At 44.0% G+C, this 71,524-nt stretch overlaps 3 protein-coding genes and 1 pseudogene across 3 annotated transcripts; 2 read left to right on the forward strand and 2 right to left on the reverse strand.

The window, feature by feature from the left end:
* Positions 1-9,146: 9,146 nt before the first annotated feature.
* LOC123837335 (tripartite motif-containing protein 26-like) lies at positions 9,147-28,840 on the forward strand (annotated as a pseudogene).
* Positions 28,841-48,972: 20,132 nt separating this feature from the next.
* Positions 48,973-51,820, forward strand: UBD (ubiquitin D). The gene is made up of 2 exons (XM_045865935.3): positions 48,973-49,567; positions 50,816-51,820. Exons 1-2 carry the CDS (start codon positions 49,541-49,543, stop codon positions 51,284-51,286), a joined length of 498 nt encoding a protein of 165 aa, XP_045721891.1. The 5' UTR covers positions 48,973-49,540; the 3' UTR covers positions 51,287-51,820.
* A 1,168-nt stretch (positions 51,821-52,988) lies between these two features.
* On the reverse strand, positions 52,989-54,048 carry LOC123837147 (putative olfactory receptor 2I1). Its single transcript, XM_064598043.1, is given in 6 exon segments — positions 52,989-53,248; positions 53,251-53,319; positions 53,322-53,390; positions 53,393-53,566; positions 53,569-53,954; positions 54,041-54,048. Coding segments are annotated over 6 exon segments (966 nt in total).
* Positions 54,049-70,176: 16,128 nt separating this feature from the next.
* Positions 70,177-71,115, reverse strand: LOC123836854 (olfactory receptor 10C1). Its single transcript, XM_045865936.2, has one exon. The coding sequence runs from the start codon at positions 71,113-71,115 to the stop codon at positions 70,177-70,179; it is 939 nt and encodes a 312-aa protein (XP_045721892.2).
* Positions 71,116-71,524: the final 409 nt, after the last annotated feature.

Here is a 71,524-nt window from a genome sequence, read left to right on the forward strand (position 1 = left end):
ATTTCCCCCTCTTCATTTTTCCCTTCCTTCTCCTAATGTCCTCCATGCTATTCCTTATGTTCCACAAATAAGTGAAACCATGTGGTAATTGACTTTCTCCGATTGACTTATTTCACCTGTGATGGGGGATGGGCTCAGTGAAAACCGGTTTTGGGGGGGCTTTTGTTCTCTGGCGGCTTTCCCTGGCGGCTTTCTGCGTCCAAGAGTCAGAGCAGAAGAGATCGTTTCCAACCCGGAGAGCAGAGAGATCGCAGTCTGTTCTTCAGTGAGCTCTCCAGGCCACACTCTCTCCGTTTCTGTCCGTTCTGCTATAAACTGCAGCGTCCTGGGTTGTGCGCCCCTCCGCAGCGCCCCCAGTCCTGCCTCCAGGGCACGTCTCTGCCCTTTGTGCTTCTAAAACCGCCAGCCGCTCCCAGTTCGCACGCGCAGCCCCACTGCTCGGGGTTCCCGCCCCGGGGGCTGCCCTAGAGTCGTTTCCCCGCCGCTAAAGGTCTGCGAGTCTGTGCCCCGTCCCCAGCGCAGGAGGCTGTCGCTCACCGGCGGTGTAGGATCCCCATGGCCAGGCTCCCTCCCGCTGCCATTTATCCTCTGATATCTGCCCACAGAATCACGGCTCCCGGCTTCGTACCTTGGAACCAACCGCCTGCGATATTCTCTTTGTAGAGATCCAGATCTTCTTACCTCTCAGGCTGGTTTCGTGGGTGCTCAGAGTGGTCTGGTAGATATCCAGCTCAATTCCGGGGACCGGTTGGAATAGGGTCCCCTACTCCTCCGCCATCTTTTCCTGAATCCTGAATTTACATTTTCTTTACCTATTCATCCATAGACACTTAGGTTGTTTTCATGTCTTGTCTAGTGTTAATAATGCTGCGGTAAACTTGGGCCTGCAAGTTAGCTCTTTGAGAGCCCATTTTCCTGCCCTTTGGATCTGTCACCCCAAGTGGGATTGCTGGCACACATGGCAGTTCTAGTTTTAATTGTTTGCGGAATCTGAAAAACCCGAACTCATAGATAGAGAGAGCAGATTCGTAGTTGCCAAGATGAGGGGTGGGAGCTGGTCGAAACATGCAAACTTTCAGTTATACGGTAAATAAGTTCTGGAGATGTAATGTGCAGCATGGTGACTCAGCAAATGTGTGTTCTGCTGTTGGATAGAATGTTCTTAGGTTCATTTGGTCTAAAGTATGGTTCAAATCCAATGTGTGGGTAGACTCATTGCTTGAAGTGGGGTATTGAAGTCCCCTACCATTATTGTATCGTCTATTTCTCCCTTCAGATCTGTTAGTATTTGCTTGATACTTTTAGATGCTCTGATGTTGGGTGTGTATATATTTATAATTGTAACATCCTCTTGATGATTTAACCCCTTTATCATTATATATTGACCTTCTTTGTCTATTGTTACTATGTTTAGCTTAAAGTCTATTTTTTTTTCTGTTGTGAGTAAAAGTATCCCCGCTGTCTTTTGGTTTCTTTTTTATTATTATTATGTTCAGTTAGCCAACGTATAGTATGTCGTAAGGGTCTTTTTGTTGTTGTGCTCAATGATTCATTAGTTGTGTATAACACCTGGTGCTCATCACCACAGGTGCCCTCCTTAATGATATCACCCAATTACGCCCCCACCCCCTCCCTTCTGTAACCCTCAGTTTGTTTCTACTTGAATTGAATATCTTTCTATATCCCTTTACTTTGAGCCCATGTGTGTCCTTAAAGTTTAAGTGAATCTCTTGTAGGGGTATTTAGTTGGGTCTTTTTAAAAAAGTCCATCCAGTCCCTCAGTGTCTTTTAAGTGGAGAACTCAATACATTTATATTCAGAGTAATAATTGATACGTAAGGACTCCCTACTGTCATTTTAATTGCGTTCTGGCTGTTTTGTAGCTCCCTTGCTCCTTGCTTCCTCTCTTGCTGCCCTTCTTTGTGAATTGGTGATTTCCATGCTGCGATGCTCTGATCCACTTCTCTTTCTCTTTTGTGAATCTACTACAGGTTCTTTTTGCCTTGTGGTTAGTATGAGGCTTACAGAAAACAACTTATAGATAGTGGTCTATTTTATGCCGATAGCAACTGACCTATACTCATTCACTCACATACAAAAACTCTACATTTTTACTCCTTCCCTGTCTGTTTTTTTAATGTCAAAATGTACCTCTTTTTATATTTTGTATTCATTAACAGATTATAATAGCTATAGTTATTTTTAATGCAGTTGTCCTTTAACCTTTATACTAGATAAATGGTTAACACACCACCAGTATTAGAGTTTTCTGAATTTATCTATATATTTACCTCTATCAGTGTGTGGTGTGTATATATATATATATATTTTTAAAGATTTTATTTATTTATTTGAGAGAGAAAATGAGAGAGAGATAGCATGAGAGGGGGGAGGGTCAGAGGGAGAAGCAGACTCCCTGCTGAGCAGGGAGCCCGATGCGGGACTGGATCCCGGGACTCCAGGATCATGACCTGAGCCGAAGGCAGTCGCTTAACCAACTGAGCCACCCAGTGTGTGGTGTATATTTGTATGTTTTCTTTCAACATTTCTTACAAGGTTCCTTACCACAAGTCTAGTGGTAAGGAACTTTCCCCGTTTTTGTTTGTCTGGGAGTCTTTATTTCTCCTTAATAAAAGAGACTTGCTGGACAGAGTATTGACTGGCAAATTTTTTCTTTCAGCACTTTGAATGTATCGTCCCATTCTCTCCTGACATGTAGGGTTTCTACTGAGAAATCTGCTGATAGCCCAATGGGAGCTTTTTTTTTTTTTTTTGTAGTTTACAATCTATTTTTCTCTTGCTGCTTTTAGGATCTCTCTTTGTCTTATATATTTGGAACTTTTATTATAATATGTTTTGGAGATCATTTTGGATTGAAATAATGGGGTGATCTATTAGCTTCATGACCTTGAATGTCCAGCTCTCTCCCAGGTTTGGGAAGTTCTCAGCCATTACTTCTTCAAAGAGGGTTTCTTCCCCTTCTTCAGCATCTTCTAGAATTCCAATGATTCAGATTTTGTTTTGTTTCTGATGGTGTCCAATAGATCAGATAGGCTTTCTTCACTCTTCTGTTTTCTTTTTTTAAGTTTTTATGTAAATTCAACTTAATTAACATATAGTGTAGTATTAGTTTCAGGGGTAGAATTTAGTGATTTGTCAGTTGCATATAACACCCAGTTCTTTACTCTTTTAAATTTTTATTGTTGTTTTTCTCCTCTGACTGGTTTATTTCAAAGTTCCTATCCTCTAACTCACTGATCCTTTCTTCTGTTTGATCTGCTCTCCTATTGATGCTCTCTATTACATTTTTCATTTCATTCATTGAATTCTTCAGCTGCAGAATTTCTACTTGGTTCTTTTTAATGATTTATATTTTTGTTAAATTTTTTATTTTTGTTTATTGTTTTTCTGATTTCATTGAACTATCTTTCTATGTTTTCTTATAACTCATTGAGTTTCCATAAAGGAGCTGTTTTGAATTTTTTTTTATCAGATAAATTGCAGATCCATGTCTTTGGTTCTAGTTACTTGAGGATTATTGTGAACTTTTGGTGCTGTAATCTTTCCTTGATTTTTCATGTTCCTTGTAGTTTGTGTTGCTGTTTTTTGCACTTGAAGTGGCAGTGACTTCCCCCAGTCTTTATTACCTGCCTTCAGGTGAGTGAGTGTGTGATACCTTTCTACAATCCTGCTGTAGATTCTATGGCTTTCTCTGACCTTGTATGGATACACCTGCTTCACACTTCTTGCTTCCATTTGTGGCAGAATTTTTAAGCTTGCATATGTTCTCTTGATCCTACAATATACCAGGCGAGCTGCTGATAACCTTTCTTTTGTTTTCCCAGAGATGGCCCAGCAGCTCAAGTTTGTGGTTTCTCCCTTGCCTGGCCTATTTTCTGTGTGTGCTCTTTGTCTATGTGAACTCACTCTTGTTGCAGCCCTCAGGAGTGTGCACAAGAGCTGGCTGCTGAGTGGGACGAGGCGTAGGTTCAGTGCTTAGGACATTGGGGGAGCCCACAGGCTAGTGTGGGGGATCTTCAGGTGAAGTTTTCCCAGAGATTTGTAGCCAGGATTCCCATGGGAGTCTAGGATACAGTCACAAGAACTGAATCCCTTTAATGCCTTCTGATGTTCTTAGCTGCCTTTCTCCCATCTCCTACCTACCTAGGCATGGAGCTCCTGATCTAACATTCTGGATACTGCAGGAGGGGAATAAGTTTCTTTAGCATCATCCTGCACAACTAGAGAAGCTCTGCACTGTCCCACTGCTCTTCCTTCTCCATGGGAGAGACAGTTGGCTGGCTAGTTTAGCTCTAAGTTCTGCCACCTTGGGAGGGGTCATCCTGGCAAAGTCACGCTGTTCTTCTTACCCACTCCTGTATGTCCAAGCCTGTGTGTGTGTGTGTGTGTGTGTGTGTGTGTAGCTCCAGTGGAGTCCTGGAATTTCTCCTCTGGAAACCTGGACTTCCATAAAATCTCTCTCATCTGTAGGTGTCTGTTCAAGTCAATGCTATCCAGGTGCTCCCAGACCACAGCTGAGAGCGGCTGGAGGGGTTCACAGGCTCCTGCCAGTTCCAGAACCCACGTGAAGGTCTGTCTGCCTATTACCCAATGCACACATGGGCAAGGCTCCTCCTGGGTCCCTTAGAATTTGTTATTGGATCCAACTCCCAAAGAGGCACTTTTACTCATAGAAGGATTCTGAATTGTTGTTGAAATGGGGGAGGGGGGAGAACTAGGGTATTTTATGCCACCATGATGCTAATATCACTGTCAGCATTTTCTGTGTAGACAATCATGTTACATATGAATAAGACAGTACTATTTATTTCCAACCTGTAGGACTATTTTTCTTGCCTCCTTGCACTAGCTATGATGTCTAATTTGAGGCTGAAAAAGAGTGATAACAATGGACATCTTTGCCCTTTTCTTTACTTCAGGGGGAAAATGATTTAGTCTTTCATCATTAAGTATGGTGTTAACTATAATGTTTGTTGTCATTGTTGTTTGTGGATATCACTTGGTTGAGATCAATGCAGAATCTTCTCCCATTCTGTAGTCTGCCTTGTAGTTTTGTTGATTGTTTCCTTTGCTGTGCAGAAGCCTTTTATCTTGAGGAAGTCCCACTAGTTTATTTTTGCCTTTGCTTCCCTTGTATTTGGAGACGTGTCTAGCAAGAATTTGCAGCAGCCAAGGTCACAGAGGTTGCTGCCTGTGTTCTCCTCTAGGATTTTGATGGATTCCTGCATCACATTGAGGTCTTTCATCCATTTTGAGTTTATCTTTGTATATGTTGTAAGAAAATGGTCCAGTTTCTTTATTCTGCATGTGGCTGTCCAATTTTCCCAACACCATTTGTTAAAGAGACTGTCTTTTTTCCATTGGACATTCTTTCCTGCTTTGTCAAAGATTAGTTGACCATAGAGTTGAAGGTCCATTTCTGGGCTCTCTATTCTGTTCCATTGATCTATGTGTCTGTTTTTGTGCCAGGACCATACTGTCTTGATGATCACCACTTTGTAGTAGAGGTTGAAGTCAGGTATTGTGATGCCCCTAGCTTTGGTTTTCTTTTTCAAGATTGCTTTGGCTATTTGGGGTCTTCTGTGATTCCATACAAATTTTAAGATTGCTTTAGATCTCAGTTTTTATCTGTATATTTCCCTTTTACTTGTTTTGGGTTTCATTTGCTTTTCTTTTTTCCATTTCCCCAAGTGAAATCTTCAATAATTGATTAGAGGACATTCTTTATCTAATATAAACATGCTTTAATTGCATTTCACAAATGTTTATATGTTTTTATTTACCTTCACTTCAAAATTCTTTCTAATTTCCCTCATGTTTTTCTTTTTTTTCCCACCAGTATTTATTTATTTCCCCCCCTTTCTTTTTTTTATTATGTTCAGTTAGCCACTGTACAGTACATCATCAGTTTTTGATGTAGTGTTCAATGAATCATTAGTTGCATATAACACCCAGTGCTCATCACAACCAGTGACCTCGTGTTTATCTTGTTAACTCATGGTTTATTTAAAAGTGTGTTGTTTCAGGGCACCTGGTGGCACAGTTGATTAAGTGTCTGGCCCTTGGTTTTGGCTCAAGTCATGACCTCAGGGTGCTGAAATCGAGCCCCATGTTGGGCTCAGTGCTCAGTGTGGAGTCTGCTTGAGATTCTCTCTCCCTCCCTGCCCCTCCTGTTTGTGTTCTCTCTCAAATAAATAAATAAATCTTAAAAGTGTGTTGTTTAATTTCCAAATGTTTGGAGATTTTCCAATATTTTTCAATTATCTATTTCTAATTTAATTCCATTATGTTCCAAGAACATACTTTATACAATGTCAGTTCTTTTACATTGGTTAAGGTTTGTTTTATGGCTTAGAATATGGTCCCTTTGTATAAATATTCCATATGCACTTGAAAAGAATGTGTATTCTGCTTTTGTTGGGAAGAGTATTTTATAAATCTCACTAGGTCAAGTTAGCTGACAGTTTTTCAGGTCTTCTTTATCCTTACTGGCAGTCTGTCTTTTTTTTTTTTTTTCAATTTTTGAGGGGTCAAAGTGTCCAACATCATTGTGGGTTTGTCTGTTTCTCATGTCAGTTCTGTGGGGTTTTTTGCTCTATGTGTTTTGCAGCTCTGATGCACGCTTATTTGGAAAGGGTCTTAGAAAATTGACCACTTCGGGGTGCCTGGGTGGCTCAGTCAGTTAAGCGACTGCCTTTGGCTCAGGTCATGATCCTGGGGTCTTGAGATTGAGCCCCGCATCAGGCTCCCTGCTCAGCCGGAAGTCTGCTTCTCCTTCTCCCACTCCCCCTGCTTGTGTTCCCCCTCACCCTGTCCCTCTCTCTCTGTCAATTAAATAAATAAATAAATAAAATCTTTAAAAAAGGAAAGAAAATTGACCACTTTATCATTATGTAATAATTCTCTTTTTCTCTTACAGTATATCTTGTTCTGAAATCTAGTTTATCTGATACTAATGTAGCTACTCCAGCTTTCTTTTGGTTAGTGTTTATATGGTACATCTTTTTCAGTACCTTCAGGTGGTCATACAGTAGGCCTTTGTAACTCCCTAGAGTTGCATTTCTGGGTAGAGTTCGGGGTTAGTGATAGAGTTGTTGTAGTTTAAATCAGTGTTTTTCAAAGTGTATGTTGCAATACCTTGTATCATGACACCAATTTTGTGGGTTATGGCCAGCATTGAAAAGTTGGGTGTAATAAGGCAGCTGATGGCATGTTGGCTGAGCCTTCAGTGGGGTTTGTGGGGACAAAAATGGCCATGGCCAGCGATTTGTATCAGTGCTACTACATAGGGCAAAAGGACAAGTTTGGACACGAGTTTCTGGAGTTCGAGTTTTGGTTGGATGATACTGAAAACTTCAACGTATAGTAATCAGAATCCTATAGTCAGTGCACTGGAAAAGACCTTAAAGGCTATCTAGTTTACTTGACATCATACTTGAGCATTTTATTTCATTTTATTTTATTTTATTTAGAGGGGGAGGGGCAAAGGGAGAGGGAGAGAGAGAGAATCTCAAGCAGACTCTCCGCTGAGCACCGAGCCTGACTCAGGCTCAATCTCACAACCCTGAGATCATGACCTGAGCCAAAATCAAGAGTCACACGCCCAACTGACTGAGCCACCCAAGCTCCCCGATACTTGAACATTTTAAAGAATATCCCACCATGAGGTGGTCCAATAGATGCTTAAAATCTTCCAGGACCAGTAACTTTCAGACTCCGCATTCAACCCTTGTATTCATTCAGGCAGTATATATAAGGCCACGTGTCTAGGAACACGAACAAGACCTGCTCTGAAGAGGTAGCTCCAAGAGTGCAATGGTGTAGGAGTCAGGGAAAGTTTCCTTGAGATGGTAGCAGTTGAAGTTGTAGCCGGCTTGCAGGGCTCCAAGAGCACCTGGCTCTGGGGTTCCCAGCGGCTCATCACTGACAAAAGGCAGACAACTGAGTGGTGGTGAAAGGAGAAAGGAATTTACTTCAGAGGCCAATACTGGGAAGACAGTGGACTAGCATCTCAAAGACTGTCTCCAAGGTGCTGAAAATACTTCCAGGTTTAGCAATTGCAAAGACGAGGTCATGATCAGAAAGAGGCTGATGTACACAAGAGCATGACGGAAGAGCCAAAAGGGTTGGCTGACAGCAGCTGGGGATTGGAACTGGAGATGAACACGTTTCTTTTACCACATCAAAAATAGGTTCTTTTATTGATGTAAATCAGTCAAAGGATCCTGAAGGCCTTTGAATATTTTATTACTTGGTACAGGACCTGAAATGTTTAGTTTTTAGTCTTATTGGATTACATTTCAAAATTAAACCAGTCTAAATTGTGTATTTTTGAAGCTGTTTTTATATTTAATTAAGGGATGAGTTTGTCATTTACCATAGTGGGATTTTTATAAATGTGAAACTTTTTTGTATGCTAGCTAAAAATATTTAAACAGGCTGAGTGGTTATTCTCACTTGGGTCCAAGTGGTTTGGATAGTCCCCACACAAATTCTATAAGTAAAAAGCAACCCTTTGTTGAGATTTTGCTCCAATGAAACATATCAAAGCATGAAAAAATGACTAATAAAAAATCAGAATGTATTATATATAATAAAGAATAAATGTATTTATCAAGACTTACATTTGTGTGTGTGTATGTGTGTGGGTGCATATGCAAGTATTTTAAATTGGGATGTGAATGTATTTCTTATGTTTCAAAACATGGTTGAAAACCATTAGTTTAAACCATGATGATGAGATTTCCTAGGCAGGATATGAATAACAGACCTAGTGCCTTCTAATAATCTAACTTTCATGTGCTCAATGAGTTTTGAGATACAGCCCTACATTTTTATAGTTCTTATTTTCTACTATTGAATTATTTACAGCAAATATTTTTTACTGAGCTTATCTACTAAGAGTGAAGCAAATTCCTTAGACTTCACTGGGGATTTACTTCCCCACAGTCTTCTAGAATACCCCACTTAAATACATGTTGGGGACAGACTAAACATAAAAACTTTTCTACAGGTTCTCTCTTGATGTTGATTACACTCACAATTTCTTTTGTCCTTCATGTCTTCTTAGAAGGTGATTGCTTGCCTTGAGAAGGAGCTCTGTGCAGGGTCTGGGCCCTGCTGTCATGGCTGCTGCCTCCCCTCTGAGAGAGCTGGAGGGTGAGGTGCTCTGCTCTATCTGCCTCGACTACTTGAGAGACCTGTAGCCATCAACTGTGGTCCTGTCTTCTGCTATCACTGCATCATTTGGGCATGTGAATCTACTAGGCAGCCATTGCATTGTTCTCTCTGCAAGGCCATCTTTAAGAAAGAGAATATTCACCATGTGTGGCAGATGGCCAGCCTAGTGGAAAACATCTGGAGGATGAAGGTAGATGAGGAGAGACCACCCAGAGAGGACAGACCACTTGAGCAAAATGCAGAGAAGCTGTGTGGGCTACATTTGGAGAAGCTCCATTATTACCGCAAGGATGACCAGCAAATACTGTGTGTGATGTGCTGGAAGGTCTGGGAGCACAGGCATCATCCTGCTGTTCTCCTGGAGAAGGCTGCACAGCCTTATCGGGTAAGAAATCTGCTGGGCCCTAGCTTCATCCTCATAGCCAGAAACGTTTTACTACAGTGCCTTCAGGACAAGGTCCAAATTCTTTTTTTTTGTAAAACATTATATTGAAGTATGATTGACATGTTTAATGTAGACATGTCACTGAGTTTGGAGGTAAGTACACTCCTGTGAAACCATCACTATCATCAAGGCCAGAGACCCATCCCTGACCTCCCAAAGTTTCCTCCCACCCTCTTATCATTATATGTGTGTGTGTGCATAGTAAGAACACTTCATATAAGGTACGATCAATCCTCTTAGCAAGTTTTAAGTATACAATACAGTATTGTTAGCTGTAGGTACTATGCCGCATAAAGTATCTCCAGAACTTATTTATCTCGCATAACTGAAACTATGAATCCTTTGACCACCATGTCCCCGTTTCCCTCCCCTCCATCTGTGGGCAACCACCATTGTCCTCTCTGCTTCTATGAGTTTGACTATTTTAGATTCCACATACAAGTAAGATTATGCAGTATTTCTTTTGGTGTCTGGCTTATTTCACCTAGCATAATGTCCTGCAGGATTTCCTTCTTTTGTAAGGCTGAGGAATATTCCATTGATTGTAAATACCACATTTTTTTTATCCATTCATCTGTTGATGGGCAGTTGGGTAATGCTGTAATGAACAGAGGAGTGCACATATCCTTTTGAGATCCTGACTTCAATTCCTTTGGGTAAATATTTTTAAGTAGGATTGCTGGATCATTTGGTAGTTCTATTTTTAACTGTTTAAGGCACATCTGCAATGTTTTCCATGATGGCCACATCAGGCAACATGTCCATCAGGAGTTCTCTTCTTCATATTGTCATCAAGACTTGTTATCTCTTGTTTTTTAAATAGTAGCCATCCCAACAAGTGTGAGGTGGAAGTTCTTGGTAAAGCGTTACCCTTCGAATTTTGGTAGTAGAACTGGTTTGTTCCCATATCTTTTTATAATAGTCTGTCCTGTTGCCGTGATTGTCTGTCTTCCGAGGCATTCGGAACAGGTCTCCGCTAGCAGCGTAGGACTCCAGCACTCTTGACAGCTGCCTGGCATCCAGCTTCAAACTGTGTGTACTCTAGCACATAGCTGTCAAAATAGTTCTGAGGATATTTTGTCCTGTATAAATTTCCTTCAGAGCTTAATCTCAGGGAAGATATTATTTCCTCTGAGGTGCTAGTATGTTTCCTTCCATCTGCTAAGGAAGAATTAAGCAATTAATTGTTTCTCTTTTCTCCTTGACTGACAGAAATCTTAAAACCAACTTAGTCATTTTCTCAATTTGGATTTATTATATATGCTTTCCTTCATTTTTTGTTTTGATTTTCTCTTTTATTTCTAAGTTATTAATTAAAATATAAATTATATTTCTGATGGAAAGAGATTATAAATATAAATAAGAACTACACCATACATTTTAGTATTAATGATAATAAACTTGTATCTCAGTTCTTAGAAACCATTCTAAACTAGCATAGCATTGACTTTGTTTCTTGTTAACTAGAATGGAAACTATTATACATGACAATTATTATGCTACTAAAGGTCAAGCGTGTCGGTTTCACACTGGAATCACTTTGAACCTCTCTTTTCATAGTGAGGGCATTTTCATGTTCACCTTGACCATATCCCTGTTAATTCCACAGGGTAAAATTTTAAACCAACTGAAGATTCTGAAGGGAGACAGGGATAGGATTGAGAAATTTCAGTCTACAGGAGAAGATGAGCTTGAGGCCCTGCTGGTGAGCAAAGTCTCTGACATGTGTGGGTGGCAGAGTGGGGGGTATTGAGGAGAGGGGAGGAGGGTGACCCAAGGGATCCCTGTTGTGAACTCCTCCCCAGAAGATCTCACACATGTCCTGTTGCCTCCGAGACTCTCAGAAGAAGCCCCTTTCTCTTTCTGCTTTTCCTGTAGACAAAATTCCAGAACCACAGGCAGGGCCACCAGTTCTTGAGAGAAAGAAAGCAGTGCCTGTTGGAGCTGCTGGAAGGGATCGAGCAAGAGCTTGCTGAAGGGAGGAACAGCCATGTCACCAAGGGCTCTGAGGAAGTCTTCCGACTTGGGACCCTGATTTCTGAGTTGGAAAAAAAGGCTTAGCAGCCAGCAGTTGAGCTTTTGCAGGTGAGGAACCAACTAAACTATATCCAAATCCTCTTGCTCTAAGCGGCAGTGTAGCCCCTCCATTAGCACGAGATTTGGACCAGGAGTCAAGAGAGAAAAGCTTTGGAATGCCTGGGTGGCTCAGTCAGTTGAGCATCTGCCTTCGGCTCAGGTCATGATCCCAGGGTCCCGGGATCGAGTCCCCTATTGGGCTCCCTGATCGGGGGGAGCTGCTTCTTTGCCTTCTGCTCCCCCCGCTTGTTCTCTCTCTGACAAATAAATAAAATCTTTTTAAAAAAGCGAAAGAGAAAAGTCTTATTCTCATTTATTGAGGTCGTTGATAAGCCTTAGTCAGCCAACCAATAGGATTAGGTCCCAAATTTCAGTGGGCAGGGGATAGTAACATGCACAGCCTGTACAATGAGATAGTAAAATCTGCACATTTGTAATTACAACAAATAATCAAGTGTTAAATCTTATGGTCAGACTGGAGGCCACAGGAAGTCTGGAAAAGACCAAGGTGTAGTGAGGGAAGGCTTGGTGCTTAATGTTGGCCTTGAAAAAAATGCAAAGATTTGGATTAACAGAAAAGAGGAGCTAACCGTGGTGAGGTGCACTGGTGAGAATTAGACAAATGAGTATGGTAGTCACAAGGTGGGTGCAGGTTGTGTGGAAGACAGGACGAGCACACAGACTTCAGGGAGCCACATTTCCGGGGCGGATGTTACAGGGAGGATGAGATAGATACGATGGGGCCAGCTGAGCTGAGGCTTTCCAACCTAGGCTGAGACCTTGAAGGAACTCTTGATAGATCAGGGAAGGTTCCCTGGATGGAACAGACTGGGACTTAGATGGAGGAACGGAGGGGGAGCATGTGTGGGTAGAAACGGATACCCTCCGCGGGGCGGCCCAGGTCTAGGCCTGTCAGAATAAATCTTGGCCTGGTTTTGTTGTGCACCCAGTCCCTGATGCACACACAGTAGGGAAATGTGGCGGCTCCTGGATCCTTCTATCCATGATGTGTCTGTTTTCTCTTCCTTTCCAGGACCCCAGTGACCTAGTAAGCAGGTAAGAGCTGCCTGGCTTTTTTTTTAAACTACTTAGGTGGCCCTTTGTTTTCTTTTTCCCAAATTATTGAAATTTGACTAGGGTAGAAAAAAGATAGTTCCAAGAGAGTTCTTCTACTCAAGTTGAAAGGTGTTCCATGGAATGACTGGAATTTCTATAAAGTTTACTGTCATGGAACTTGTGTTAGGACCGTAGCGGCATGAGATAGAAATGAAGTGGGAGGAGATCTGGAGGAGTATTAGAGAAAATTTAGGATCCACATTTCTTTTTTTTTTTTAATTCAATTAGCCAACATATAGTACATCATTGGTTTCAGATGCAGAGTTCAATGATTCATTATCTGTATGTAACACCCAGTGCTCATCACACCACGTGCCCTCCTTAATGCCAGTCACCCATTTTTTCCCACAATTTCCTTTCTTTCTTCCCATTCCTGCCTGGATCCCAGCTGTCACTCCTGGCCACAGTTTCCCCGACATTCTGTAGGAGGACACTAACATGGACCTTACGGGCAATTACTTCTCCTGCAGTGTGTGCCAGACACTTACGCTGACAGCTTTCACTCATACCCACAGAAGATGCAGAAGCTTCGAATAAAAGGCAAGAATTTGATACTACACAGTTGGTACCTGGAGATGTGTAAGACTGTTGGCATCTAGAGCATGTACTGTAGCCCACACACTGGGCAGACATGAGGGTGACGAGAAGGCTAGCTGGGGACACAGGACACACACATTAGGGATGAACAATTACATAAGAAATGAGGGTAACAGGTCTTGCCCTGAAGCATTTTGTCTGATACTAGTAAAGTTATTTTAGCTTTCTTTTGATTAGTATCTGCATGGTATTTCTTTCTCTATCCTTTAACTCTCATCCTTTATGTGTTATTTTTATTTACTTTGTTATTATTTTTTATATAATCATGAAAAGGATGTTATCTGAAAGATGCATTACACACAGTGTAGTTTCAAGTCATTAAGCATACATCCTTTCCCATATGCTTCTACACTAACTACAAACACTTGAATCTTTTTTTACCTATTTGTTTTATAGTTTTTTAAGTTTTTATTTGAATTTGAGTTAGTTAACATACAGTGTAATATTAGTTTCAGGAGTACAATACAGTAACTCAATAACATCGCAGGATACAAAATTGAGGTAGAGAAATCTATTACATTTATATACACCAATAAGGAAGCAGCTGAAAGAGAAATCAAGGAATTTATTCATTTACAATTGCACCAATAACGATAAGATACCTAGGAATATTATTTTTATGTCTCTTTATAAGGAACATAAAATTTTTATTTCAATAAATCCACTCTTTTTTTTTTTTTAAGAGAGAGAGCACAAGCGGGGGGAGGGGGAGAGGGAGAGAGAGGATCTCAAGCAGACTTCCTGCTGAGCTCAGAGCCTGATTCGGGGATTGATCTCACCACCGTGAACTCAGGACCTGAGCCCAAACCAAGAGTTGGACACTTAACCAACTGAGCCACCCAGGTGTCCCCTCATTTTTTTTCCACTCTATTTTTAATTGGAAAATTTAGTATTTATGTATTCTGGAATGTCACCATTTTTGTTTACATTTTCTTTTTTTTTTTTTAAAGATTTTATTTATTTATTTGACAGAGAGAGACAGTGAGAGAGGGAACACAAGCAGGGGGAGTGGAAGAGGGAGAAGCAGACTTCCCGCTGAGCAGGGAGCCCGATGTGGGGCTCGATCCCAGGACCCCGGGATCATGACCTGAGCCGAAGGCAGATGCTTAACGACTAAGCCATCCAGGTGCCCCATGTTTACATTTTCAAAAGCGTTTGCATAGTTGTTCAAAATAATGTTCTTAAATTTAATTTCCTTTTTATATCTGAATATTTTTCATTTCTTACTTGGTGTATTTCTACTTTTGTCTCCTCTACTTACCTGCCTTTTTCCCCCCTATATTTAATTTTTTTTTCTATTAGCCCTGCTTTTGATGAATACCATAATTTTGAGTGTATAGTACTTTCACTACTGTTGTTTTCTAGGTATTTTGAAATTCTGACCTTGGTTTGCTCTTTAGCATAAAATTTGTTTAAGAAAGAGGATATTTGTCAGTGGTGCTGGGTTTGTTTTTCCCTAATAGTTTGTGTTTCATAGATTTTAAATATTGTGATCAGATTAAGTTGTTGATCTTTCTACCTTTTGCATTTTATCAAGGCATTCTGTGTTTATATGTTGTAAATTTTTGTAACCATTACAAACACTCAAATGTCCTTGGAATAGGATTTGATATATCTCCATGAGGTTTCCCTTAGTAATTTTGTTATTAAGGTGTTTTGTATTAATACATATATATTTTTTTTACTTCTTGAGATGTCATGGACTAAGACAGGTCAGCCCAAGATTCCTACTAGCAATCAATTCTTACCCATTTTTTATTCTGATAGTTTTTGCTTTTCTATATTTTGATGCTTTTTCTCCCTGTGGGATGTTGAATGGAAGTTGTTTTTCAATTGTGGATTATAATATTCTTAGTAACATAAAATACTTTGTTGTCTTATTTAATATCTTTCTGACTTGAATTCAATCCTTTCTGATAATAAGATTAAGACTTCATATTTCTTTCATTTTGTATTTAGGTTATGTATCTCTGCTCAGCTAAATTTAAAGCTCATATATAAATAAATAAATAAAGCTCATATATATATAAATATATATATTCCTTAAATCTTCTTAATTTTTTTTGGCTTTTTTTTAACTTATTTTATTTAAATTCAATTAGTTAACATATAGTGTATCATTAGTTTAAGATATAGAGTTCAGTAATTCATTAATTGCATATAGTACCCAGTGTTGGGACACCTGGATGGCTCAGTCGGTTAAGCGTCTGCTTCATCTCAGGTCATGATCCTGGGGTCCTGGGATCCAGCCTCACATCAAGCTCTCTGCTCAGTGAGGAGCTTGCTACTCCTTCTTCTGCCTGCTGCTCCCCCTGCTTGTGCTCTCTCTCTCTGTGTCAAATAAATAAAATCTTTAAAAAAAATACCCAGTGCTCATCACATCACGTGCCCTCCTTAATGCCCATCACCCAGTTACCTCATGCCCCCATCTACTTCCCCTCCAGCAACCCTCAGTTTATTTCCTATAGTTAAGAGTCTCTTACGGTTTGTCTCCCTCTCTGATTTCATCTTATTTTATCCCTCCTTTATCCTATGATCCACTGTTTTGTTTCTTAAATTCTACCATATGAGTGAAACCATATAATTGTCTTTCTCTGATTAACTTATTTCGCTCAGCATAATACCGTCCAGTTTTTTTGTTTTGTTTTTTAAGATTTTATTTATTTGACAGCGAGAGATACAGCAAGAGAGATACAGCAAAGAGAGGGAACACAGCCGGGGGAGTGGGAGAGGGAGAAGCAGATTCCCCGCTGAGCAGGGAGTCCGATGCGGGGCTTGATCCTAAGACCCTGGGAATCATGACCTGAGCCGAAGGCAGATGCTTAACGACTGAGCCACTCATGTGCCCCAATACCGTCCAGTTCTATCCACATCAGTGTAAATGGTAAGATTTCATCCTTTCTGATGGCTGAGTAATACTCCATTGTTTATATGAACCACATCTTCTTTATCCATTCATCTGTTGATGGACATCTCAGCTCTTTCCATGTTTGGCTATTGTGGACATTGCTGCTATGAACATTGGGGTGCAGGTGCCCCTTCTTTTCACTACATCTGTATCTTTGGGGTAAATACCTGGTAGTGCAATTGCTGGGTCCTAGGGTAGCTCAATTTTTAAATTCTTGAGGAACTTCCATACTGTTTTCCAGAGTGGCTGTACCGGCTTGCATTCCCACCTACAGTATAAGAGGATTACCCTTTCTCCACATCCTTGCCAACACTTGTTCCCTGCCTTGTTAATTTTGCCATTCTAACTGGTGTGAGGTGATATCTCATTGTAGTTTTGATTTGTATTACCCTGATGGCAAGTGATGTAGAGCATTTTTTCATGTGTCTGTTGGCCGTTTGTATGTCTTCTTTAGAGAAGTGTCTGTTCATGTCTTCTGCCCATTTCTTGATTGGATTCTTTGTTTTTGTGTGTTGAATTTGATAAGTTATTTATAGATCTTGGATACTAACACTTTATCTGATATGTCACATGCTAATATCTTCTCCCATTCCATAGGTTGCCTTTTAGTTTGGTTGACTGTTTCCTTTTCTGTGCAAAAGCTTTTTATTTTGATGAAGTCCCAATAGTTCATTTTTGCCTTTGCTTCCCTTGTCTTTGGAGACGTGTCTAGCAAGAAGTTGCTGTGGCTGAGGTCACAGAGGTTGCTGCCTGTGTTCTCCTCTAGGATTTTGATGGATTCCTGTCTCACATTTAGGTCTTTCATCCATTTTGAGTCTATTTTTTTGTATGGTGTAAGAAAATGGTCCAGTTTCATTCTTTTGCATGTGGCTGTCCAATTTTCCCAGCACCTTCTATTGAAGAGACTGTCATTTTTCCATTGGATATTCTTTCCTGCTTTGTTGAAGATTAGTTGACCATAAAGTTGAGAGTCCATTTCTGGGGTTCCATTGATCTATGTATCTGTTTTTGTGCCAGCACCATACTGTTTTGATGAGTACAGCTTTGTAACATAGCTTGAATTTTGGCATTGTGATGCCACCCATTTTGTTTTTCTTTTTCAACATTCCTTTGGCTATTTGTGGTCTTTTCTGGTTCCATACAAATTATAGGGTTATTTGTTCCAGTTCTGTGAAAAAAAAGTTGATGGTATTTTGATAGGAATTGCATTGAATGTGTAGATTGCTCTGGGCAGCATAGACATTTTAACAATATTTGTTCTTCCAGTCCATGAGCATGGAATGTTTTTCCATCTCTTTGTGTCTGCCTCAAATTCTTTTATGAGTGTTCTGTAGTTTTCAGAATACAGATCCTTTACTTCTTTGGTTAGGTTTACTCCTAGTTATCTTATGGCTTTTGGTGCAACTGTAAATGGAATCGATTCTTTAATTTCTCTTTCTTCAGTCTTATTGTTAGTATATAGAAATGAAACTGACTTCTGTGCATTCATTATATGTTCTGCCACGCTGCTGAATTCCTGTATGAGATTTAGCAATTTTGGGGTGGAGTCTTTTGGGTTTTCCACATAGAGTTTCATGTCATCTGCAAAGAGTGACTGTTTGACTTCTTTGCCAATTTGGATGCCTTTTATTTCTTTTTGTTGTCTGATTTCTGAGGCCAGGATTTCTAGTACTATGTTGAACAACAGTGGTAAAAGTGGACATCCCTGTCACATTCCTGACCTTTGGGAAAAACGCTCAGTTTTCCTTCATTGAGAATGATATTACCTATGGGCTTTTTGTAAATGGCTTTTATGATATTGATGTATGTTTCCTCTATCCCTACACTGTGGAGAGTTTTAATCAGGAAAGGATGCTGTATTTTGTCAAATGTTTTTTCTGCATCCATTCAGAGGCTCATATGGTTCTTGTCCTTTCTTTTATTAATGTGATGTATCAGGTTGATTGATTTGCAAATGCTGAACCACCTTGCAGCCCAGGAATAAATTCCACTTGGCTGTGGTGAACAATCCTTTTAATGTACTGTTGGATCCTGTTGGTTAGTATCTTGTTGAGTATTTTGGCATCCATGTTCATCAGGGATATTGGTCTGTAATTCTCCTTTTAATGGGGTATTTGTCTGGTTTTGGGATCAAGTTAATGTTGGCCTCATAGAATGAGTTTGGAAGTTTTCTTTCCATTTCTATTTTTTGAAACAGCTTCAGTAGAATAGGTATTATTTCTTCTTTAAAAGTTTGGTAGAGGGGCGCCTGGGTGGCTCAGTCGTTAAGCGTCTGCCTTTGGCTCAGGTCATGATCCCAGGGTCCTGGGATCGAGCCCTGCATCAGGCTCCCTGCTCCGCAGGAAGCCTGCTTCTCCCTCTCCCACTCCCCCTGCTTGTGTTTCCTCTCTCGCTGTCTCTCTCTGTCAAATAAATAAAAAAAATCATAAAAAAAAAAAAAGTTTGGTAGAATTCCCCTGGGAAGCCATCTGGCCCTGGACTCTTGTTTTTTGGAAGGTTTTTGATTACTGTTTCAATTTCCTTGCTGGTTATGTGCCCGTTCAGATTTTCTATTTCTTCCTGTTTCAGTTTTGGTAGTTTATAAGTCTCCAAGAATGAATCCAATTCTTCCAGATTGCTTAATTTGTTGGCATATAGTTGCTCATAATATGTTCTTATAATTGTTCGTATTTCCTTGGTGTTGGTTGTGATTGCTCCTCTTTCGTTCATGGTTTTTTTTATTTGGATTATTTCCCTTTCTTTTTGATAAGTCTGGCTAGGGATTTATCAATCTTATTCTTTCAAAGAACCAGCTCCTAGTTTCGTTGATCTATTCTACTCTTCTTTTGGTTTCTATTTCATTGATTTCTGCTTTAATCTTTATTATTTCTCTTCTCCTGCTGGATTTAGGCTTTATTTCCTGTTCTTTCTCCATCTCTTTTAGGTGTAAGGTTAGGTTGTGTATTTTGAGACTTTTCCTATTTCTTGAGAAAGGCTTGCATTGTTATATCCTTCCCTTTTAGGACCACCTTTGCTGCATCCCAAAGGTTCTGAACAGTTGTGTTTTCATTTTCATTTGTTTCCATGAATTTTTTAAATTCTTCTTTAATTTCCTGGTTGACCCATTCATTCTTTAGTAGGATGATCTTTAACCTCCAAGTATTTGAGTTCTTTCCAAATTTCCTCTTGTGATTAAGTTCAAGTTTCAAAGCACTGTGGTCTGAGAATATGCAGGGAATAATTCCAATCTTTCGGTACCAGTAGAGACCAGATTTGTGCCCCAGTATGTGATCTACTCCGGAGAATGTTCCATGTGCACTCTTGAAGAATATGTATTGTGTTGCTGTAGAATGGAATGCTCTAATATATCTGTGAAGTCCATCTGGTCCAGTGTGTCCAAAGCCCTTGTTTTCTTATTGATCTTCAGCTTAGTTGATCTGTTCATTGCTGTGAGTGGGGTGTTAAGTCCCCTACTCTAATTGCATTATTATCAATGTGTTTCTTTAATTTTGTTATTAAGTGGTTTATATAATTGGCTGCTCCCAAGTTAGGGGCATAAATATTTACAATTGTTAGAGCCTCTTGTTGGATAGACCCTTTAAGTATGTTATAGTTTCCCTCTTCATCTTTTATAGTCTTTGGTTTAAAATCTGACAAATTTAAAGGTTTTTTTTTTTTTTTAATTTTATTATGTTATGTTAGTCACCATACAATACATCATTAGTTTTTGATTTAGTGATCCACGATCCATTGTTTTCGTATAACAGCGAGTGCTCCATGCAGAAGTGCCCTCCTTAATACCCATCACCGGGGTAACCAATCCCCCCTCCCCTCTAAAACCCTGTTTGTTTCTCAGTTCCATAGACTGTCATGGTTCATCTCTCCCTCCAATTCCCCCCGCCCATTTTTCCCTTCCTTCTCTTAATGTCCTCCATGTTATTCCTTATGTTCCACAAATAAGTGAAACCATATGATAATTGACTTTCTCTGCTTGACTTATTTCACTTAGCATAATCTCCTCCAGTCCCATCCATGTTGATGTAAAAGTTGGGTATTCATCTTTTCTGATGGCTGAGTAATATTCCATTGTATATATGGACCACATCTTCTTTATGCATTCATCTGTTGAAGGGCATCTCAGCTCCTTCCACAGTTTGGCTATTGTGGACATTGCTGCTATGAACATTGGGGTGCAGGTGCCCCTTCTTTTCACTACATCTGTGTCTTTGGGGTAAATACCCAGTAGTGCAATTGCTGGGTCACAGGGAGGCTCTATTTTTAAATTTTTGAGGAACCTCCACACTGTTTTCCAAAGTGGCTGTACCAACTTGCATTCCCACCAACAGTGTAAGAGGGTTCCCCTTTCTCCACAACCTCTCCAACATCTGTTGTTTCTTTCCCTGTCCATTTTTGCCATTCTAACTGGTGTAAGGTGGTATCTTAGTGTGGTTTTGATTTGGATTTCCCTGATGGCTAATGATGATGAACATTTTTTCATGTGTCTGTTAGCCATTTGTATGTCTTCTTCAGAGAAGTGTCTGTTCATCTCTTCTGCCCACTTTTTGACTTGATTATTTGTTTTTTGGGTGTTGAGTTTGAGAAGTTCTTTGTAGATCTTGGATACCAGCCCTTTATCTGTAGTGTCATTTGCAAATATCTTCTCCCATCCTGTGGGTTGCCTCTTGGTTTTGTTGACTGTTTCCTTTGCTGTGCAGAAGCTTTTTATCTTGATGAAGTCCCAAAAGTTCATTTTTGCTTTTGTTTCACTAGCTTTTGGAGATGTATCTTGAAAGAAGTTGCTGTGGCCGATGTCAAAGAGGTTACTGCCTATGTTCTCCTCTAGGATTTGGATGGATTCCTTTCTCACATTGAGGTCTTTCATCCACTTTGAGTTTATCTTTGTGAATGGTGTTAGAGAATGGTCGATTTTCATTCTTCTGCATGTGGCTGTCCAATTTTCCCAGCACCATTTATTGAAGAGACTGTCTTTTTTCCATTGCATGTTTTTTCCTGCTTTGTCAAAGATTATTTGACCATAGAGTTGAGGGTCCATATCTGGGTTCTCTATTCTGTTCCATTGGTCTGTATGTCTGTTTTTCCGCCAGTACCATGCTGTCTTGGTGATGATTGCTTTGTAATATAGCTTGAAATCAGGCAACGTGATGCCCCCAGCTTTGTTTTTCTTTTTCAACATCTTGGCGATTCGGGGTCTTTTCTGATTCCATACAAATTTTAGGATTGTTTGTTCCAGCACTTTGAAAAATGTCATTGGAATTTTGATCGGGATGGCATTGAAGGTATAGATTGCTCTGGGTAGCAGAGACATTTTAACAATGTTTATTCTTCCAATCCGTGAGCATGGAATATTTTTCCATCTTTTTGTATCTTCTTCAATTTCTTTCATGAGTGTTCTGTAGTTCCTAGAGTATAGATCCTTTACCTCTTTGGTTAGGTTTATTCCGAGGTTCTTATGGTTTTTGGTGCTATTGTAAATGGAATCATTTCTTTAATTTCTCTTTCTATAGTTGCATTGTTAGTGTATAAGAAAGCAACTGACTTCTGTGCATTGATTTTGTATCCTGCCACATTACTGAATTGCTGTATGAGTTCTAGTAATTTGGGGGTGGAGTCTTTTGGGTTTTCCACGTAAAGTATCATGTCGTCTGCGAAAAGAGTGAGTTGACTTCTTTGCCAATTGGAATACCTTTTATTTCTTTTTGTTGTCTGATTGCTGTTGCTAGGACTTCTAGTACTATGTTGAACAACAGTGGTGAGAGTGGGCACCCTTGACGTGTTCCTGATCTTAAGGGAAAGGCTCTCAGCTTTTCCCCACTGAGGATGATATTCGCTGTGGGTTTTTCATAGATGGATTTTATGAGCTTGAGGAATGTTCCCTCTATACCTATACTCTGGAGAGTTTTAATCAGGAAAGGATGCTGTATTTTGTCAAATGCTTTTTCTGCATCGATTGAGAGGACCATATGGTTCTTCTCCCTTCTCTTATTAATGTGTTCTATCACATTGATTGATTTGCGAATGTTGAACAACCTTGCATCCCGGGGATAAATCCCACTTGGTCTTGGTGGATGGTCCTTTTAATGTATTGTTGGATCCTATTAGCTAGGATTTTGTTGAGGATTTTGGAATCCATATTCATCAGGGATATTGGTCTGAAATTCTCCTTTTTGATGGGGTCTTTGCCTGGTTTGGGGATTAAGGTAATGCTGGCCTCATAGAATGAGTTTGGAAGTTTTCCTTCTGTTTCTATTTTTTGAAACAGCTTCAGGAGAATAGGTATTATTTCTTCTTTGAATGTTTGGTAGAATTCCCCAGGGAATCCATCAGGCCCTGAACTCTTGTTTTTTGGGAGGTTTTTGATCACTGCTTCAATCTCGTTACTGGTTATTGGCCTATTCAGGTTGTCAATTTCTTCCTGTTTCAGTCTTGGCAGCTTATAGGTTTCCAGGAAGGCCTCCGTTTCATCCAGATTGCTCAGTTTATTGGCATATAGTTGTTGATAATGATTTCTAATAATTGTTTCTATTTCCTTGGTGTTGGTCGTGATCTCTCCCCTTTCATTCATAATTTTATTAATTTGGGTCCTTTTTCTCTTCTTTTGGATAAGTCTGGCCAGTGGTTTATCTCTTATTAATTCTTTCAGAGAATCAGCTTCTAGTTTTATTGATCTGATCTACTGTGTTTCTGGTTTCTAATTCATTGATTTCTGCTCTAATTTTAATTATTTCTCTTCTAATGCGTGGCTTAGGCGTCGTTTGTTGCTTTTTCTCTAGTTCTTTAAGGTGTAGAGTTAGTTGGTGAATTCGGGATTTTTCTATTTTTTTGAGTGAGGCTTGGATGGCTATGTATTTCCCCCTTAGGACCGCCTTTGCCGTATCCCATAGGTTTTGGACCAATGTGTTTTTGTTCTCATTGATTTCCATGAATTGTTTAAGGTCTTCTTTGATTTCTTGGTTGACCCAAACATTCTTGAGCAGAGCGGTCTTTAGCTTCCACGTGTTTGAATTTCTGCCAAATTTTTTCTTGTGATTGAGTTCCAGTTTTAGAGCATTGTGGTCTGAGAATATGCAGGGAATAATCTCAATCTTTTGGTATCGGTTGAGACCTGATTTGTGACCCAGTATGTGGTCTATTCTGGAGAAAGTTCCAGGTGCGCTCGAGAAGAATGAGTATTCTGTTGTTTTAGGGTGGAATGTTCTGTAAATATCTATGAGGTCCATCTGGTCCAATGTATCATTCAAAGCTCTTGTTTCCTTGTTGATTTTCTGCTTAGATGATCTGTCCATTGCTGAGAGTGGAGTATTGAGGTCTCCTACAATTAACGTACTGTTATCAATATGACTCTTTATTTTGGTTAACAGTTGGCTTATATAGATGGCTGCTCCCATGTTGGGGGCATAGATATTTACAATTGCTCGATCTTCTCATTGGATAGACTCTTTAAGAATGATATAGTGTCCTTCTGTGTCTCTTATTACAGACTTTAGTTTAAAATCTAATTTGTCTGATATAAGAATTGCTACCCCAGCTTTCTTTTGAGGTCCGCTGGCATGGAAGATGGATCTCCATCCCTTCACTTTCAGTCTGGATGTCTCTTTAGGTTCAAAATGAGTCTCTTTGTAGGCAGCATATGGATGGGTCCTGTCTTTTTATCCAATCTGCAACCCTGTGCCATTTTATGGGAGCGTTTAGGCCATTCACATTGAGAGTGATTATTGAAAGATATGAATAAATTGTCATCATGTTGCCTGTGAAGACGTTGTTTTTATAGATTGTCCCTGTAAATTTCTGTTGTAGATCACTCTTGGGGTCTTTCTCCTTTTATAGAACCCCCCTTAATATTTCTTGCAGGGCCAGCTTAGTGGTCACATATTCTTTCAACTTCTGCCAGTCGTGGAAGCTCTGCATCTCTCCATCCATTCTAAATGAAAGCCTTGCCGGATAAAGTATTCTTGGCTGCATGTTCTTCTCGTTTAGTACCCTGAATATGTCTTGCCAGGCCTTTCTGGCTTGCCAGGTCTCTGTGGATAGGTCTGACATTATTCTGATATTCCTCCCTCTGTACATAAGGAATCTCTTCCTCCTAACTGCCCTTAAGATGGTTTCCTTGGTTCTAATATTTGCAAGTTTTACTATTACATGCCGGGGTGTTGGCCTGTTTTCCTTGATCTTAGGAGGGGTCCTCTCTGCCTCTAGGACTCGAATGTTTGTTTCATTCCCCAGATTAGGGACGTTCTCAGCTACGATTTGCTCAAATATATCTTCTAGTCCTCTCTCTCTCTCCACTCCCTCCGGGATTCCAATTATTCTGACATTGGAATGCCTCATGGTGTCACTTATTTCTCTGATTCTATTTTCATGGATTCTGAGTTGTTTTTCCCTGGCCTCCTCTTTTCCCTTTTTATCTATTATACTGTCTTCCAGATCGCTTATTCTCTCTTCTGTCTCAGTTACCCTAGCTGTTAGATTATCTAGATTGGATTGGATCTCATTGATAGCATTTTTAAGTTCTGCCAATTCACCTTTTATTTCTGCCATTAGAGACTCTATGTTGCCATTAATTGATTTCTCCATTCTAGCCATTGTCTTCACAATTGCTAGCCTGAATTCCATCTCTGACATCTTGGTTTTATCTGCATCCATTTGTAAATCTGCAGCATAAGTCATAATCTCTGAGTCTTTTCTATTTTGGGGCTCCTCCTCCTAGTCATTCTGTTGATGGGTGTTTGAGGGAATGTATAGAGTCCAAATTATTGACCAGAACCCAAGCAAGATGCACCTGTTTTCTAGGGACCTTAGGGTTGCTGGCCTCTTGTTTTCCCAGCCTGTCTTCTGCGGGAGGGGCCTGCCGCGCTGTTACTCAGGCAACCCTGTTTGGGCGGAGTTGCCCTGTGCCCCTGTGGCGGGGGATGGGCTCAATGGGAAGCAGTCTTTGGGGCTTTTGTTCTCTGGCGCCTTTCCCTGGCGGCTTTCCGCTTCTCTTCCGCGAGTCAGAGCAGAAGAGACAGTTTCCAACCCTCTGCCTCAGAGCAGAGAGACCTCAGTCTGTTCTTCAGTGAGCTCTCCAGGCCACACTGTCTCTGTTTCTGTCCGTGCTGCTATAAACTGCAGCGGCCTGGGTTGTGCGCCCCTCTGCAGCGGTCCCAGTCCTGCCTCCAGGTCGGGGCATGTCTCTGCCCTTTGTGCTTCTAAAACCACCAGCCGCTCCCAGTTCGCGCGTGGGCGACTCCGCCGCTCGGGGTTTCCACCCCAGGGGGCCGCAGTTCACCGGCGGGACCCCAGCGCACCGCACCGGGTTTCCATCTGGGAGGCTGTAGTTTGCTTGCATGGGACCGTCACTCTGGGTTTCTGTCCGGGCGGCTGCCGTTCGCATGCACGCGACCCCGCCGGTCTGGTTTTCCACCCCAGGGGCTGCCCTAAAGTCCTTTCCTGCCGCTATCGGTCTTCAAATCTGTGCCCGTCCGCAGCGCGCGAGGCTGTCACTCACCGGCGGTGTAGGATCCCCACGTCCAGGCACCCTCCCGCTGCCGTTTATCCTCCGATACCCACAGAATCGCGGCTCTCTGCTTCTTACCTCACAACCAACCGCCTGCGATATTGTTTGTAGAGATCCAGATCTTCTTACATCTCAGGCTGGTTTCATGAGTGCTCAGAGTGGTCTGGTAGATATCCAGCTCAATTCCAGGGACCAGTTGAAATAGGGTCCGTTACTCCTCTGCCATCTTTCCCCCCTCCCAAATTTAAAGGTTTTTTAAAATTAAAATTTAAAGTTATATTTTAATTTTAATTTATTTGGTATATATCCTCAGGTAATTTCTTGAGAAGTTGAGCTATTAGTAGCATATTTCAATGACCTTCCAAGGCAGAAAATGACTTTCTTTCTTCTTTTAACATCACACATAATTGATATATTGGTGGGTAGAGAGTACTTGGATCATGGCCCTTTCTTCAGAGTTGTGTACATCGTACTCTTCAATTCTTATGTGGTGCTGGCCGCCTGGAGGTGCAGCTTTGCTCCCCACCCTGTGGTGCATTGTTGGTGTGTGTATGTGTGCATGCTGATGTGTGAAATCCTGCCTTTCTTTCGGTAGCTCCTTCTGTGCCTCTATTTTTTTCCAGGTATCCCTGGAAGAAGTTCTGGATTGAAAAGCCTATCAGTGCTGCAATCAAAAAGTGGGCAGAAAAGTTTGCAGATAAACTTCTTTCTTTAGAGAAAAGAACCAGAGGATTCAATGGTAAAGGAATGGGTGAAGGGGGGGGGGGCTCTGAGCCCAGAAAACCCCCTTTCTTTCTCTGTAATGTTTCCTTAGGGTTTGATTCTGGCCTTCAGTCCTCATAGCTCCTTGCTTCTGTCGAGGCCATTCACAGCAGGTGGGGACACTGGGGAGGGAGAGTCAGTCAGTCCAAACCCGGGGATCTGTCCACACAGCAGTCTAAGGATGTTATCTGGACTAAGGTAGAGTCAGAGTAGGTCCCAGAGCTGATGAAAAGGTGTTTTGTATCTAGAAGTGAGGTCAAAGAATATTGGGAAGCTATGGATAACATGGATACATGGATAAACCTTAGAGACATTGTGCTGAGTGAAAGAAGGCCATCACAAAATGCCAAATACTGTATGATTCTACTTAGAAGAATTATCTAAAGCAATCAATTCCATAGGAATGGAAAGTAGAAGGGTGATGGCCGGGGGTTAGGAGGAGGGGAAATGAGGCGTTGTGGTTTCATGAGTACAGACTTTCAGTTTTGCAGGACAAAACCATTCTGAAAATTGGTTGTACAACAATGTAGATATACATAACCCTACTGAACTGTACACCTAAAATCTAAAGGGTAAATTTTATTTTATGTGTTTTTATCATATTTAAAAATAAAACAAAAAATACTGGGATAATTAAATAAAATTAATACTTCGAGAATTAATCTCAAAGAAGTCTCTTTGCAAGTGGGGAGAAGTAGTGTGATTTAGGACTAGAAGTTGAAGATGTAGTGAAAGCCCAGAGAACGTGCTCAAAGGCTCCATAATGAAGCACTGGGTGTGAGCAGCAGATGGGTGCTTGAACGAGTCCCTGTAGACTGGATAACTCGGTGTGTCTCCTGCATTGACTTCTCTGTGTGGCTTGGGTTTTCATCATGCCTGGCCAGCTTTTCAAATAGTTTTAGCCAACAGTAAGAGAATTTGAGCTGGAAGATGTATCAGAATTGTTTACTGTCCTTTACTTCTTCCTCTCTAGGAAAATTGTGGAGGGATCTGGAGTATAAGACCAGTGAGTATCTGGAGGGGATAGTGGCTGATGTTCGCCTCAGAGTAAACTCTGCTACCCTGAATTAGAGCTTGCCTGTGCAGCTTCCCTTATGGATCGGCTCCTTAAACAGGAAGGTCTTTGTGGTGGCTAATGTAACTACGTTCTTTATTCTGAGGTCTCAGAGTTTGAAACCACAAACGCTTCCCCAGCGTCCCTTGACTATAATGATAGCAGCCCCTCTCTTCTTTTCCTCCTGAGTCTCATCGCACTGCTCATGCTCTTGAATTCTCTCCCTGGGCTCTCTCCACCATCTGGAGAGTATGAGCACAAGGTCCAATAAAATCTGTGTCTTGATCCCTGAAAGGATTGTCCCACCATGGCCAGAAGGGCCCCAGAACCTAAGGGAAAAAGCTCCTTTGATATCTTATGATGCCATACCTTTATCCTCTTCTCCCCACAGTGAGGATCGTCCTGAATTCCCAGACAGCCAATGGCTACCTCTCAGTGTCTCCAAATGGGAAGAGCATGCTATTCACTGGCTTGTGGATGAACAAATACCAGCATGGTCAAAGATTTGACCCTGAGCCTGGGGTGTTGGGCAATAAAGGCTTCGCGTGGGGCAAAGTGTACTGGAAAGTGAAAGCGGCTAGGATATGGTGGGTGCAGAGGAGGAAGAAGAAACAGTGAAGTACTGGGGTGGAGCCAGGGGTGTGTTTGGCACTAGCGACCTTGGTGGATTAATGGGCTCCACTGATGGTTATAGTTCCACTGGATATGGAAATGAGAATGAAGAGTTGGAGGAGGAGTGGCCACAGGAAAATGGAATACAGCCAAAATTCTGCCTGGTGTGGGCGGCAAGAGAGTCAGTGGGAGAAGAGGATTTCTCAACTTCAGCCCTGAGGAAGGATTCTGGGATTCCGCAGCTGTCTTCAGCTGGTGTGTATATAGGCACTAGCCCTGAGCCTTTCCAGATCCTGTCCTACTGTCCAAGGCAGATTGGAGTTGCTCTGGATTATGATGGTGGGAAGGTAAACTTTACCAATGCTAGGACTCAGGAGTTTATCTATGAATTCTCCTCTTCCTTCTCTGGGAGAATTTTCCCTTTCCTGTGGCTTAACTGCGTGAGATCCAGACTTACACTGAGACCCTGAGAGAAGGCTTCAATCTGTCCCTTAGGCCTTGGTTCATTCCCAACTTTCCACCTCAGCTAGACCGTTCCTCTGGGTTTCTGAATACCCTTAGATGATGGGAGCAATATGGTGGAGGCAGGAGTCTCTTATCCTCTACCTTGCCTCTAAAACGGGAATAACACATGATCTGCTTTCTCTGCAGGGGAAGGGTTGAAAGGTCTTTAAAGTACTTATTAAAATATGTGCTATTGTTAATCTTTTTCTTCTATTGTCTTTGATTTGGTCCTTCATCTGCTACTGAGATGCAGGTATGAGAAGGAGCAACTGTGTCATAGGATTGCAGCCTCTGCCACTAATAATAGTTGGTTACAACATCCATATCAGTTCTAACAGTAAATATTTTGATGTGATTCATGCCTGATTAACAGTTTTCAAGGTCTGAAATATCCGGAGTGGGTATTGGCTTATCTATTTCTATGTTCTTACCCTTTCTGCTGTAGAAAGTGGGGGAGGGGAAGCCATATGAGGTTCAGGCAGATATGAGTCTTTGGAAGTGAGTCTTATGAAGGAAGTCTTATGTTAGCTGGATTTTGAGATGGTAGAAATAGATATTGAAGTCAAATGATTAGTCTAAGTTATAAACAGCAGAAAACAAATCTGGTTATTTTTAAAAGGTTAATCTATTGAACAATACTGGGGTGTGCAGAGTGCAAAGAGGGAAGGATATCCGTGTCTATCTACTTGTAATTTCTGGAGGTACTATCATGTTGCCACAAAGCCAGAGTAGGAGACAGTATGGGAGCTGCAGCCAGAGGGATGAGGAGGTAGAGGGGTCATCAGAGCTTGAGGGGATTATCATGACTGTCAGTCTGTAAACAAAACACACCATGCTTGACCACAAGCTCGTGGGTAGTGGCAGGGAGCACAGGAGGAAAAAGAAGCAACAAATACAGAGATTGAGCCAGAGATGTGTTCAGGAGTAGCTGTCTTGGTATTCCTAGTCATTACTGAAGGGTATAAAGAAATGAGAATGAAGAGTTGAGGAAGAAATGGCCCCAGGAAACTGGTGGATACAACAGGCCATAGTTCTTCACGTAATTAACTCCTACATCACAATCTGGCATCAGGGCTCCTGATTGCCAGCATATAGAGTACCTGCCTGTGCCCCAGCAACAGGGGAGATTGGGAAAGTGTTTTCAGCTTCTGCCATAAGAGGTGGTCTCATCAGGGCTCAGATAGCTTAGCATTCTCAAGACATGGGAGCAGATGCTAGTTAACTAAAAGGAAGCTCCCACACTTCAACTCCTAGGTTTGGGAGATGTGGGGAAATCTGCTTTGATAGTTCAGCTGTATAAGAATGTTGTGTTGAAAAATATGACCAAACAATACAAGAATCCTATATCCTGTGTCTGTATCCATCAATACAAGCAAGTTGAAACAGAATGCCAACAATGTACATTGAAATCCTCCACATAACAGAGATAAACCCATTTGGAACCACAATTATTCTGTATGATAAGTGGCTAAGGATTGTAACCTGTATATTCTATTACATGTTCTTTGTCTGTGTTTAACAACTTACAGGACCCAAGGGAACAGATGTTATGGGTTAAGGATACAGAGAATGTTCCAATGATTTTGGTTAGAAATAAAAGTGAACCAAAATATGAGTAATTACTAAAGAACAGAGTCAGAAGCTAGCAAGACAATGGTGAAACTGCTCTTCTTTTTAAAATTATTTTATTAAAATTTAAGTATACTTTAATATGCAGTTTTATACTAGGTTTAGATGTACAATATAATGATTCAACAATTCTATACATTTCTGACTGCTTATCACAATAAGTAAGAGTCACCGTCGTCACCAAACATTATCACAATATTATTGGATGCATTCCTTATGCTGTACTTTTCATGCCCATGACTTATTAATTTTATAACTGGAAGTTTGCACATCTTCATCACCTTTATCCATTTCCCCCACCCCCTCCACATCCTCTCTGGCAACCATCAGTTTGTTCAATATATTTAAGAGTCTGGGTTTTTTTTTTTTTTTGTCTTTTTGTTTATTCATCTGTTTTGTTTCTTAAATTCAACACAGGAGTGAAATCATATGGTATTTGTCTTTCTTTGACTTGTTTCACTTAACATTATATCCTTTAGGTGTATCCATGTTGTTGCAAATGGCAAGATTTTATTCTTTTTTTTTTTTTATGGCCAAATAGTCTTCCATTGTGTGTGTGTATCTCACATCTTCTTTGTTCATTCATGTATTGATGGACATTTGGGCTGCTCCCATATATTGGCTATTGTAAATAATGCTGCTATAAACATAGGGGTGCATAGGTCTTCTCAAATTAGTGTTTTTGTTTTCTTTGGGTAAATACCCGGTAGTGGAATTACTGGATCATATGGTAATTCTATTTCTAATTTTTTTGGAAACTCCATACTGTTTTCCATAGTGGCTGCACTAGTTTGCATTCCCACCAACTGTGCATTGAGTGTTCCTTTTTTACCCACATCCTCACCAACTCATTATTTCTCGTGTTTTTTGTTTTAGCCATTCTGATAGATATATAGCGATATCTCATTGTGGTTTTAATTTGCACTCCCTGATGATCAGTAATGTTGAGCATTTTTTCATGCGTCTGTCTTCTTTGGGAAAATGTTGATTTAGGTCCTCTGCCCATTTTTATTATTCGGGTTTGTGTGTGTGTGTTGAGTTGTATAAATTCTTTGTATTTTGGGTATTAACCCCTTATTGGGTATGTCATTTGCAAATATCTTCTCCCATTCCCTAGGCTGCCTTTTTGTTTTGCTGATGGATTCCTTTGCTGTGCAAAGATTTTTATTTTCATGTAGTCCCAATAGTTTAATTTTGCTTTTGTTTCCCTTGCCTCAGGAGACATATCTAGAAAAATGTTATGGCAGATGTCAGAGACATTACTGCCTGTGCTCTCTCCTAGGAATTTTATGGTTTCAGGTCTCATATTAGGTCTTTAAAACATTCTGAGTTTATTGTTGTGTATGGTGTCAGAAAGTGCTCCACTTTCATTCTTTTACATGTAGCTTTGCTTGTCCAGTTTTCCCAACACAATTTGTTGAAGAGAACTTTTCCCATTGTATATGCTTGCCTCCTTTGTCGTAGATCAATTGACCAGAGAAGTGTGGATTTATTTCTGGAAACTCTATTCTGTTTCATTGATTTATGTGTCTATCTTTGTACTCAAACTGCTTCTCTTTAGGATATTTTTTCCATTCAAAGGTTAATGCTAATGAGATACTTATTAGACAGATAAACAGAAAAAAACACTAGCAAGAGAAAAAGGAGCCTAGAAAAGACATTGTGTCTCAGCAGATCTGGGCCAGAACACAGGGCGCAGCACTCTTCCTAGGATTCCTAGGAGCATCACCTGTCCTTAGGGCTTGGTAACTGGAGAGACTCCCAGCATGGTCCACCACGGATCCACTGCAGCCCCGCAAAACCCATGGACTGGGTGGAATGCAGGGCCGTCACCGCACCCCACTCAGTGATAGCTACTGGGCAACCTGGCTGCTGGGGAAGCCTTTGGAGACAGAGCCCAGCTTAGACTGGCCTCTTCGCGCTGGACACAGGCCCTCCACTGCTGTGGGGGCAGGACTCACAGCTGACTGCTGCTTTGTGCATGACCCCGAACCCCCAGCCTCCTCTTGCAGGAAGGCTGAACAGGAGTGGACACTGTCAAGCTGCTGGCCTGTACATGGGGGGGAGGAGCCCAGTCTTTGGGTAGCAGTGCCCTTGGGGACGACACTGAGGGTGACACAGAGCTATGGTGGGTGCCATGCAGATGTGAAGGAAACCAAGGAGCATCTACAGCAAAATGGAGAGAATGGGGAGAATCTGGTGCCTACCTGTGCGCGTCAATTGGACTTTTGTTCAGAGCAACACTTCCCAACTTCTTCCTTCTTTTCCATAAAACAAAACTCCTTCCCTTTGCTTGTTGGGTGGGCTGAGGGCTTCATCATAGCTTGCTTGTCCTGAATTGCTGTTCTCTGTTACTCCCAAACTCGTTTTTTGGGGGCAAAGCAACAGAGTTTTATTTTTAAGGTTAGCATTATTCTGTTCAAGCAGGGGTTTTTGTTTGGACTTTGGTTAAGAATGTGACTTCCTGGAAAGTTCATTCTGTTGAGAATCCGAACAGTGCGGGCAGCGCGCCGCTGTCCGTCCTCCCGCGCGATGCCCCGTGCACGGCTGCTAGTCCACACGCAGTTGTCCCCGACGTCCGGGCGATGGCTGGGGACACGGCTCAACGCGGGGTGTGCGGTCCTTCCGAGGCCGCGCGGGCCCCACGGAGCCCCGGCAGGGCGTCACAGGCCGTCGCGGCCGCCCCCGGCTCCGCCTGGAGGACTTCCTTTCTCCCCGGGCGCTGCACTCCCACGACCCGGCGCCCCTGGGGCGCTCCGGGACGGCTGGTGGCCGCGGTGCATGGGAGCGTGGGCTCCACGGTCATGCTGAGCACTGCGCGGGGAGGGGGGGGGGGGAAACACGCGACCGCCCCTCCCCCCAGCCCGGCCCGACACTCCCCGGGAAGCGCCCTGCACAGGCAGCACCCGCAGCCCACGGACGAACACAAGCACGTCACGGGCCCCAAACAAGTGCCGTCCCCCCGGTTCCTGCGGCCGCGCCACAAACCACGCCCGGGACCCGCGACGGCCTGCGTGCCGGGTCCGGTCCGGCCGGGCCCAGCCGCCTGAGAGGGCCTGCCTGAGGGTCCCGAACCCGTCGGCCCTGCGCCCCCGCGCCGCTCCTCGGTCCTCTGTCAGTCCTCGGCCCTCACCGCCCAACCAGGCTCCCTCCCGCCATCTGGCGTCCCATCCAGCATTCGGGGCCTCTCCGCGGGCCCACGGCTGTTCCCGCCGGCGCTCCCGAGCGTCCGTCAACACTCGGTCCTTCAGCCCTCGTAGGCCCTCTCGGTAGACACTCGGCCCGGTCCGTCAATCTTCGACAGTGCACTCGTCCTCCCTCGGCCCTCCCCGTCACCATTCGGCCCGTTCCGTCAATCCTCGACACGGCACACGTCCTCCCTCGGCCCGCCCCGCCGCCACTCGGCCGGCTCCGTCAGTCCTCGGCACTGCACACATCCTCCCTCGGCCCTAGGCCCTCTCGGTAGACACTCGGCGCTCCTCGCCGGCACTCGGCCCGGTCCATCAATCCTCGACAGTGCACTCGTCCTCCCTCGGCCCTCTCCACCACCACTCGGCCCTCCCCGTCACCATTCGGGTCGGTCCATCAATCCTCGACATGGCCCATACCCTCCCTCAGCCCTCCCCGTCACCATTCGGCCCATTCCGTCAATCCTCGACACGGCACACGTCCTCTCTCGGCCCGCCCCGCCGCCACTCGGCCGGCTCCGTCAAGCCTCGACACGGCACACATCCTCCTTCGGCCCGCCCCGCCGACACTTGGCCCAGTGCGTCAATCCTCCACACTGCAACGTCCTCCCTCGGCCCTCCCCGTCACCACTCGGCCGGCTCCGTCAATCCTCGACACTGCACACGTCCTCCCTCGGCCTCTCCTCCACCACTCGGCTCTCCCCGTCAGCATTCGGCCCGTTCCGTCAATCCTCGACACTGCACACGTCCTCCCTCGGCCCTCTCCTCCATCACTCGGCTCTCCCCGTCATCATTCGGCCCGCTCCGTCAATCCTCCACACGGCACATATCCTCCCTCGGCTCTCCCCGTCACCATTCGGCCCTGTCCGTCAATCCTCGACACGGCACATATCCTCTCTCGGCCCTCCCCGTCACCATTCGGCCGGCTCCGTCAATCCTTGGCACTGCACACGTCCTCCCTTGGCCTCTCCTCCACCACTCGGCTCTCCCCGTCAGCATTCGGCCCGTTCCGTCAATCCTCCACACAGCACATATCCTCCCTCGGCCCTCTCCGTCACCATTCGGCCGGCTCCGTCAGTCCTCGGCACTGCACACATCCTCCCTCGGCCCTCTCCACCACCACTCGGCCCTCCCCGTCACCATTCGGCCGGCTCCGTCAGTCCTCGGCACTGCACACGTCCTCCCTCGGCCCTCTCCTCCACCACTCGGCTCTCCCCGTCACCATTCGGCCGGCTCCGTCAATCCTCGACACTGCACACGTCCTACCTCGGCCTCTCCTCCACCACTCGGCTCTCCCCGTCATCATTCGGCCCTGTCCGTCAATCCTCCACACGGCACATATCCTCCCTCGGCCCTCCCCGTCACCATTCGGCCGGCTCCGTCAGTCCTCGGCACTGCACACGACCTCCCTCGGCCCTCTCCGCCAGCTGTCGCTACTTTCCGACTTTCTGGGCTCTCGGCCTCGATCCAAGCAAGGATCGAGGGCCCCAATACCTGGAGACGGCGGGATCCGCTTGTATATGATGCGCCTCAGGAAGCCCCAGCATAGTCTCGGGGTTAGGCACGCGTGGTCGGGGTGCGGGTGTGCGGAGCTGGGAGGGAGGGTTAGGGGTCCTCAGGGGGTCAGGGTCAGGGGTTAGGGGTCAGAGGATCCGGGCTGGAGGCCTCGGGTGAGCTAGCTGAGTGTTCGAGCGTGAAGACCAGGACCCGGCTCCGGGCCGGGGTCGGATTTAGGGCCAGGATAGGGTGAAGCTGGGGTTCGGGGTTAAGGGTTGGGTTTAAGCAGGGGCCAGCAGCACCCTTCCCGGGGAGGCTGCCCAGCCCTGCACTCTCCGCCCGGGCGGACTTGGATTGGAGAGGGGCGGTGACCCCGAGCATCGTCGCCCTTCTGCTGGCAGAGCCCGGGACCCGGGTGGGCGTGCGAACAGCGGTCGTGTGGGACCCGGGCAAGTGCCCTGCGTCCCGAAGGGCTCCATGGGCGTGGAGGAAGGGGGGAGGCAGTGAGGCCGAAACCCAGCCCGACCTTTCGGAAACTCGCTGTGGTGGAGGCCGGAGAGGGTGCTCCCTGTGTTCTCCCAAGGATTCTGATGGATCCTGCCCCACACGGAGCTCTTTCAGCCATTCTGAGTCTACCTTTGTGTGTGGTGTTAGAGAACGGTCGTTTCATTCTCCTGCGTGGGGCTGTCCAGTTTTCCCAGCACCATTTATTGAAGAGAATCCATTTCTGGAGTCTCTATTCTGCTCCATTGATCTATGTCCCCTTTTTGTGCCAAGACCATGCTGTTTTGGTGATTACAGCTTTGTAATATCGCTCGCAATCAGGCAACGTGATGCCTCCAGCTTTGTTTTTCTTTTTCAACCTTCCCTTGATGATTCGGGTCCTTTGTGGCTCCATACAAATTTTAGGGTTGTTTGTTCCAGCTCTTTGGAAAATGTCATTGGTATTTTGATCGGGATGGCATTGAAGGTAGAGATTGCTCTGGGCAGCATAGACATTTTCACAATGTTTATTCTTCCGATCCATGAGCATGGAATGTTTCTCCATCTCTTTGTGTCTTCCTCCATTTCTTTCATAAGTGTTCTGTAGTTTTTAGACTATAGATCCTTTACCTCTTTGGTTTATTCCGAGGTATCTTATGGTTTTGGTGCTATTGTAAATGGAATAGATTCCTTAATTTCCCTTTCTATAGTTACATTGTTAGTGTATAGAAAAGCAACTGATTTCTGTGCATTGAGTTTGTATCCTGCCACATTACTGAATTGCTGGATGAGTTCTAGTAATTTGGGGGTGGAGTCTTCTGGGTTTTCCACATAAAGTATCATGTCATCTGCAAAGAGTGTTTGACTTCTTCTGTGCCAATTTGAATGCCTTTTATTTCTTTTTCTTGTCTGATTGCTGAGGCTAGGACTTCTGGTACTATGTTGAACAATACTGGAGAGTGGGCATCTCTGTCGTGTTCCTGACCCTAAGGGAAAAGCTCTCATTTTTTCCCCATTGAGGATGATATTTGCTGTGGGCTTTTCATAGATGGCTTTTAAGTTATTGAGGTATGTTCTCTCTATCCCTATATTTTCAAGAGGTTTTTTTTTTTTTTTTTTAAGATTTTATTTATTTATTTGACAGAGAGAGACACAGCGAGAGAGGGAACACACACAGGGGGAGTGGGAGAGAGAGAAGCAGGCTTCCCGCGGAGCAGGGAGCCCGATGCAGGGCTCGATCCCAGGACCCTGGGATCGTGACCTGAGCCGAAGGCAGACGCTTAACGACTGAGCCACCCAGTCACCCCTTCAAGAGTTTTAATCAGGAAAGGATGATGTATGTTGTCAAATGCTTGTTCTGCATCAATTTAGAAGATCATATGGTTCTTTTCTTTTATTAATGTGCTCTATCATGTTGATTGATTTGTGACTTTTGAACCACCCTTGCGTCCCAGGAATAAATCCTACCTGGTAATGATCAATAATCCTTTTAATGTATTGTTGGATCCTATTGGCTAGGATCTTGTTGAGTATTTTGGCATCCATGTTCATCAGGGATTTTGGTCTGTAATTCTCCTTTTTGATGGGATATTTGTCTGGTTTGGGGATCAGGGTAATGCTGGCCTCATAGAATGAGTTTAGAAGTTTTCCTTTCATTTCTATTTTTGAAACAGTTTCAGTAGAATAGGTATTATTTCTTCTTTAAATGTTTGGTAGAATTCCCCTGGGAAGCCATCTGGCCCTGGACTCTTGTTTTTTGGGAGGCTTTTGATTACTGTTTCAATTTCATTACTGGTATTGGTCTATTCCAGTCTTGGTAGTTTATAAGTTTCCAGGAAGGCACCCATTTCTTCCACGTTGCTTAATTTGTTGGCATATAGTTACTGGTAATAATTTCTAATAATTGTTTCTATTTCCTTGGTGTTAGTCATGATTTCTCCCCTTTCATTCATGATTTAATTAATTTGGGTCCTTTCTCTTTTCTTTTGGATAAGTCTGGCCAGTGGTTTATCGATCTTATTAATTCAAAGAACCAGCTTCTAGTTTCCTTGATCTGTTCTCTTTTTCTGGTTTCTATTTCATTGATTTCTGTTGTAATCGTTATTATTTCTCTACTCCTGTTTGGTTTAGGTTTTGTTTGCTGTTCTTTCTCCAGCTTCTTTAGGTGTATGGTTAGTTTGTGCATTTGGGATTTTTCTACTTTTTTGAGAGAGGCTGGATGGCTGTGTATTCCCCCCTGAGGACCGCCTTTGCAGTATCCCATAGATTTTGGACTGATGTGTTTTCATTCTCATTGGTTTCCATGAATTGTTTAAGTTCTTCTTTAATTTCCTGGTTGACACAATCATTCTTTAACAGGGTGCTCTCTAACTTCCAGGTGTTTGAGTTCATTTCCAAATTTCTTCTTGTGGTTGAGCTCCAGTTTCACATCACTGTGGTCTGAAAATATGCAGGGAATAATCTCAGTATTTTGGTATGGATTGAGACCTGATTTGTGACTCAGTATGTCATCTATTCTGGAGAAAGTTCCATGTTCACTCGAGAAGAATGAGTATTCTGTTGTTTTAGGGTGGAATGTTCTGTATATATCTACAAAGTCATCTGGTCCAATGTATCATTCAAAGCTCTTGTTTTCTTTGTTGATCTGCTTATGTCCGTTGCTGAGAGTGGAGTGTTGAGGTCTCCTACTATAAATGTATTATTATTAGTTTTTTAAAAACTTTTATTTATTTGACAGAGAGAGCACAGGCAGGGGGAGTGGCAGGCAGAGGGAGAGGGAGAAGCAGGCTCTCCACAGAGCAGGGAGCCTGATGTGGGACTCGATCCCTCTACCTTTCTTACTACAGTCTTTGGTTTAAAATCTAATTTGTCTGATATGAGAATTGCTACCCCCACTTTCTTTTGAGGTCCTTTGGCATTATAAATGGTTCTCCATCCCCTCACTTTCTATCTGGAGGTGGCTTTAGGTTCAAAATGAGTCTCTTGTAGACAGCATATGGATGGGTCCTGTCTTTGTATCCAATCTGCAACCCTGTGCCATTTCATGGGAGCATTTAGGCCATTCATGTTGAGGGTAACTATTGAAACATATGAATTTAGTGCCATTATATTGCCTGTACAGTCCCTGTTTCTATGGATTGTAAATTTCTGATCTATGTTACTCTTGGGGGTCTTTCTTCTTTTATAGAACCCCCCTTAATATTTTCTCAGGGCTGGCTTGGTGGTCACATATTCTTTCAGTTTCTGCTGGTCCTGGAAACTCTTCTGAATGACAGCCTTGCTGGATAAAGTATTCTTGGCTGCATGTTCTTCTCATTTAGTACCCTGAATATGTCTTGCCAGCCCCTCCTGGCTTGCCAGGTCTCTGTGGACAGGTCTGACGTTATTCTGTTGTTCCTTCCTCTGTACGTAAGTAATCTTTTCCCCCTACTTGCTCTCAGGATAGCTTCCTTGGCTCTAAGATTTGCAAGTTTTACTATTATATGCCGGGCTATTGGTCTGTTTTTATTGATCTTGGGAGGGGTCCTCTCTGCCTCTTGGACACGAATGCTTGTTTCCTTCTCCAGATTAGGGAAGTTCCTGGCTATGATTTGCTTAAATATACCTTCTAGTCCTCTCTCTCTCTCCACCCCCTCAGGGATCCCAATAATTCTGACATTGGAATGTTTCATGGTGTCATTGATCTCTCTAAGTCTGATTTCATGGGCTTCTAGCTGTTTAACCCTATCCTTCTCAGTTTCTTTCCTTTCTATCAGCTTATCTTCTAGATCACTAATTCATTCTTCTGCATTCTTTACCCTGGCTGTTAAGAGTATCCAGTTAGACTGCATCTTATTCCTAGCATTTTTAAGTTTGGCCTGATTAGATCTCATTTCTGTCCTCAGAGATTTTATGTTGTCACTAATGGTATTCTCAAGCCTAGCTATTGACTTCGTAATTGCTACCCTGAAGTCTATCTCTGACATCTTGCTTATATCCATATCCATTAAGTCTGCAGGTGAGGCCATTGTCTCTGGTTCTTTGTTGGGAGTTCCTCCTCCTAGTCATTCTGTTGAAGCATGGTTGAGGGAATGTACAGAGTCTAAAATATAAACCACGACCCAAGCAAGATGCACCCTAGGAAAATCCAGAGTGCTCGGAAGCCACCACCAAAAAGACAAAGCCAAAATGAAACACAAGAATAAATTTTATAAAATTTTAAAAATTTTAGAAAAAAAAATAAAAATTTTTTTAAAAAGGGGGTGAGGGGATGGGGGGGCTATAATCTCTCAGTGTGGACAAAGTATTGTGTTTCAGTTCTTACTGGGTGTATTTTGTTCTGTTTGTTAGAGGACACTACTTCTCAAATTTACAGGGTAAATAAAACTGGTATATATATAAAGGTAATATTGAATAGGGAAAAAAGGACTACATTGAAGCGTATATCTATAAAAAAATATAGGTGTGAAAAAGTACAAGTTAAAAAGCTACTATGAAATATGATATATTAAACATCTAGTTGAAATGAGAAAAAGGTAAAAAGAGAAAACAGAAAAAAAGAGAAAACAGAAGAAGCATAAGAGAAAGAATAAAAAGAAAAAGAGAGTTGTGTCTGAAAAATAAACAAGCCGTGAAGCAATGACTGGAGCTCAATACACTATTTTCCCCTGATTTTGGGATTTTACAGTTTTATGGGACCCTCGGGTTGTTGTCCTCTTGTTCTTCCAGCCTGTCTTCTGGGGGAGGGGCCTGCGCGCTGTTTCTCAGGCAGCCCTGCTTGTGCAGAGTTGCCCTGCCCCCTGTGGGTAGGGGGCTGGGCTCCGTGTAAACCGGTTTTTTGAGCTCTTGTTCTCTGGCAGCTTTCTGAGCCTCTTCCGAGGGTCAGAGCAAAAATGGCTGCACCCAAACCTCTGTTCCAGAGCAGAGAAATCGCAGTCTGATCGCTTCACTAAACCCTCCAGAACATGCAGTCTCCATTTCTGTTTGCGGCATTGAAAACCACAGCCTCCCGTGGTGTGTGTCCCACAGCAACCCTCTCAGAGGTCCACCCAGGAAGACCCAGGGGCTGGGTGTGTCCCTGCCCTCTGTGCTTCTGGAACCGGGAGTGGCCGCGGGCCTGAGCACCCGCAGCTCTGGGTCTTGCCTGAGCGCTGCTCTAAAGCCGTTTCCCTGCCAGTACCGCTGTGCGAGTTTTTACGCTCCGGTGTTGTATCACTTTCCAGGAGCCAGTGGCGGCTCCCTCCCCCTTCTGTTTATCTTGTGTTTATCTTCCAATATCTGCCGGCAGATTCATGACTCCACCCTTCCTACCTTGCGATAGGCAGTGCTTTTCTGCTTGTAGGGATTCAGATCTCTATTCTTACATCTTAGGCTGATTTCCTGGGTGTTCAGAATGCTTTGGTAGATATCCAGCTAAATTCAGGGGACCCGTTGAAACAGAGTCCCCTACTCCTCTGCCATCTTGCCCCAGTGAAAGTGTTCTTTTCAAATACTATCAGGATGGAGGACGAGAAGCAGTTTGCATCTACACGGTGTGTGTACGACTGTACGTTTATGTTACTGTATCATAACTCTGGCATCATAACGTGGTCCAAAGGGACGTGGACAGCGTGTGCTGGTATCTACACGGTGTGTGCACAACTGTACGTTTACATTACGATATCATAACTCTGGCATAACATGGTCCAAAGGGACGTGGACAGCATGTGCTGGTATCTACATGGTGTGTGTACGACTGTACGTTTATGTTACTATATCATAACTCTGGCATCATAACGTGGTCCAAAGGGACGTGGACAGCATGTGCTGGTACTACAGGCAGAAAAGTGTGGTCTGTCCTATTTGCTGATTTCTGTAGAGGGAATATTTCTACCATACCCAATTTTAAGCTGCCAGTGTGACTTTACTGAAAATGCAGATTTGGAGAGCTGTACATGGTAACACACCCCCACGCAGTATATCATAGTATTTTTTTTTAATCATACAGACACAACAGATGTCAATAAGCACAGTTTAGCATAAAATATAGCTCTTCCCATAAGCAGCCTGAGGTGATCTCTGGAAATATTTCACTATTCACTTGACCCAGATAACCCTACAAAATCATGCCAATCTAGAGGTTCGAATCTTTGTGTTCACTTTAGGAACACACCTGAAACTGCCCAGGCCATCAAAAATATGCATATCTGGAAAGCCACCAAGTATCTGAAGGATGTCACATTGCAAAAGCAGCATGCACCACTCCCTGGCTACAATGGTGGAGTTGGGAGGTGTGCCCTGGCCAAACAGTGGGGCTGGACACGGGGCTGGTGGCCCAAAAAGAGTGCTGATTTTTACTGCACACGCTTAAAAATGAAAAGAGTAATGCTGAGCTTAAGGGTTTAGATGTAGATTCTCTGGCCATTGAGCACATCCAGGTGAACAAAACCCCCAAGATGCGACACAGAACTTAACGGGTTCATGGTTGGATTCACCCACACGTGAGCTATCCCTGCCACACTGAGATGATCCTTACTGAAAAAGAGCAGATTGTTCCTAAACCAGCAGGGGAGGTTGCACAGAAGAAAAAGATATCCCAGAAGAAACTGAAGAAACAAAAGTTTATGGCCTGGTAGTAAATTCTGCATAAAATAAATGCAAACAAAAGTAAAAAAAATCACAGAATATAGTAAAATAGCTAGGAAATGATCAGTTTTAAATATTATCTCTGCTTTTAATATAAATTTATAATGACTTATTTTTAATAGCTGTATTTAACAACTGGTTTGCAAAATGCCTGAAAATCTAACAGCTCTCATGATATTTTTTTTCCAAAGATTTTATTTATTTGAGAGAGAGAGCATGGGGAGGTGGGGAGGTGGGGACGGAGTGGCAGAGGGAGAGGGAGAAGCAGACTCACCACTGAGCACGGAGCCCAACGAGGGGACCCATCCCAGGACCCTGGGATCATGACCTGAGCTGAAGGCAGATGCTTAACCCACTGAGCCACCCAGGTGCTCCTTTCATGAAACAATAGGAGGCAGCTCCAGCACCCCCTGGACATGGGCCTTCTGGACATTCCACAAAACCTCACTTGGTTCCATCATATTGATGACATATAATTATTCAAGCAGGGTGAGCCAGAATTGGTGAATATGTTGCTGGTATTGGTACAACAAATGTACTCCCAAGAGTGGGAGAGAAACCCTATGAAGATTCAAGGCCCTCCACATCCCTGAAGTTTCTAGAGGGCCACTGGTCTGGAGCATGCCAGGTCATCCCTCTAAGGTAAAGGACAGATTATTCCTTATCATATTTAACACAGTTAATGGTAATGGTAATGGTAATGCCTGGTCATCCTTTTATTCTAGAGGCAACATGTTTACATTTATGAGACCATTTCCAGTGATTGACTGGAGCCCAGAACAGAACAGGGCTCTGTAGTAGCTCCACCACATCCAACAGACCCTCCAGCTGTAGAGGTCACCGTGGTGGGAAGATTCAGAGTGGTGTTCCTGCTGGTAAGCCCCCAAAGGAGAGTCACAACACAAACCCCTGGGTTCCTGATCAAGCCATGCTATCTACTGCAAAGAAGCGTATCCTATTAGGGGATAGCTCCTGGCTCGCTACTGGGCTTTAGTAGAGACAGGGCTCTGACATGGGACATCAAATGTCCATGGGGTTATCGGGAACTGCCCGTCATGAGCTGGGTTCTATCAAACCAATCAAGGGATAAGGTCAGGACTTACAGCTTTAATTACCCTAAGATAGAAATCCTATGTCCCAGATCAAGAATGAGCAGAACCGAGTGCTGCACAAGGCCTGTGAACCAAGTGGTTCAGCTCTCCACGCCATCCACAGTCTTGCTTCTACCTCTCCCTTTACTCATACCGGTGGCTGCACTGGGGGTGTTCCAAGTTATCTACTGCTGCATAACCAATTGTCCCCAAAATTGGTGACTTAAGCCAACAACTATTTAATGGTATCTCATAATGTTGTGAGCCAGACACAGGGAAAGTTTGGCTGGTGTTTCTTTTGTTCCATGTAGCATCAGCTGGGATCACTTGGACGGGTGCAACCAGTAAATGGACTGCTCTAGAGCATCAAAGAAAGCTTTATTCCTATGCTTAGTACCTTGGTTTGTTCAATCATAAGTCTCGGTTCCTCTGGATTCCTTTCCATCCACCTGTTCTCTTAGGACCTCTCCACATGGTCCCTCAGACATGGTAGTCAAACTTCTTACATGGTGACTCAGGGCTGTAAGAGACCAGGGTGGGACAGCCAGTTCTCGTAACACAGTCATAGCCAAACCTAGACTCAAGAGGAATGGAAATGGACTCCCTTGATGGGAGGATTGTCCTAGAGTTTGTAACTACCTTTAATCTGCCTTGGAGGGAGGTGTACCTTATGACACAATGATGGAATGAAAAGAAACTGACCTTGGTTCATGATGGATCCACTCAATGCATAGATGAGAGCAGAGCACGACTGCTGATGACCATTTGGACTGTAACCATATAAGCTGTATCCTAAGAATAGCAGAGTTCCAAGGAGCATGGCCCTGAATGTTTTTTGGGGGGAGAACTACCATACTGACTCTGAATCATCTACCTATGGGTTTTGACATGGAGTGAAATATACTGCTGGCCTTGTAAAGCCATGTATTTTCACGTTTGTTAATGGTAGCACAGAGTGAATCCTGAGTGAAACCTCCAACTTACAGAAGAAAGTACTAAGCTTCAGGGAGGGTAAATAATTTGCATGGGAAGTAGGAGAGTCAGACTGGATTCAGTCCTGGGTGGTCCCCGGCCGTATGCCATCCTGCACCTTCCAGTGTGTCGGTTCAGCCAGCTTTCACACACTGCCACAGACTTAGCTATGAAACCTAAAAATGGACGTGCCAGACTAAACAACCCAAATACCTTTCAGTTGTACAGAAACAGATAACTATCATAGCATACTATCAGCAGTGAAAATGGGTAGATTATACTTGTGAGCAACAATATGGACAAATATGCCAGAAATCTGCTGAGTGAAGAAAACAAGATCAAGGAGACTATATAAAGCATAGTACTCTTCATAAATCGTAAAAACAAGCAACCAAGGCAATTCAGTGAGGAAAAGATAGTCTTTTTGAAAATTGTCCCAGGACAATCAGATACACATTTGCGTGCACACACACACACACAAGTATTTTCATCTGGACCTCCTTACCTCACACCATACACAAATACTAATTCAAAAGGGATCACAGACCTAGCTGCTAACCTATAAAAATTCTAGAAGAAACTTTAAAAATGGATATTCTCCTCAAATTGCTCTCTATATACAATATCTACCAAAAAAGCAGGACTTTTTTTCAAAGACATTAACAAGCTAATCTTAAAACTTATATGGGACTATAAAGGACTGAAAGTAGCCAAAAGAAATTTGTAAAAAAAAAAAAAAAAAAGAGATGGAGAAGTTATACACTCTGATTTCCAAACTTATTATAAAACTTGAGGATTAAAGACTGTGTACTAGTGACATGCGGACAGACATATAGATCGATGGAACATAATGGAAAAACCCAGAAATAAAGACTTGTATTTATAAGTATTTTCAAATTGTCCTTTGAGAGTGCATGAGTTTTTTCCCCCAATCATGAATAAAGGAAAAGTCACAGTAGGTTTTTGACTGAGTTTGGCTTACGTTTCTGAAGCGATAATCTAGATGTCAAAGCAGTTCTACCAACTCTTTCCTGGGCACCATTAAAGAGACAGGAGAGAGGCCTCTTCTCCAGGAAGGCTTCAGCGGGGCAGTGACCAGCCCAACACTGCCCATCAGTGAGGTCGTCACACCGGGAGGTTTGTGTGTATCTGAGACATTTGTTTTATGACCCGGTGAGATCAGCATGACCTTCTACCTTGGTTGGCGTCCTGAATTTCTCGAAGGGCAAATGGAAAGAGATCTTTCTGCCTCTGAAAACATTTATTGTGACAAAGAGGGAAAAAAAAGTCAGACTGACAGTGTGCTAGGAAGCAGGGAGGAGGTCAGGTCCTGGGGGAAATCCTAGCTGTGACTCAGCAGAAGGGCACGGGGACAGCCCTTGCCCTGCCCCTTGGTATGGAAGGGAACTACACAGAGGAAGGGAGGAGGGAAAAGAGAGAGGTCAATGTCTAGGTTTGCTTATTCTGATTCCTTGCAAGGACAGTGTTTCTCAGAATCCAGATCCTGTCTGGGTAGGGAATCCCCTGAATTAGTTATTCTTGGGAGAATCCCAGGCTGGCCCTTGAAATCCCCTGTGCTGGAAATCCCCTGTGGCTGAGGAGAGTGTGAGAGTGGCACCTTCAACCCTCCCAGTCCTGGGAGGGCTGCCCTCCTCCCCAGGCTCTGTCTGCTGCACTCACGGCTCTTTGCTGGCGGCTGCCCAGTGGTCTAGGCAGGGACTCCCACCCAGGGATGCTCCTACCAACTATGGGCCCGGAGCTCTCCTTGCTCATTCCTCATAAGGCTCCTTGCAGGCTCTGACTTCCTTTGTCTGTCTGTACCCCTTCCCTATGTGTACCCTTCCTATAATGCAAACGTATGCATGCCATGCCCTCCCGCTTTCCCTTCCACTGGGGGGAGATTAGTAGATGGACAGCAGTAGAGATTTGCATTTGAAGACGGGCTCACAGCTACTACTAATGTGACTGTGGGTGAGTCCACTGCTTGCTTATCAGTGGAGATACTAATATTTACCTCATTAGAAAGCTAGAACAGTTCATCAGGTGCCTTTTACTAATATCTTGTGCAGTTCCTGAAATATGATGAGTACTCATCAAATGTTATTTTCCATTTTTTGTTATTCACTTACTGATTCATTTATTATTTTTTTTTTAGTTCATTCATGCATTTGATAAATGTTAAGTATTTACTGTACCAGACAGCATGCCCGGGAAGTGCTGGAGACCCAAGTTAATCAAGACACAATCATGACCCCCCCAGATCTCCACTGTTTCATGGGGGTGAATAGACAAGTAAGCAGATGATCTTCCTGCTGGAGAAACTTGCCCTGAGGGGCTTGTGGAAGGCGAATGATTGGACAGAGGATGGGCACATGAGTCAGACTAGGACAGGAGTTAGGGAAGGCTTCCTGGAGGAGGCACAGCTTACATCTTGTATCTGTATAAATCCCTGACACTGTGGGTAGAGCTGGAAGGACACACATGCTCTTTGACCGGGTGGCAGAGACCTGTATGTCCAGGCATATACAGGGAACTAGGAATCGTGCACAGAAGCTGCTAGACTTGCAGATCCACAGCTCTGGTCTGGGCTGGGGGTACAGCTCTGACAGACACCATTCCTGAGAAATGTGGTTCCTGGGCTCTCCCTGCAGGAGCTTCTCTCGAGATTCCCTGCTCCCCTGAGAAAGGAGACCTCTGCCCCAAGATGGTGTAGGCTGCCCAGGAAGGAAAGGCAAAAAGGGGAAGGACGAGAAGAATGATTTAATGCTAAGCAGCTTTAGACACCTTCTCTCTGCTTCCCTTTCTAGAAATGAGGCAAAGGTCTAAGACGGTAATGGGCACAGGTGAAATGTGGAAGTGAGGAGCCTTGTGAGGCTTTCCCTTCTCTTCTTCCTGCTGTGGGCTCGCTCCCTGCTACCTTCCACCTGATCAGACCTTTTCTGCTCGGTTACTGGTGATGTTTCAGAATCCGCAGATCCTATTGGACACTGGATGCAGGGCTGCACCTGCAGATCCAAGATCACAATCTTGGTTTCTGCACACAGGGCATGATAGGAACCCAGAGAGGCATCTGAAGGGAGACTGGCAGGGCCCACTGTCTCCAGTCTGTTCCATCAGGCACTCTTCCCCCTTCATTCCCATCCTATGTGCTTGAAAAGTATGTCTACCCCACAAAATACATTTAAATAATAATTTTCCAAGTTTATGGCTATCTAATAAGAGCTTCAAATAGAAGAACCTGATTTATGTTGAGTTTTTTTTTTTGAAATACTGGATTGGTTCTTGGATCCCATTACTCTATATAGGCACTTCTATAAACCCAAGTTCTCCAGGATGGAAAGTCCTGCAGTAAAATGGGATCATTTGACACCTATTGGTGCTGAAGGTACAATAAATGGCCACTAAGAACACAGCAAAAAAGATGATAATGACATTTTTATGGGATTTTTACTTTGAAAAAATTGGGAGTACCTTTCATAAAGGCTTTTTTGAGAATGTGTTTTGTGGCACTGTCCTGAGAGCTTGGGAGAGGGCAGTGACTCCTTTGGAATGTTAGGAGGATCAGAGCAGCCAAGTAAACTCGCTGAGGGCACACAGCCTGTGCCCTCCCTTTTCTGTCCCGATCCAAACCTCCAGAGACAAGGAGGAAGAAGCATCATGGGTGTGTGTGTGAGTGCCGGGAGTAGGGAGTGTCCAGTAGTAAAGGTGGGAAACAGAGTCACCGTGGTGTGAGAGCCGATGTGTGCTGTTCTGCTGCACGAAGGTGGGCTTAGCACTTGATTGTTGGGCTAGGATTGTTCTAAGTACTAGATTTGATTTGCAGGTTCTGTGACAGGATAGGGACAGTGCTAGAGAGCTCAAGACCCAGGAATGTAAGGTCCATTTTACAAGCTGTTTTCTGAATTCCCTCCAATCATCTCATGTTCAGACCGGAAAACAAACATCCAAGGACTTGAACAGACTTGCACAACTTAAGGTAGCAAGTGGCACCCCGCGACTTGAACTCCCATCTCCTCTCACAGCAGGCTGTGTATCCTGTGTGATCTCCAGTCATGCCTCCCACTCTGCCGGGCTGGTGTGAACTGTCTGCTCACGGTCCCATCACTCCTCATGGACTCCTACATCCTCTCCTGGGCCTCCCACTCTGCCAGGCTGGTGTGAACGGTCTGCTCACGGTCCCATCACTCCTCACGTACTCCTACATCCTCTCCTGGGCCTCCCACTCTGCCGGGCTGGTGTGAACAGGCTGTTCACAGTCACATCACTCCTCGTGGACTCCTACATCCTCTCCTGGGCCTCCCACTCTGCTGGGCTGGTGTGAACAGGCTGTTCACGGTCACATCACTCCTCGTGGACTCCTACATCCTCTCCTGGGCCTCCCACTCTGCTGGGCTGGTGTGAACTGTCTGCTCATGGTCACATCACTCCTCGTGGACTCCTACATCCTCTCCTGGGCCTCCCACTCTGCTGGGCTGGTGTGAACAGGCTGTTCACGGTCACATCACTCCTCGTGGACTCCTACATCCTCTCCTGGGCCTCCCACTCTGCTGGGCTGGTGTGAACTGTCTGCTCATGGTCACATCACTCCTCGTGGACTCCTACATCCTCTCCTGGGCCTCCCACTCTGCTGGGCTGGTGTGAACTGTCTGCTCACGGTCACATCACTCCTCATGGACTCTTACATCCTCTCCTGGGCCTCCCTCTCTGCCGGGCTGGTGTGAACAGGCTGTTCATGGTCACATCACTCCTCGTGGACTCCTACATCCTCTCCTGGGCCTCCCACTCTGCCGGGCTGGTGTGAACAGGCTGTTCATGGTCACATCACTCCTCGTGGACTCCTACATCCTCTCCTGGGCCTCCCACTCTGCCGGGCTGGTGTGAACTGTCTGCTCACGGTCACATCACTCCTCACGTACTCCTACATCCTCTCCTGGGCACCCTTGCTCTCAGGAAGGCCCCTGAGTGATGGCATGGGGCAGGTTCTCGAAAGCAGCAAGAGATGACCATCAGATAGTAAAGGTCTTGAAGTGGGTGAGGGCCCAGGGCCCCAGGCTGGGCAGTCATAAGTCAGGACTGGTAGTGGTGGGTTGTTAACTGGGGAAGTTCTGAACAGAGGAATGTGTTTGATCAGAGAGTATTCTTGGTTTATTGACTCTGCCCTAGTGAAAGTGAAAGAAAATTTATGATATCATGAAAACAAAGGACACAGGCACAGTGGTTCAGGCAGGGGATTTCCAGCTCAGCTCTTATATAAGCTGGATGCAAGTCCTTTTCCTCAGCCTCCTTTGTCTGCTCCCTTGATTGTAAACATGGCATCCAGTGCTTCCTGCCTCTGTGTAAGTTGGGGCTTGAAAGTGGGGATGGGGAGAGAAAAAACACCTCCAAGGGATGGGGAGCAAGTCTATGAGGGATGTGGGGGCAGAGTGGCTGGGAAGGCATCCTGCAGGGGATGAGACAGGCTCTGATAGCTACCGAAGCTGAAGGAAGATTCTGGGAATAGAAGCAGCTCATTTGGCTCCTGAATGCTCTTGTGTGTCAGACCCGACTGGCCACTGTTAGGGGAGGATGGTGGGAAGTGGGAGTGGGCTTCATAATCACAGGGCTGGATTTGAAACTATGGGAATATTGTCTGGAGCCCTTTTTCCTTCTTCTGATTAGAGGTACCTTGGCTCTTCAACTTCCTTCTCCTCCCAAAAGAGAGGCACACAAAACTCATTTACTCTAAGCTGTTAATGACCTGATACAGGAGCCTATTAAGAGTATGTGCACTATAGATGGGCTGGCATCAAAGTGGTCCTTAGCACTGAGGGGCATCGGTCCAGTGAGGAAATGTCTGTGATGTCCAACTGGGAAGATGGTTTTGAATGGAGCATGAGGGAAGTCCTCCCAGGCTTTTCAGTGACAACATGGAGGTGAGCTTGCCCAGCTTCAGACTATGGAAGGAAGACTTAGGTCTGGCCCAACCTTCTGTGAGTGAGGCCCTGGTCTAGCAACAGGAGGAGATCATATTCTGCAATAGGTAGATGTAAAAACACAGGAAGTCCAGGGAACAAGTCACACTGAACACAGTGTCACTGTAATGTGTGAGTTATTACAAGGCCATGGGACATTAAGAAAGAAACCAGGAGTACAGAGAATATGTGTCCTGGCCAGGGTTTCCTTCTAAAGTAGTCATGGAGAGCAGTGTGTGAGCATCCCATGAGGCTGACAAGTCTTGGGAATTCTCTTTAGGAGTTGTTTTTAGTGCCTGGTATATAATTTGGGATGCTTTGTAATTGTATTTAGTGTTGACATTTGACAAACTTTATCCAGATAGGAAGCAGGCAAATAACGTGGGAAATCATTAATGACATTAGGATGAATGAGAGGTATGGTTGTAAAGCAATAAGACTGATTTTCCTGTGTTATAAGCTTGAAATTCCCAAAGAGAAGTTCCAAGAAAGGGAGGGACACAACTTTTGTAAAGGAGCTGGAGGACCAAGCAGGCAGGGAGGGTGGGGCTGGGCAAGGAGGGGACAGTGATGTAAAAGATGGCAGGAATTCCAGGCATCTTGATTTGAGGTCTCTTGGCCTTCATTGTCCAGGTGAAGGTCTATTCTGAGGAAGGGACATCAATGACCTTCACTGCTAACGTGAATGACAGAGTGAAGAAGATCAATGAACACATCCGGGCTAAGACCAAGGTTCCCGTGCAAGACCAGGTCCTTTTGATGGACTCCAAGACTCTAAAGCCCCAGAGGAAGCTGTCATCTTACGGCATTGACAAGGAGACGACCATCCACCTCACTCTGAAGGTGGTGAAGCCCAGTGATGAGGAGCTGCCCTTGTTTCTGGTGGAGTCAGGTGATGAGGGGCAGAGGCACCTCCTCCAGGTGCGAAGGTCCAGCTCAGTGGCCCAGGTGAAACAGATGATAGAGACCAAGACTGCTACCATGCCTGAGAAACAGATTGTGACTTGCAACGGCAAGAGGCTGGAAGATGGGAAGACCATGGCAGATTATGGCATCAGAGGGGGCAATTTACTCTTCCTGACAGCCCACTGCATTGGGGGGTGAGCCTGCCAGGAATGGGTGATATTAGGAGCAAAAGAGCTTACTGTTAGCTCTTAATCCACCCACATCCTTTGATGATTTCCCCAAATTAACGAGAAAGATAAATAGAGAAAATTAGGGGTGAAGTGGGGTGGAAGACTGCAGAGAACTTTCTAACTCCATGATTTTTTGATCTAACATAATTGATGAGGTGGCTGGATTGTGTATATTACTGAAAACAGAAAATAACATTTTAAGGCACAGGAGAGATAGCATCAAAGCCAGCTTGCAATTTAATCCTTTCCTGGTTCCCTCTGATTTTTAGAAAAATTCCTATTTCTTCTTCTGTCCAACAAGATAGCAAGTTTTACACTGGGATCCATGTTCCCCTAATTTCTGTGTTTACACCGATATATTTCATCTGTAATATCACTCAGTATGTTGAATCAAATTGAATTTCTGCTTATAGAGAACAGTGAAATGATTTATATTGAAGTGAGTTAATTTCTCTGATATGATTATAATCTAATTAACAAAGACTTTAGAAATTCAACTAAACTACCTTCTTGGTCCTTATTTAAAGTTGTTTGGTATGAAATGAATCCTGGCACAGTGTGCCATCTTATGCTCTACGCCCCACACTGAATTCAACTGTTCTTATTTCTGGGGATGATGGTGGACTTGGAAAGATACCTTCCCTGGGGACTCAGAGATTTTGTTCTCCAGTGGGGACTCCTTGGGGGAGGTGTGGTTGTTGAGCAGGCTCTGTCCTGCCTGTGTTAGGGTCTAGCAGGTCTTCTCTAGGGGTGGGGGCATCATTTGGGTGGGGGCTTTGGGTTGGTCTCTGGTTGACTCCCAAGGCTCTGCCCAGGTTCTGGCTGACAGAGCTCTTTCCTGTCTGCCTCCTGCACCCCTGGTGTCTGCTCCTCTCTGGGGAACTTGGGTCCCTTCCTCCATCTTCCTCGCCTTACTCACTCCTCTGTCTCACTGTCCCTCTTGGGTCTCATGCCTGGTCAGGAACACATTTTCCTCACCATCTAAGACATGTCTAGTCCCTTCTGTTCTTAACCACCTTGTGCAGAGGAGATCCCTAGCTTAACACAAGCCCCACTTAGGGGAGTTCCTTGTTACACTTTGGGGTCCAGTGCTCTTGGTGGCACTAGTGACCTGGCTAGGTGGGCATTAGGTTGGACTGATTTCCTGAGATGAGCAACTGTGGCTCCTTTTTTTTGGATGGGGTCTGCTGCAGAGTAGAGTCCCTGATTTCTCTGTTAATTTGGCGGACTCCTGAAGCTAGACACCATGGGGTCTTCATGATGTGTGCCATCAGACTGGGAGAGAGTGAACGTTAACTGTCCTGTCATACATGATCTTACCAGCATATGGACCCTTCAGGAGTGGTCACAGTACGCCCTGAGGATGGGGAAGGTCCTCTCGAAATCATGCCTTCTCTCTTCATCAGCTTAGGAGAAAGCCTGAAGGCCACTTCCCCCTCCCTGAACCTGTACATAGCGAGGGTAGAGGGATTTGCCCTCAAGCACAGGAACATTTCCTGAGCAGAGGATGGGACCTCCCCAGTGACCTTGGACTCCCTGAGGACAAATCTTGCAGATTCTCACACGGAAATGGGCACGCTAAGGCTAACTGCCTTCCCAATGGGCACTCCCATCCGTGGGCCCTGGGCTAACACTTTCTTCCCTACCCCCCCCCCCCCACCCTCCCGCACTCACCGTCCAGCCTGCCCTCTCCCCAGACTCCCCAGGAGCTTCCTGGCTGCCCCCTTCACTTCCTCGTTCCTGAGGGTGCAGGTGAGCGGGTTGGGGGCCGGGGTGACCACGGTGTAGAAGAGCGAAACGAACTTGCCCCGCGCCCGGTCGTGGCGGCGCGTGGGCTGTAGGCAGGTGTCCATGGCCGAGCCACAGAAGAGGCAGACGGCGGTCAGGTGCGGCCCACGCGTGCCCACCGCTTTCCTGCGGCCGCCCGGGACCGCAGGCCCCAGATGGCGCGGGCCACGGCGCCACACGAGGCCAGGAGGACGGCGGCGGGCAGCAGCAGGGGACCGCGCGCGCAGCGAGCCCCCGGCGCTCGGTGGCACCGCGGCCGCCACCGCAGGCCCGCGGCAGCAGCGGTCCCGCGGGTGGGGTGTGCAGAGCGGCCGCGCGGCCAGCAGCGCGCTCTGCCAGCTGAGGTGGCCGGGCCGCCCAGCCAGCGGGTGGCGCACGGCGGCCGCGCGGTCCAGCGCCATCACCGCCGGCGGCGGGCGCTCCACCGAGCCCAGCGCAGGCCATGTGCACAGCTGGGCGGGCAGCCCGCGCGCTGCAGCCGCAGCTCGGCGCCGCACAGGCTGGCCAGCAGCGCGGGCGCCACGCTCGTGGTGAAGCCCGCGTCCACCAGCGCCAGGTGGCACAGGAGGTAGCACGTGGGTGTGTGCAGGCTCGGGTCGCGCACGGCCAGCAGCGTGAGGGTCGAGCTGCCCGCCAGGCTCAGGAGGTAGCAGAGCAGGACGCGGGCGAGGAGGACGGGCTGCAGCGCGGGCCAGTCGGAGAAACCCGGCAGGAGGAAGCGCCCCTCGGCGCTGTGGTCGGCCTGCGGGAGGAAACTCCGAGTGTCTGCAAGGACGCAGAAGGAAAGGGTGACTTTGCCCCTGCAAGCGAAGGGGAGCCCGGGAGCCCGGGGCGTGGCGGGCGGGGAACTGGATGGAGCGAGGGGGCAGGATGGGAGCGCACCTCGCTATCTCATTTACAGACCTGAGCCCTGACTTTGGGAAGCTAGCACTACCTTCGCATAGCTTAGCTGATGTATTCAGCAGGCCCTTTGGGGGAGAAAGAATCTCCACTTTGTAGAAGAACAAACTTAGATTCGGAAAGGGGAGATTGCCCAAGGTCACAGCTAGTGAGTGGCCCTGTGCGGCTCGTGGTCAGGCTTGTTTCCTTTCCATATCAGTGCCTTTTCGGCTGCTTCCCGGGTTCTGATGGTACTCCTGGGGGCCAGAGTAGAAATCTGATCTTCCTCCCAAAGAACAGTCCTTCATATTTTTGAAGACAGATTTCCCCCTGAGCTTCCCTCCCCTTCTTCTAAAGTGTGTAGTGCCTAAGAATAAGTGTAATACCCTAGGCTTGGTAGAACCAACACTTGGTAGCTTAGAACTATATCACCTTCTTTGTTTCAGGGGCTCTACTTCTGTGAATACAACCATTAGCTGACTACTGAGTGTCAATCTGTGGGGAATCTCTCTTCTAGGCGCCACCAATGTCCATGCCCCTCCTGCTTCTCCCTGGTGTGATGGTCATGATCTACGGGCCTTGAAACCCACAGTCGTCTGGCAGAACACCAAGCTAGAAGCCAGGAGCCCTGGGTCCCACCTAGTATAACTGCCTTTGGCCAGGTGGATTATTTGATATGGAGAAGTAACTGCATTTCCCTTTGCCTCTGTGTTTCCATGTGTAAGAGGAGTCGTCTGAATTAGATAACCTCCAGGGCTCCTGGATTATCCCCCAGCTCTCATTGCAAAAAGAGTATTTGTCATTTGAATTAAAAGGGGACCCGACACAGAAGCCTTTTACCCTGGAAGAGTGATGCTGAGTCACATTTCCTAATGGTACAGAAACCATATGGTTGATGTGATGACTAAATATTACAGTGAAATCGGTACTTCACCTTTCCTGGCAGGTATCAGGAAACAGATAAACTTCATATTCACTATTCTGAGTTTAAAAATCATAACCCCCTGGGTGCCTGGGTGGCTCAGTCATTAAGCGTCTGCCTTCAGCTCAGGTCATGATCTCAGGGTCCTGGGATCGAGCCCCACATCGGGCTCCCTGCTCGGCAGGAAGCCTGCTTCTCGCTCTCCCACTCCCCCTGCTTGTGTTCCCTCTCTCGCTGTGTCTCTTTCTGTCAAATAAATAAAATCTTAAAAAAAAATAAAATCATAATCCCTTATTTTTTTATTTTTCAGGAAAATCTCTTTTCCCCCCAGAGAACATCATGCTTATATGGTTCAGTTTATGCTCATTAAGCAGAACAGGTGTTCATGGTGTGACTGAGACCAAGGGCTGGGACGTCAGACTGCGTGAGTTCGCCTTGGTGCTGCCATTTCCCAGCTGAACAACCCTGGGCATGTGGCTTAACCTCTCTGTGGCTCAGTTCCCTCACTTGAAAGTGGAATTGGTTAAGTGGGTTAAGCACGGAAAGCTCTTGGAACAGTGCCTGGCACAGAGTAGGTGTTTAGTAAATGCTCAGTCTTATCATCCCTATTTCACACATCAGGGGAGGTTTGCAGAGAGCTCCTACACCAGTTAGTGGCAGAACCAGTGTGTGAGTTTGTCTCCTTTCATTTATTAACTCTGGTCTTTAGTCACCTGAAAGTGAGGCAATACTCCTATTTTAAGACTATAGGCGGGCAGTTGAGGTTAAATAACTTGCCCAAGGTCACACTGTTTGTAAGTGCTTATCAGGATCTCAACCCAAATCTCACTAATTCCCAGAACCTTGCTTTATATATATGTATATACATTTAAGCCAGCTCTGCTATGCCAGAGGCTGTGGAGGATAATGTACGTACAAATCCTGATCTTGCTCTCTAGATAACTGTAGAGCATTGGGGTCATCCTGGAGATGAACACAGGCAAGAGCTGACATTCAGGCTTATGGCCCAATGGTGCTAGAGGTGTTATTCTAAAAAGTCCAATTTTCTAATTCTGTGATCACGTAGACACACACCCGCTCAGCCAGGCGAGCCCTGAACAGTTCCCCTCCAAACACGCCAAACCCTGAACACAGGCACACAATAATAAAATCACACAAACAATACCTGTACTCCATGGAGGCACGCATTCCCAAATACTTACTCAGACACATACATACACATACACGTCCCCCCGTAATTCCCCCGAAGCATCCAGAAGGCAAATCTGTTGTAAAAATATTCTAGGATGTGTCCCCAAACCTCATTCGGTATTCTAGAATATGCCCCGCATCTGTAAGACCATTTTCCTACCTTCATGTCCGAGTCTCTGGCACTGATATTCAGCCCTTCAATTGGTCTGTTGTTTCTACTCTGGATGCTCAGAGTTTGAAATGGCAGTGGGAGGGGTGAAAGACAGAGCTAAGGGCATGACTGTTGATTTCGAGAATGGGTGCCTGAGATCAGAGCCAGGTCCTTCCCTTGGGGGTGGGAGCCCCCTCGCTTGTCAGCAGAGGAACGAATACAATGTCTTTGGCAAAGAAGCCAGCCCAGTCTGAGAAGCACTGAGATTTGGGCAGAGGGGCGGTGTCTGTTCCTGGAGAGCCCTGCACCAGGGTCTAGACTAGGCAAGGACTTGAGTCTTGGGCTGGTAGCAGGTCCACAGGAGCTGCTGCTGGCCGCGGAAATAGGCTTCCTGATTCTAGAGGGCACAGCAGTTGTTGAGTAGGGATGTTGATGATGAGCCGCTCCCTGGAGAGGAAGCGGGGGAATCCACTTTCCCTGTTATTGAGAAGAGAGGATGGGGCCCTGGGGAATCCATGCGCCATGCACATAATTAGCACCTGTGTGGAATTGTCCAGAGAAGAGTCCCCCAGGGCAAGGAGGGGAACATTCTGGAGGGAAAGGCCCTTGAGGGTGGTGTGTCCCTGGCAGTGTGGAGACCAGAGGCAGCACCGGGCTTCCTCCCCATCACTTGTACTCCTAGCATTTAAGTGGTTTAGGGTTTCCTTCTGGGAATGAGGGACCATGAGCAGCTGGATAACCTCAGTGACACTCAGGGTCAGTATGAAAACGGGGCAGACAGCCCTTGTCTGTGGGAGAGGTTTGAGGTCTGGCAACGTCATCCAGTTCTGACCCTCTTGTCATCGGCTTTTGCCGCCACCCCTTCTTGTGGCTGCCTCTGCTTTGTCCCTGGCTCAGCCCCTCTCCCAGGACTGCCTGTCCTAATTCTTTTTTTTTTTAATTTATTTTTTTTCACTTTTTGAATCCATTTTTATTTCTTTTTAATTTAAATCAATTAGCCAACATATAGTACATCATAATTTTCAGAAGTAGAGTTCAATAATTCATCAGTTGGGTATAACACCAGGTGCTCATCACATCACAGGCCTAACACCCAGTTACTCCATCCCCCCAGCCACCTCCCATCCAGCAACCTTCAGTTTGTTTCCTAGAGTTAATAGTCTCTCATGGTTTTCATCTTATTTTATTTTTCCCTCCCTTCCCTTATGGTCCTCTGTGCTGTTTCCTATATTCCACATATGAGTGAAACCATATGATAATTGTCTTTCTCTGATTGACTTATTTCACTTAGCATAATACCCTCCAGTTCCATCCACGTCGATGTAAATGGTAGGTATTCATTCTTTCTGATGGCTGAGTAATATTCCATTGTATATATGAACTACATCTTCTTTATCCATTCATCTGTTGAAGGACATCTCAGCTCCATCTATAGTTTTGCTATTGTGGGTATTGTTGCTATGAACATTGGGGTGCACATGCCCCTTCTTTTCACTACATTTGTATCTTTGGGGTAAATACCCAGTAGTGCAATTGCTGGGTTGTAGGGTAGCTCTATTTTTAACTTTTTGAGGAACCTCCATACCGTTTTCCAGAGTGGCTGTACCAACTTGCGTTCCCACCAACAGTGTAAGAAGGTTCCCCTTTCTCCACATCCTCACCAACACTTGTTATTTCCTGTCTTATTAATTTTGCCATTTTAACTGGTATAAAGTGCTATCTCACTGTGGTTTTGATTTGGATTTCCCTGATGGCTAGTGGTGTGGAGCATTTTTCATGTGTCTGTTAGCCATTTGGATGTCTTCTTTGGAGAAAGGTCTGTTCATGTCTTCTGCCCATTTCTTGACTGGATTCTTTGTGTTTTTGGGTGTTGAGTTTGAGAAGTTATTTATAGATCTTGGAAAGCAGCCCTTTATCTGTAATGTCATTTGCAAATATCTTCTCTCATTCTGTGGGTTGCCTCTTAGTTTTGTTGACTGCTTCCTTTGCTGTGCAGAAGCTTTTTATCTTGAGGAAGTCCCAATAGCTCATTTTTGCTTTTATTTCCCTTGCCTTTGGAGACCTGTCTTGAAAGAAGTTGTTGCAGCCGAGGTCTAAGAGGTTACTGCCTGTGTTCTCCTATAGGATTTTGATGGCTTCCTGTCTCACATTGAAGTGTTTCATCCATTTTGAGTTTATTTTTGTGTGTGGTGTAAGGAAATGGTCCAGTTTCATTCTTCTGCATGTGGCTGTCCAGTTTTCCCAGCACCATTTATTGAAGAGCCTGTCTTTTTTCCATTGGATATTCTTTCCTGCTTTGTTGAAGATTAGTTGACCATAGAATTGAGGGCCTATTTCTGGGCTCTCTATTCTGTTCCATTGATCTATATGTCTGTTTTTGTGCCAATACCATGCTGTCTTGATGATCACAGCTTTGTAATATAGATTGAAGTTAGGCAACGTGATGCCCCCAGCTTTGGTTTTCTTTTTCAACATTTCTCTGGGTATTCGGGGGCTTTTCTGGTTCCATACAAATTTTAGGATTATTTGTTCCAGCTCTGTGGAAATTGTCAGTGGTATTTCTATAGGGATGGCATTGAATGTGTAGATTGCTCTGGGTAGCATAGACATTTTAATGATGTTTATTCTTCTACTCCATGAACATGGAATATTTTTCCATCTCTTTGTGTCTTCCTCCATTTCTTTCCTAAGTGTTCTGTAGTTTTTAGAGTATAGATCCTTAACCTCTTTGGTTAGGTTTATTCCGAGCTATCTTATGATTTTTGGTGCTATTGTAAATGGGATCCATTCCTTAATTTCTCTTTCTTCAGCCTCCTTGTTTGTGTATAGAAAAGCAACTGATTTCTGTGCATTGATTTTGTATCCTGCCAAATTGCTGAATTGCTGTATGAGTTCTAGCAATTTTGGAGTGGAGTCTTTTGGGTTTTCCACATAAAGTATCTTGTCATCTGGGAAGAGTGAGAGTTTGACTTGTTTTGCCAATTTGAATGCCTTTTATTTCTTTTTGTTGTCTGGTCCAGTCTGTCATTCAAAGCCCTTGTTTCCTTGTTGATCTGCTGCTTAGATTATCTCTCCTTTGCTGTGAATGAGGTGTTGAAGCCCTACTATTATTCTATTATTATTAATGTGTTTCTTCACTCTGATTATTAATTGGTTGATATAATTGGCTGTTCCCAAGAGACAAATATTTATAATTTTTTGATCTTCTTTTGGATAGACCCTTTAAGTATGATATAGTGTCCTTCTTCATCCCTTATTACAGTCTTTGGTTTAAAATCTAATTTGTCTGATATAAGTATTGCTACCCCAGCTTTCTTTTGATGTCAATTAGCAAGATACATGGTTCTCCACCCTCACTTTAAATCTGGAGGTGTCATTGGGTCTAAAATGAGTCTCTTGTAGACAGTGTATTCATGGGTTTTGTTTTTTTATCCATTGTGATATCCTTTGTTTTTTGATTAGAGCAATTAGCCCATTTATATTCTGAATAACTATTGAAAGATATGAATTTCATGCCATCATATTGCCTCTAAAATCCCTTTTTTTCTGTAGATTGTCTCTGTTTCTTTCTCATCTATGTGACTCTTGGGCTCTCTCTTTGCTTACACAATACCCTTTAATATTTCTTGCAGGGCTGGTTTAAGGGTCACATATTCTTTTAGTTTCTGTTTGTCCTGGAAGCTCTTTATCTCCCCTTCCATTCTGATGACAGACTTGCTGGATAAACTATTCTTGGCTGCATGTTTTTCTCATGTAGTACCCTGAATATATCACTAGCCCTTTCTGGCCAGTGAGGTTGTGGATATGTCGGCTACAGCCTAATGTTTCTACCCTTGTAGGTTAAGAACCCCTTGTTTTGAGCTGCTTTCAGGATTTTCTCTTTATCTCTGAAATTTGCAAACTTCACTATTATACATGGGGGTGTTGATCTATTTTTATTGATTTGGAAAGTTGTCTTCTCTACCTCTTCAACTTGAATGCCTGTTTCCTTACTCAGAGTTGAGAAGTTCTCAGCTATGATTTGCTCAAATATACCTTCTGGCCCACTCTCTCTTCCTTCTTCCTTGGGGACCCCAATAATTCTATTATTGTTTTGTTTTATGGTATTGCTGATTTCTCAAAGCCTCCCCTTGTGGTCCGTTTGTCATTTTTCTCTCCTTTCCACCAACTTGTCTTCTATGTCACTTATTCTCTCTTCTGCCTCATACACCCTAACTGTTAGAGCATCCAATTTAGACTGCATCTCAGTTAAAGCATTTTTTATTTCAGCCTGATTAGATTTCATTTCTGCACTAAGAGATTCTCTAGTGTCTTTTATGCTTTTAAAAATCCCAGCTAGTAACTTTATAATTGTTATCCTGAATTCCATCTCTGACATTTTACTTATATCCATATGGATTAGATCTGTGGCTGATTGTATTACCTCTGGTTCTTTCTTTTGTTGTGAATTCCTCCTTCTAGTCATTTTGCCCAGAGAAGAATGGATGAATGAGACAACCAAATTAATAATATCAACCATGACCCAAGCAATATACACCAGACAGATTTGAAGAGGTCAGAAACCAAAAAAGAATAGAAAAAGAAAAAAAAGGGGGGGGTGGATATAATCTCCCAGGTCATCAAAACAGGGTGATCCACTTGGTTCTGAATGTATTTTGGTCTACATGTTAGAAGACACTAAATTCCAAAATTGTAAGGGAAGCAAATATATATATATACAAAAATAAAATTGAATAGAGTGAAAAAAGGCCAAAAATGAAGAATTTATCTATTAAATATAAATGTAAAAGATGAAAGTTAAAAAATGACTTAAAAGAAAGAGTTGATAAAATAAGAAACTAGTTGAAAAAGAAAAAAAGAAAGAAGAAAAGGAAAAACTAAAACTGAAAGATAAATGATCATGAGAAAAAAACCTCAAATTCTAGATACTATTTCCACTTATCCCTGGAGATTTGCAGTTTTCTGTGCTCTGTTAACTGGGTGTTCACCTATTGTTTCAGCTGGTCTTCTCAGGGAGGGTCCTGCTGTGCTGATTATCAGGTATCTTTGTCTGGACGGAGTGTACCGTCCCTTGCCAGGTGGCCAAGCTTAGAGTGAGCAGCTTCTGGTTGCTCTATGTGGCTTTTGTTCCCTGAAGGCTTTCCTTGCCTATTTGGAGGATGAAAATAAAAATGGATGTGCCTGATCTCCAGCCCGGGAGCTGAAAGTTCACAGTCACCTTTCTTTAGTAAACCATGTTGGGATGAGCACTGGGTGTTATATGCAACTAATGAATCACTGAACACTACAACAAAAACTTACAATGTACTATATGCTGGTTAACTGAACATAAAAAAACCCTCAGGGAAGCGGTTTTCACTTTTGTGTGTGCCAAACTGGAGACTCCTGCAGTGTGCACCCATACCAATCCTCCTGGGGGAAAGTGGAAAGTCTCTATGCTTCTGTCCTTTGCAGGGCCACCACATGAGAACTGTTGCACAATTGTGTGCATTCCCATGTTGCCCCTCCTGGGGGAAGGCAGAGGGTCACTGCATTTATGTCCTTTGCAGGACCCCCATACAGAGAGTGGTGGACAGATCATCCTGTGGTTCACAGTTTATGGTGAACTGAGCTGAGAGCCTCCTCCTGGGCCTCCTGACTATAACTGGGTTCACATAAAGTATCATGTCATCTGTGAAGAGATAAACAGAGGGGGGAGGGAGCCTCCCTAAGCCAGGTACAGGAAAGTGATATAGCCCCAGAGGGCAAAATCAGAACCCTTAGATATCTGCTCCAAGGAGAGACTTCCATGCCTGAAAGGGGCTCAGGAGGATGAAAAGGGCAGAATTCTAGGTGGTTCAGTGTGGTCTCAGGATCCCAGGAGTCACAGAAGGAATGAGGGTGCCTGAGCCAGTAGAGTGCCCAAGCAGCGGAGTGAGAAAACTGGTTACAGTCAGTGAGCCCAGGAGGGGACTCTCAGCTTGGTCACCATAAACTGCTAGCCAGGCTGATTGGGTGACTGCTTTTTGCCTGAGCACCCTGAAAGTACAGGAAAGCATGGGCCATCTGCCATCTCCAGGGAGGGGTGGAAAAGGTACACCCAGGACCAGACAACATCTTTCAAGGCAGTGGCCCTATAGAGGACAGTAAGGTGACACTTAGCTGTCCCCCGGGAGTGGTGGTGTAGGTACATGCAGGAGCTGTGACTGCTTTCAGCTCCAGGGCACTACAAAGGGCAGTGATTCAGGACCTTTGGACTCCCCCCATGAGGATTGTTGTGGACACGTACTACAGACTCCTGCAGAGTTTGACACACACAAAAGTGAAGACTATTTGTCCCAGAGGGCTTACTGAAGAGGGGGGACTGCGATCTTTCAGCTCTGGGGATGGAGATTGGGGCATGACCATTTTAATTCTGATCATCTAAAGAGGTGTGGAAAGCTTTCAGGGAAGAAAAGCCACACAGAGGACCAGCTTACACTGAGCCCAGCCCCCCAGCAAGGGGTGGTGCAACTCTGCCCAGGCAAAGACACCTGAGAAACAGCACAGCAGGCCCCTCCCCCAGAAGACCAATGGGAAGAACAGGTGCACTAGTTTACAGATCCCACAAGACTGTAAAACTCCAGTGCTAGGGGAAAATAGTATATAGAACTTGAAGGTTTTTTTCCTCATGATTCATTTATCTTTCAGTCTAAAATTTTCTATTTCTTTTTTTCTATTTTCCCATTTCAACTAGTTACTTATTTTATCAACTCTTTGTTTTTATGTTGCTTTTAACTTTTATTTCTTACATCTACGTTTTATAGATATATGCTTCATTTTTGGCCTTTTTTCATTCTATTCAATTTTATTTTTGTTTACATGTAAGTTTTGCTTTTTTTTGCAATTTTGGGATTTAATGACTTCTAACACACAAACCAATATCCACTCAGGAACAAGTGGATCACCCTGCTTTGTCCACCTTATGAAATTATATTCTCTCCCACCCCCTTTTTTCTTTTTCTGTTTCGTTTTGCTTTGCTTTTATGTTTTGGTTTCTAACTGTTTTGGATTTGTCTGATGTGTATTTTGCTTGGGTCGTGGTTATTTTTGATTCTGCTCACTCACTCACCAATTCATCTCTGGGCAAAATGACTAGAAGGAGGAATTCACAACAAAAGAAAGAAGCAGAAAAAAAAAAAAGAAGCAGAGGTAGTAATCTCTGCCAGAGATCTATTTGATATGGATATAAGTAAGATGTCAGAGATGGAATTCAGGATAACAATTATAAATTTATTAGCTTGGATTGTAAAAAGCCTAAAGGACACTAGAGAATCTCTTAGTACAGAAATGAGATCTAATCAGGTCGAATGTAAAAATGCTATAACTGAGATGCAGTCTAAGTTGAATGCTCTAACAGCTAGGGTGAATGAGACAGAAGAGAGAGTAAGTGATCTAGAAGACAGGCTAAGGGAAAGGGGGGAAGTTGAAGAAAAGAGAGAAAAATTACTAACAGCCTATGAAGAAAGGCTTTGAGAAAATAAAGATGCCATGAAATCTACCAGTAAGAATTATTGGGGTGCCTGAGGGTGGAGAAAGAGAGCAGGCCAGAGGTATAGTTAAGCAAATCATAGCTGAAAACTTCCCTAATCTGGGGAAGGAAACACACATTCATGTCCAAGAGGCAGAGAGGACCCCTCTCAAAAAAAAAAAAAAAAAAAAAAAAGATCAACACCCTGACATATTATACTGAGGCTTGCAAATTTTAGAGGGAAAGAGAGAATCCTGAGAGCAGCTTGAGACAAGAAGCTCCTGACCTACAGATGGAGGAACATCAGACTAACATCAGACCTATCCACAGAGACCTGGCAAGCCAGAAAGTTCTGGCAAGACATACTGATGGTACTAAATGAGAAGAACATGCAGCCAAGAATTCTTTATCCAGCAAGGCTGTCATTCAGAATGGAAGCGGGATAAAGAACTTCCAGGACAGACAGAGACTGAAAGAACATGTGCCCACCAAGCCCACCAAGCCAGCTCTGCAAGGGGGATCCTTTAAGCAAAGAAAGAGCCCAAGAATAACATAGATCAGAAAGAAAGAGAGACAAGCTACAGAAACAGGGACTTTATAGGCAATACAGTGGCACTAAATTCATATCTTTCAATAGTTACTCTGAATGTAAATGGGCTGAATGCTCCCATGAAAAGACACAGGGTTTCAGATTGGATAAAAAAGCAGGACCCATCCATATGCTGCCTACAAGAGATTCATTTTAGGCCTAAAGACACCTCCAGACTGAAACTGAGGGGGTGGACAACACTTTACCCCGCTAATGGACCTCAAGAGAAAGCTGGAGTAGCAATGCTTGTATTATTGGTTTGGTTTAATTAAGAGATGAAGAGGGACACTATATCATTCTTAAAGGGTCTATCCAACAAGAAGGTCTAACAATTATAAATACTTATGCCCCCTACATGGAAGCAGCCAATTATATCAATGAATTAATAACCAAAGTTTAGAAATGCATTGATAATGATACATTAATAGTTGGAGACTTCAAAACTCCACTCACAGCAATGGACAGATCATTTAAGCAGAAGATCAAAAAGAAACAAGGGCTTTGAATGACATACTAGACCAGATGGACTTTGTAGATATATACAGAACATTCCACCCTAAAACAACAGAATACTCATTCTTCTCAAGTGCACAAGGAACCTTCTCCAGAATAGACTGCATACTGGGTCACAAATCAGGTCTCAACTGATAGCAAGAGATTGGGATTATTCCCTGCATCCTTCCAGACCACAATGCTTTGAAACTTGAACTCAATCACAAGAGGAAATTTAGAAGGAACTCAAACACTTGGAGGTTAAAGAGCATCCTAGTAAAGAATGAATGGGTCAACCAGGAAATTAAAGAAGAATCTAAAAAATTCATGGGAACAAATGAGAATGAAAGCACATCACTTTAAAACCTATGGGATACAGCAAATGTGGTCCTAAAAGGGAAGTACATTGCAATACAAGCCTCTCTCAAAAAAATTAGAAAAATATCAAATAGACAAGCTAACCTTACACCTAAAGGAGCTGGAGAAAGAAAAACAAGTAAAGCTTAAACCTAGAGGAGAAGAGAAATAATAAAGATTAGAGCAGAAATCAATGAGAGGAACCAGAACAATAGGACAGATCATCAAAGCTAGAAGCTAGTTCTTTGAAAGAATTAATAAGACCGATAAACCTCTGGCCAGACTTATCCAGAAGAAAAGAGAAAGGACCCAAATAAATAAAATCTTGAATGAAAGAAGAGATCACAACCAACACCAAAGTAATACAGACAATTTTAAGAACATATTATGAGAAACTATATGTCAACAAATTAGGCAATCTGGAAGAAATGGAGGCATTCCTGGAAACTTATAAACTACCAAGACTGAAACAGGAGTAGAAAATCTGAACAGACCCAACCAGCAAGGAAATTGAAGCAGTAATCAAAAATCTCCAAACAAACAAGAGTCCAGGTCCAGATGACTTCCCAGGGAAATTCTACCAACATTTAAAGAAGAAATAATACTTATTCTACTGAGGCTGTTTCAAAAATAGAATGGAAAGAAAACTTCCAAACTCATTCTGTGAAGCATTACCTTGATCCAAAAACCAGAGAAAGACCTCACCAAAAAGAAGAATTATAGACCAATATCCCTGATGAACATGGATGCCAAAATACTCAACAAGATCCTAGTCAATAGGATCCAACATTACATTAAAAGGATTATTCACCATGATCAGGTGGGATTTATTTCTGGGATGCAAGGGTGGTTCAATTTTCGAAAATCAATCAACGTGATAGATCACATTAATAAAAGAAAAGACAAGAACCATATGATTCTCTCAATTGCTGCAGAAAAGCATTTGACAAAATACAGCATCCTTTCCTGATTAAAAGTCTTCAAAGTGTAAGGATAGAGGGAACATACCTCAATATCATAAAAGCCATTTATGAAAAGCCCACAGTGAATATCATTCTCAATGGGGAAAAAATGAGAGCTTTTCCCTTAAGGTCAGGAACATGACAGGGATGCGCACTCTTAACTACTTTTGTTCAACATAGTACTAGAAGTCCGAACCTCAGCAATTAGAAAACAAAAAGAAATAAAAGCCATTCAAATCGGCAAAAACAAGTCAAACTCTCTCTCTTCACAGATGATATAATATTTTATGTGGAAATCCACAAAGACTCCACCCCCAAATTACCAGAACTCATACAGCAACTCATCAACATGACAGGATAAAAAATCAATGCACAGAAATCAGTTGCATTTCTTATACTAACAATGTAACTGAAGAAAGAGAAATTAAGGAATCAGTTCAATTTACAATAGCACCAAAAACCTTAAGATACCTAGGAATAAACCTAACCAAAGAGGTTAAGGATCTATACTCTAAAAACTACAGAACACTTATGAAAGAAATGGAGAAGGAAGACACAAAGTTAAGGATCTATACTCTAAAAACTACAGAACACTTACGAAAGAAATGGAGAAGGATGGGAAAATATTCCATGCTCATGGATTAGAAGAATATACATTGTTAAAATGTCTATCCCGCCCAGAGCAATCCACACTTTCAATGCCATCCCTATTAAAATACCATTGACATTTTTCAAGGAGCTGAGACAAACAATCCTAAAATTTGTATGTAATCAGAAAAGACCCCAAATACCCAGGGGGAATGTTGAAAAAGAAAACCAAAGCTGGGGGCGTCACGTTGTCTAACTTCAAGCTATATTACAAAGCTGTGATCATCAAGACAGCATGGTATTGGCACAAAAACAGGCACATGGTTCAATGGAACAGGATAGAAAACCCAGAAATGGACCCTCAACTCTATGGTCAACTAATCTTCAACAAATCAGGGAAGAATATCCAATGGAAAAAAGACAGTCTCTTCAACAAATGATGCTGGGAAAATTGGAAAGACACATGCAGAAGAATGAAACGGGACCATTTTCTTACACCACACACAAAAATAAACTCAAAATGGATGAAAGACCTCAATGCGAGACAGGAATCCATCAAAATCCTAGAGGAGAACACAGGGAGCACCCTCTTTGATCTCCACCACAGCAAGTTTTTGAAAGATAGGTATCTAAAGGCAAGGAAAACAAAAGCAAAAATGAACTTTTGAGACTTCATCAAGATAAAAACCTTCTGCACAGCAAAGGAAACATTCAACAAAATAAGAGGCAACCCACGGAATGGGAAATTTTTGCAAATGATATTACAGATAAAGGGCTGGTATCCCAAAAAACAAATAATGCAATCAATAAACGGGCAGAAGACATGAACAGACATTTCTCCAAAGAAAACATAGAAATGGCTAACAGAGACATGAAAAAAATGCTCAACGTCATTTGGCATCAGGGAAATACAAATCAAAACCACAATGAGATACCACCTCACACCAGTTAGAATGGCAAAGATTAACAAGGCAAGAAACAACAAATGTTGGTAAGGATGTTGAGAAAGTGTAACCCTCTTACACTGTTGGTGGGAATGCAAGCTGGTATGTCCACTCTGGAAAACAGTATGGAGGTTCCTCAAGAAGTTGAAATTAGAGCCACCCTAGGACCCAGCAATTGCACTAGTAGGTATTTACCCCAAAGATTCATATGTAGTGAAAAGAAGGGGCACCTGCACCCCAATATTCATAGCAGCAATGTCCACAATATCCAATGTCCACAATGTCCAACCTGTAGGAGCTGAGATGTCCTTCAACAGATGAATGGATAAAGAAGATATGTTATGTATATACAATGGATATTATTCAGCCATCAGAATAGATGAATACCTACCATTTATATTGACATGGATGGAACTGGATGGTATTATGCTACATGAAATAAGTCAGTCAGAGAAAAACAACTATCATGTGTTTTCACTCATATGTGGAATATAAGAAATGGGGCAGAAGGTCATAGGGGAATGGAGGGAAAACTGAATGGGAATAAATCAGAGAGGGAGACAAACCATGAGAGCCTCTTGACTCTGGGAAACAAACAGGGTCGTGGAAAGGGACGTGGGTTTGGGGATGGGGTAACTGGTGATGGGCAGTAAGGAAGGCATGTGATGTGATGAGCACTGACTATTAGTGTTATTCTCAAGTGATGAAATCATTGAACACTACATCTGAAACTAATGATATAATATATGTTGGCTAACTGAATTTAAAAAAAAAAAGAAAGAAAGAAAATGAAGGAGCCAGACTGTTCACATGCCTCTGGAGAGGACCACCCTGCTCCTCTGTATGGTAGAGGGGAAGGAGTAAGGGTTTATTGTCTCCTTGCCTCAGTGCTGTGAATATTTGCATTGTTCTCTGACAGTGTCCTGAGAATCAGCATTATCTCCACAGCCACACAGGAAGCCTCTGGGCAAAATTATTAATGAATCCTTGTCCCTCTGAGACTCCTTTTTTGATTAACTCAGCTCATCTACTGTCTTTTTCTTGCGTGCACGGATGCTCCTGCACTTTGCCCTTATACTTGCTCTCTAGTAAGTCCTGCTGGTCTTTGGTTTGTCTGTGCTTGGCTGTGGGGTTAGTGTCGATAGCTGCAGTGTGGGGAGTCTCTTCCTCCATCTTCCTTTGGGTCCTTTGGCTCCCAGTGCCAGTGCCATTCTAAGAATATCTTTCTCTCCTCCAACAAATGCACCCAGAGTGGGGTGGATATCATCCTCTGTGCCCAGCTGTTTGACTCTGTCATAAAAACATTTATCTAGCCGGATAGTAAACGTGGTAATTTATGAGTCTATAAATACTTGCAAAACTCCAAAGAAATAAAGTTTATTATTGTCTCAACTTTATGAGTAGAGAAATTGAGGCTCAGGGAGATGATATCTCTCTCTTGCAGTCACATAATGTATCAGTTGGAAGAATCAAGACTTGACTGAAGGTCTGACATTAAAATCTTCTTTCCTAACCACTGGCTCATTCTGATTCCCACAAGAATTTACCTTCATTGAAACTTTCCTCATCTCTCTTCACTTCCTAAGGACGTTGCTTTCTGCCTGTCGATGGATTTAGTTAGGTGTGATTGTGTGTGCTAATGTACTGAGCAGCAGTGCCACAAAAGGAAAACGAATGCCTGACCTAGGACACAGAAATGTCAAGTCCCTTTAAGAATCAATACCTTGGGGCACCTGGGTGGCTCAGATGGTTAAGCGTCTGCCTTCGGCTCAGGTCATGATCCCAGGGTCCTGGGATCGAGTCCCACATCGGGCTCCCTGCTCCTTGGGAGCCTGCTTCTCTCTCTCTCTCTCTCTCTCTCTGTCTCTCTCTCTCTCTGTCTCTCATGAATAAATAAATAAAATCTTAAAAAAAAAAAAAGAATCAGTACCTTGGGGGCCTGGGTGGCTCAGTTGGTTAAGCATCTGACTCTTGATTTTGGCTCAGGTCATGCTCTCAGGGTCATGGGATCCAGGCCTATGGTGAGCTCTGCACTCAGCATGGAGTCTGCTTATCCCTCTCCCTCTGCTCCTCACCCTGCTTGTGCTCTCTGTCTCTCTCTTTCTCAAAAAACTAACTAACTAACTAACTAACTAAGTAACTAACTAACTAACTAACTAAATAAATAAAACCTTAAAAAAAAAAAAAGAACTAGTACTGTGCCTGAAAGTTTCATTACCTTGATGGTCTGGTGGAGATGACATTTTGTAATGTGTCCTTTAGTTGTCAACTTGCTCGGCTTGTACAGGAAATCCATCTTGGGTTTCCTGTTCCTACAACAGAAGGCAGAGTTGTGTGTGTGTGTGTGTGTCATGGGGGTCTAATGAGTGGTTTGGCTCCATTTTCCAAGGTAACTCTGTCTTCTTCACAGGCTGGCCCCCCTCAGGTGAGGACCATGCCTTCTTCCCTTTGATCCTTGGTGATGGGGGGCTGAGTGGGAGGGACAGTCACCATCATCACCCCCTTGTCAAGTGTTTGCAGGCCTCATTTTCTGGAGGGTTCTCCTTAGGGCAGCCTTGACATCGGTGTTCCGCAGACTATAGATGATGGGATTAAGGATGGGGGTGACCACAGCATAGAAGAGGGACAGCAGAGGGTCCGTGGCTGGATCATAGCTGGCTTTAGGGCGGATATAGATGAAGATGGCAGTGCCATAGAAGAGGGAGACCACAACCAGGTGGGAGGAGCAGGTGGAGAAGGCCTTGCTGCGGCCAGCAGCAGATGACATCCGGAAGATTGTAGCCAGGATATGCCCGTAGGAGCCCAGGATGAGGCCGAAGGGGCAAAGGATGATGAGGGCAGCAGCCAGGATAATCTGAAGCTCGTTGAGTGAGGTGTCTCCACACACCAGCTGCAGGATAGGCTGGATCTCACAGAAGAAGTGTGGAATGGCATTGGGGCCACAAAAGGGCAAGGAGAAGATGAAGGCGGTGTGGCCCAGGCCCACCATCGCTCCACAGGCCCACGACATTCCTGCTAGCTGTAGACACACCCGGTGGCTCAGCAAAAGTGGGTAATGAAGAGGTTTGCAGATGGCTGCATAGCGGTCATAGGCCATGGCTGCCAGGAGACAACACTCTGTGGCACCAAAGAAAAGGAAGAAGAACATCTGGAGAGCACAGCCAGAGTGAGGGATGTGGCACCGGCCTGTGAGCAGGTGGTGAAGCAACAGGGGCACAGTAACAGATGTGTAGCCGATCTCCAGTGCTGAGAGCATTCGAAGGAAGAAGTACATGGGGGTCTGGAGAGCAGCATCTGTGGAGACCAGCACCACTATGAGGAGGTTGCCTGCCACGGTGAGCAGGTAGATGGCGAAGAAGACAGAGAAGAGCAAGCCCTGGAGGTTGACCAGGTGGGAGAAGCCAACAAGGATGAAGTCAGCCACCATGGAGGTGTTTGTGCTCATCTCATTCCTAAAGAACAGAGAAATGGCAATCATGGAATTGTGACATGGGCAGAGGGGATCCCTTGCTGCATTTGGTCAAGAAGACATTGGAATGCCCTTTCTTTCAGGGTCTCCCTGCCTTTGGGGCAGCACAGACTTGGTCCCTGTCAGCCCTGCTCTCTTTGGAGCCAGGTGAGGACTGAAATCTGAGAGCCTTTCTTCTTCCCCTGATCTCCTCAGGTGCCTGCCTTTCATGGGACACACTCAGTTCTGTCTTCAGTTTCCCCTGGACTGAGACATGAGTCATTCCAGCCTCGTCTTCCCTCCTTGTCTACAGGGCCTTGCTGACAGGCATTTTTCTTCTCAAAGTCAGAATTCCTTCTACGTTCAGGGCAGGAAACACCCGTTCCAAGTCAAGGGGATTTTCCCT

Source organism: Mirounga angustirostris, unplaced genomic scaffold (genome assembly GCF_029215605.1).
Source record: "Mirounga angustirostris isolate CCGP_5_RB_7025 unplaced genomic scaffold, mMirAng1.0.hap1 SCAF_8, whole genome shotgun sequence".
NCBI classification, from domain to species: domain Eukaryota; kingdom Metazoa; phylum Chordata; class Mammalia; order Carnivora; family Phocidae; genus Mirounga; species Mirounga angustirostris.

Excerpts from the sequence above, each read along its gene's own strand:
- UBD (XM_045865935.3), top strand. The coding sequence starts at position 49,541 with ATGGCATCCAGTGCTTCCTGCCTCTGT. Across the intron at positions 49,568-50,815 it reads CCAGTGCTTCCTGCCTCTGT|GTGAAGGTCTATTCTGAGGA; the intron begins GTAAGTTGGGGC and ends TTCATTGTCCAG.
- LOC123836854 (XM_045865936.2), bottom strand. The coding sequence starts at position 71,115 with ATGAGCACAAACACCTCCATGGTGGCTGACTTCATCCTTGTTGGCTTC.